Here is a 72089-nt window from a genome sequence, read left to right as displayed (position 1 = left end):
ATTATCCAGTAAAAATATTATTGAATATTTAAATTGCACCTTTTGACCCTAAATCCAATAAACTAATAACCCTTGGCTATAACATGAATACTTGAACTTTATGTGGAGACATAAAAGTGGACCAAGTTCGAGTATATAGCCCAAACGGTCTATAATATAGAGATAAGTTTGGATACCTTAACTTGGGACACTATGGATGCAACCCGCTTTGTATTTGATACAAACGATGTGATCATGAATCGTTCATGTAGAGACATGCGAGTGGAGGCATCTTATGTAATGAGTTTGCATAAGATCGAACCATGAAATAGTCACTTTTACTTTATGACGTCATTTACCGATAAGACTGACTATTTCAATTTGATGACTTAGGTAACTTGATTTTAATCCGAAACTAACAATGAACTCCTGCTTATTCGAGATTATCTTTTAATCTGCATGGGTGAAGGTGACTCAACATCGCTGACTCAATAAGTCTTCCATGTTAGAGGTAAAACCAAGTAGATAGCTAGGATCATAGTTCTACAAGATGGAATTCACCTCTACCCAATTTTAGGGCTAATAGATTGATTTTTCTCTTAAGTGCTAACTCCGGGTCTTGAATAAGGGGCCTCGCTCTCTCATTGGCTTGAGAGGGACTTGGTTTGGTGGTTAGACCACAAACCAATTGTTCATTAGAGGATCAATGGGACATAAGAAGCAAGATATAATTACAGGGGTAAAACGGTAATTTTGACCTAACTGTAATTATGAACAATTTGTGAATGATCGACTTACTGATCATGGTTAAATCAAGTGGACAAAAGTATATTTATAGTGAGAAGAGTGCAACTACTGAGATTTAATGAAGTGTCCCGGTAGTTAACGAAAGTTGGTTAACGAGGTTAAAGAGTTTAGTCGATTAACCTCATATCATTGGAGCTCAGGATCTGTAGGTTCATTAGGCTCCCTGCTAGCTCACGTCGAACTAAACCTTGGAACAGTGTGATGAGAATTTGAAACGTTCCAATTCAGTATAGGGAATTATAATTAATTATACGATATAGTTAACGTAATTACATAGTTTAATTGTTGAATTAAACAAAATTGGAGAGTTATAAACATTTAAATTTGATTTAAATATTGTACACGTGAATGAGAATTTACGTTTGGGATTGATGTTTTATTAATTTAATACTTGATATTAAATTAATTTGATTAACTAATTATTTAAAATTAATTGTATTTAAAATTAATTTTATTTAAAATGGTCTTGAAAGAAATTGATTATTTGAATTAGTTTTAAATTAAAATTAAATTACAAATTAATTTGAATTTGTGAAATTCTAAGTTAAATGAAAAGTTGAGTTAATGGAAAATCCCATTTTTCCCACTTTCTAAAACACCCATTAATTCCACTTAATTAAAATCGTTTTGGTGTCATTTTTTTTGGTGCAATTAGATTGCATGAAATTTTCTTTAAATAGAGTAATTTTTCTTGGAAAAAAGGTTCATGCAAATATTGAAAATTTGAGGAGAATTTATTCTTTTCGAATTCATATACCAAATCATACGCAATCTCTAAATTCCCTTTAATCTCACCATAAATTGGATCTCACAATCCGTTCTAAAGTCGGAGAACAGTGGGAAAGATTATGGCGGTGATCCACGATGAATTCCTACCAGAATTATTCAAGAAATTGCATCAATTTTGGTGTTTCTACGAATGTTGTATTCTGAAACCCTAATTTCTTTTTACCAACATGCATACTTTAATCATAAAACTAACGTAGTTAGAATACTTACCATCCTGATTGTTTCCACATGTAAGTTGTTAACTCTTACACACACATTTCACTGCACTCATTAAAATTGGAGCATGGTAACTCTTCATATCTTTACAAAAATAGTACGATATCGTCATCTTCAGACTTTTATTTTTAGGTTTTGCATACCACTCGAGATTGTCGTAATCAATTACATACCACGGATCTTCTTGATTTGATTTTTAAGCAAAAAGGAAAACACTAGGACAGTCATTGGACGCTAAATCACAAAACAATTCAAGATAAGGGAGATGGAGAAGTTCAAAGCGATTCTCCTTTATATCTCTATGAGCCAACGAATGAATCAATACATTTCTACTACGATGGGTGTGAGAAGAAAGAAGACATCCCATTATTTAAAGCCAAAGTGTTGGCATAATAATTCATGCAGGTTACACATTTAATGATATGCAATGTAATTGTAATTTTAAAACACAAGAATGGACCATACATATTCATTAATTGGTCCCATCTTATTTTGGGAAAAATGGATAGGAATGGAAAACGCTTCAAATTTTAGCAATGAATAGTTTAAGTTTTATTACAACCCACCAAAGTCCGTGAGTCATATTTAATAACTTGCTTCAAACGGTGAGACATGTCCAACGGCTCAAACCAGCGGTGGATATCACATGTAAGAATACTATATCTAAATTCATACTGGACTCAATGTTGATCGATATGTTTTAGAACTCGTTATATTTTCATAAGTTTAAATTTAGTCGATCTATTTTCAATATATTTTAAGAATAGTATTTGATATTAGATTTTTTTTTCTCGATTAGACTTCTTCCTATAAATCTTGAATACGGGTATGTCCTATTAATAAACCATTATTGTGGTTAGTTTATAGATTGTCTTGAAATATAGAAACATAAACCAAAATATTTATAAAATATAGCAAAATGTTACCGTCTTTTAGCGATAGATTACTATCATATATTATTGATAGATACAATGACTATTGGTGTCTATCATTGATAAATTGTGATTTTGCTATATAATTTGAAAATATTTTTAGTAACTTTTTTATTTAATTAAAATAAATTTTCTTAATTTATTAATTTTATTTCAAGAATTTTTCATCAAGAAGTCGGAAGGATTTGTCACGTGACAAATTATAATTGAACGATTTTATGGTAAGATGCAAAGAATAAATACAGCGCATGAAATGCACTTAAATGTTAAAATATCATATGATATACTAAGTATAGTATACAAGTGATAAAAAAAATTAAACTATTATAATAGTACCTATACTTTGAAATTTGTTCAATTTCGATATTTGTACTCTCAATTTTTCAATCTTAGTCTCTTAGTTTTTAATAAATTTTAAATTTAGTCATTCAAAGTTAATTTTTACTTAAATTAGTTCAACAACAATAATATTTTCATGCAAATAGATATAATATATGAATATGTTTTCAAAATTTACAATAAATATTAGGGGCAATTGCAACTTTAATAAAAAATAAATTGAAAATTGGGCGTGTGTCTTTAGGTTTTGCTTTTTTTTTTGCAAACATGACAAAAAACTTCCACTTATTTAATTGCTATATGATTTCTATGTGATCGTCGCACCTACAATTACAAAAAAATTGAAATCATGGCCTTTGTTTCTTAAAATATATTTGCCATACAAGCAATTTTCCTAAATATTATAATGGATAATAATTTTTTTTAAATCAACAATAAATTAGCATGGAAAATCGAATTTAAAATTTATTGAAAATGTAGACTTCAAATGGATCAAAATAATATTTTAACGGATAAAAAATATTTTATTGACGCATATTCAAATATTGAAAATTTGAAATAACTACAACGGCAATTTTCGACATAAATGATAAAACACATTTATATAATTATAATAATATATAGCTACGACTTGATCAGCATCCTCCCATGTCTTGAAAGCTATGGAAGCTCTGTGGAATTTAGAAGACAAATGGAAGCTCTCAACCCAACAAGCCTTCATTCTCTTAACGTGCACGGCGGTCGCCGTTGTCGGGATCTGCACGGCGGCGTGGGCGAAGAAGAGGAGAGGGGAGAAGAAAGATCACCGACGAGGGACGACAGTGAGGTGGTGGAAATGGGCAGCGGAAAGGCGGAAGGGGAGCGGCGGTGGAGAGACGCCGGTGCGGCTGTTGGGCGGAGAAGGGGAAGGGGAAGGGGAAGAATTGGGAAGCCGGAATTCGACGGCGGCAGTGTGGCAACGGCCGATATTAATGGGGGAAAAGTGTGAGATGCTGAAATACAGTGGGCTTATTCTGTACGACGAACGGGGAAGATTGCTGCAGGATCAAATTGCCGCCATGGAAAATGGTTACAAGGTGCTGCTTCGTAAGTTCTTTCGGATTTTTTTTTAATAACACACAACTTTTATATCGATTTTAACTCTCGTGCTTAAGCTAGTCGACTTTTTTAAAAATCTGTTACATTCTTAATCTTTTAAATAAATATATTATAATAATCTCCATCCATATTAACATAGCATTTATTTTCAAACTTTAATTAATTCAATTTTTATAATAATTATTTTTCTTAAATTCTTATATCATATAATTTAGATCAAACAAAATTAGTTGAAATTCAAATTTTATACACACATATATATTATAATAAAGTATAGATTAATTATTAGGAAAATTCTTATAAATTGAAATAATAGGCCTAAATTGGTACAATTTTGTATTAATTTATCAAACATCCTAGCTAATTTATTCTAGCTTAAAATTGAAATTTACCAAACATTATTTTATTTCATTTCATAGTTGATTTTTTCTAAAATCACAACTATCAACAATTATTCTAAAAGCTACACCAATTCTAAACTAAACCTAAATAGCGTTTGTAATTTTGATTGTTACAGATATTGTTAAGAAAAAGATTAATACGAACATAACTCAATTAACATAGCCAAAACCAAACTAAGCTTGAATAGCGTTTGTAATTTTGATTGTTACATATATTGTTAAGAAAAAAATTAACACGAACACAATTCAACTAACATAAATTTGTGTTATTAAACTCGAGTTCAAAAGTTTGATTTTCCCACCCTATATGTTGCCAAAAAAAAAAAAAAAAAAATCCAATGATACATTCAATATTAAAAACATACGTACTCAAAAAATTGTTTTAAAAAATGACATTATTATTATCTTTTTAGGACAAGTTTTTTTTTAATGGAATTTCAACAAAGTTTTTCAATAGTTAAATTGAAATTTTTATAAGGCTTCCAAACAAAGCAATCATGACCTATTATTATTCAGCTGATATAGTTAATTATCATTTGAAAAAAATGATGTAATTAAAACAATGATATACTTTATAACACATTTAAATATTTAAAGAGATAAGCTTTTCTAATCTTTAATTTTGAAAACTTCATTTGAGTATATTCAATAAAATATGTATTATTATTATTATTATTTTAAAGTAAATGGGGTTTGAGATTCGAATCAATCATTAATAGATGCTTTATACCTATTTATCAGTTCACTTTGTCAAATCTCCATTTTTTTTTAATGAGTATAGCTCTATTCGATATGAATATGTGTATATTTGTAAATTGTTCGTATCAGAACAAAACTCCAACATTTATAGTTATTAACTTTTAAAAATTGAAAATTTATGATATGAGAGATTTGAATCGACCTTAAGAGAAGAAGTATATGTCACATATCGTCTAATTGATATTTCCCCCCCCCTAAACATCACATGTTTGATTAATAACATGTAGGAAGGAGAAGCCATAATAGTAAAGACAAGGTTGAAGGATCTACTCTGATGCTCTTCCTCTTCCATGGGAATCTTCAAAAAAGAAGTGTAAAAATTATACAAAAGGGGTGAGATTTTCCAATGTAATACCCTTTTCTTCTTTTTGGATAGATTCTTCAAATAACCTTTTCTTTCTTTCCTCCTTTTACACATTACGCTTTCACTTTCTTTTGAAGTCTTTGGTGCCTTTAGACAAATATTATGTCTCATAAATGACAAATAGTTGACTCGATCATACAAATTTAACTTGTGAGACAAACATTTATCAAGTAGTTAGACTTGGCTGCGTACTAGAAACTATGAGCCTTCTATTTGGTCAAAACGAGTGAATCGATATAGATGTATAATATAAACGAACCAATAGTTGCTGATCAAGTTCGAAATAAGTAAGAGCTCGTACTTATCGATACATGGCCGAATTTTGCTAGGTTTAAATTCTAGCTCTATCCCAAATCAGTAAACAAAATTGGAAGAAGAACATACCAGGGATGGTTAAACTTTATTATTTTTAGTTTCTTATCTGCTGTAAGATTCTTCAAATCCAAACAGTTTGTGGCAAAATCAGAGAGAGAGAGGGCTACAGCAGAGCCATAACACAAAGCTTTTTAAATCACAAGGCTAAAACAAATTACAACATTCTTCACCCGAGAGTGGGGTTGGATGTCTAACAATACACCATTTAACAGATTGATAGGTCAAAAAACAAGCCAATCAATTAAACTGGAGAAATGAATGAGGGTAATTTTACAACAAAACACACCGTAGCTCGGAAACGGCTTGTTGGCTAACGCTGAACTGCGCACCAATGCTGTGGAAGAACCAATTATCAACCCTCGGAAATCTGTGGTTCCTGCAGTAAACGAAAAAAATGTTCACACCGTGTCTAACACTAGCAGAAATCCAAAAGACTAGATCGTTAAGCTCTGCAGTTAACAAGAACAGATGGAAAGTACATGGAAATTGAAATCTTACCTCATTATCATAATGTAAATACACAATGTACGTATTTACGCATAGGATACGATTAAAGGTTCTCTAGACTCCTCTTTAGCAACTCGACTGTAGTAGCAATACAACACCAATTGGATACTCCCCAACACAGTTCCTATCCCATTTGGGGCCTGAAGTTTGACAATAAAATATATATTCATGTCCAATACTCAATCGAGTAAAAGTTCGATGAACTAAGGAAATGGGTAGGATGATGCTTACATAAACAAATAGGTCATAATTGAACAGTCCATAGAGGAAGAAAGATATGCTCATGAGGAACGTCGAAAGGGAGAGATAAAATGGCATAAACTCCACACTCTTTGTTCGAATCACCAAATTCTGAGACCATGCCAAGGAAAATTGAAGGGATAAGAAAAGTAAGCAAGCCTTCAAAAACATCCAACAATAAAAGATAGAAAAGAAGCTTAACATATCGACTCACTATAATAAACAAGGGAGAAGCGAACATTGATACGAGAGATGCACAACTCAAAATCCCGACAACATTCCGTCGCAATGGGAGGTCAGCTATTTGTAGGCTCCCGGCAACGACTACTATAAAGAGGCCAAAGACTGCAAGCAACAATCCTATCATTTTTATCTGTTACAAACATGAAGGGAAAAGCTCAATAAGTAAGATTTTTCACAAACTCCTATCATTCATAAGGACAATTAGCCGGTAAATATTATAGACAGATAAGGCACCGTTTTGTAACCATTTTGTTTTTTATTGTTGTTTTTGAGAATTAAGTCTATCTCCTCCCCATTTCTTATGATGATTTGCATCTTTCTTAAGTATAATGGTTGAATTCTTAGCCAAATTCCAAATTCCAAAAAAAAGTTTTTAAAGCTATTTTTTTTTAGTTTTTAAAACTTGACTTGGGTTTTTAAACCATTGGTAGAAAATAGATAACAAAGGAAGAAATTTGGAGGTGGAAGCTATAGACTTAATTTTCAAAAACAAAAACAAAAAACCAAATGGTTACCAAACGGGGCCTAAGTAACCACCTTTTTCCCCTTTTCGCCATATGCTATGAAGAGCATGATGTAGACTAACTGAAATACCGCGCCGATCGAATTGACCGTCATGACCATTGTGTTTCTTGGAGAAATGACGGGTGTACCATACCATAGGCAAATAAGGCAGTTTAACAGAGCATATATATATGGCAAACCCGAAAACTGTTCTGTTGTTTTGTTTCTGATAACACGTCGAAATGTATCTCTGCAAATTAATCCCAAAGAAAGCAAACCAAGAAAATGGTGAATATATAGATTCTAACTCCATTACTTCATCCAGAAAGTCCGGTGGAACAGTTAGCTAGCTACAACTTACAAGGGTGACAAGAAAAGTCCAAAAGCAAATATGTGCCCTGCAAATTAATAAAAGTACAATTTTCATCAGGAAAATAAAAGGTAAGTACCTGCTTAATGACCATTTGGTTTTTAGTTTTTGAGAAGTGTGATTATTTTCTCACATCTTCTTTACAATACTTTTCATCTTTGTTAAAGACACATTCGAATTTGTAGCTAAATTCTATTAATAAAAAAAAAAAAAAAAAAGGGTTTCTAAGAACTACTTGGTTTCCACAAACTTGTTAATTCAAACCTTTCTTTAAGAAAGATGAAGACAATAATACATTAGTACTAAAGAAATAGTGAGGAAACCAGCCTAAATCTAAAAACAAAATCATTATCAAATAGGGATAAGTATTAATCTTCTCAAATCCCTTCTCTTGAGTGTTCCTTATAGATACAAACAGTTCATAATATCTTATACTTCTAATTCTTAAATCATCGAATAACCTAAAAGCTTTAGCTCATTGGTGATGGCCAATTAAATATTCTATCATCTAACACTAATAATCAAACTAACTTCATTTTAATCAAAATAAATAAATTGGATACCAAATTGCAGAAATGAATGAAGTGGGATTCATTAGTTTGACTTAAAGAACTAAAATACAGAGGAAGAAAAACAAACAACCGGAGTTGAATGAACTCCAACCCACAAAAAGGAGGAAAATAAAGAAAGAAAGAAAGAAAATCGTCCTCAGATAAGCCAATGGATTAGGTAGACTTGATGCAACAAATTACCATTAATTGATGACAAGTGACATAACACAACACAGGAGCTCCAATTTTGATACATGTTACTGACAATAACGTTCAAAAGTGCATGCCTAAATTGAAGGCAAATTCCATTTCCCCCCGAAGAATTTGCCAACAAATCGAGCTTCTCCAGTCATTAATGGAAGAATTCAAGACAAGAAAAATAGAGAGAGAGAGAGACATACCAGCGACTCCAGCTGCATCCCTGCAAATTGAGAAGATAGAACCAAGAAGAACCATCTAAAATAATTTACAAGATACAAGAAGACTCTTCGTCTCTTCAACAACAAAGCTCCGCCGCCGCCGCTTCCGTAAACAAATGCACCAAAAATCTCCGCCCCACCGAATCACTGGAACCCTTTATGCCTCCAGATCAAATGGTGCGATCAATTTCAAACCCAGAGAGAAACCCCAAAAGCCAAGAGACAATGATGAAGAAGAAGGTTCTTTGGCAAAGACCCAATTCAGAGAGATGAATTAATGGGGAAGAAATGATATTTTACAAGGATTTCGTTAAGCGAACGAATGGGAAATGGGGTTTTTTTTAATATACACAGGATGATGAACATGATCTCTTTATATAAAGAAAAAATGAAATGATAGAACATGATTTTTTTTTTCGGTGTATACTAATTTTACATTTATTTTTTTGGGGGGGACCCTTTATTTCTTTGGTCGACCACACGAGAAGAAACCCAACCAATTTTTGAATATTGTCCCTCGAGATTTAAACGGAAATCAACAGGTTTGAATATTCAGGTTTTAAAAAAAATTACTAATACTTTAATCATGGAACTAAATTTAATAATTGTGTGAGATTGCCTTTTGTTTATTTTATGATAATTTTTTTTTAAGTTAAACCACAATGATCCAATCATTGACCTTGAAAATGATAATTGATACGGACATGAAAATTTAGATGCCAAGTAGAATATTAAATCATATGAATCCATGACCTCTTTATTTTTTATTAGATCAATCTATAATGGTTAAGTTTCAGAGTGATTTTGGACAATGAAAAATATTAAGGGGGTAGTTGGGACAAACAAATTGTTATTATAGTCTTAGGTTATCATAGTTGAGTTATAATAGTTTGTATTTAAGGGGTATATTGTTTTAGTTTGAATTATAATAATATGTGTTTGAAAGGTAAACTATTTTAGTTTGAGGGGAAAATAGTAAATATTTTAATAAATAATAAAAAATGATGAATGTAAAATAATAAAAATGGTAGCAAATAATAACTACCGTAGCCAATTGGGGTTTTGAAATAGGGTTAATTATAGTTAATTGAGGATTACAAAATAATATGTATTGTAGTAATATGTGTTTGAAGGGTAAAACTATTTTAGTTTGAGGGGAAAATAGTAAATATTTTAACAAATAATAAAAAATGGTGAATGTAAAATAGTAAAAATGGCAGCAAATAGTAACTACCGTAGCCAATTAGGGTTTTGAAATAATATTAATTGTAGTTAATTGAGAATTACAAAATAATATGTATTGTAGTAAGAAGTGATTATTATAGTATTAGCACAGTCCTTGTCCAAAACGTATCGTAAATTATTTGGAATTCCTTCAAAACATACTTTAGGTCGTTCAAAACTTCTTACTCAAATTTTGACAATGAAAAGAAAAACACTACATTTAAAATAGATCAAATACTCAAGTCCATCCTCTTTTGGGCTTCACTACTGCTAATTTTTTTGACATTTGAATTTGAAATATATACAATTCATTTAATCCAATTGCAACAAATATGAACTCAATTCATAATACGAACAAAATAAATTGTTGAAACGATCTAGAGAATGAATCATTCCATAGGTATAACCATTTACCTCATTTCATCAAGTGGTCTTGCTAGAGTCATAACCTATCCGACAATTTTGGGTTAAAAAATCACACCTAAATATATGCTAGTGGAATAAAACAAATTTCATACCAAATCCCAAATTATTAGAAGTTCTAAAAGAAAACTAAAAAGCCTCCTTCATGGTTTTTTAATAAATTTGACCCAACATCATGTAATATTTTCTTTTGGGTAGACTTGATCAATAAACTTTAAAGGTAATAAAGATATTAACAACATTTCATACATAAGAAATATTATTTTGTTGCATCTTAAAATCAGTGTAAAATATAAGAGCTATAATAAATGTTAGTGGCCAATAAATATGTGGTTCAAAATTTCTCAATTCTCACAAAATATAAGAAATAAAATGGACATTTAACATATGGTTATTTACATCAAAGGACGAGAACACATCAAGGGGTCATTTGTTGGTGGTTCAAAAACAAAACTTTGTTTTCCTCATTAAAATAATAATAAAAGGACAGATAAAAAGAAAATTGAATATTGGAAAAAAAAACAAAGTTTGGATTGTGATATGACTCAATCTCTATCCTACGTGGAAAATTAACAGCTACAGAAAAAAATGTACAAGTTGTCAAATTGAATTCAACAACGTGCACATAATTAGGGCCGGAGAGCTACCTTCGTTTCCTTTCCACGGTTATTATCATTATTTAGCGGTCTAAATTCTATTTTGGTAGATGAAATTTAAATACGGTTTTATTTTGATCCTTAAATTTTAAAAAAGATTCATTTTAGTCTTTAATTTTTTAAAAATATTTATTTTAGTCCATATTATGAAAAATATATTAACATTTTAGAGATAGAAATTTGTTTAAGGATGAAATTGCATATAGTACGAGTTGAATGAGATAAAAGTGAAGTAAAATATCGACAGACAATGTGCTAAATAATGAACGACCAGAATCTTAGAGACAAAATGACTTTTGAGATATTTTATAGAAAATTGCTTTACCACCTAATTTAAAATTGAAACCTTATATATTTTTAACATGACAATTTATTTGACAACTTAGTTATCAAAAAATACAAGTCATTTCTTTATTATATTTAAGAGTTAACAAAATCTTAATAGCATGGACCAAAGTAGGCACTTTTTAGGTTTAAATCTTATTTTAGTCTGTAAACCTTGAACAATGTTCTATTTTGGTTCCTAAACTTTTAAGAATGTTCGTTTTAGTCTCTTAACTTTGAATATTGTTTTACGTTGGTCCCTAAATTTTTAAAAATGATTGTTTTAGTCTTTGAACTTTTAAAAAGTGCTTATTTTGGTCATTGATATATTAAAATTTTATTTATTTTTTTAATAAAATTGGCGAAGTGACTTGTATTTTTTGATGACTAGTCTATCAATGTTAGCTACGCTAGAAATTTTAGTGTTTCAATTCTGAATAAGGTGACAAAGCTGGATAATTTAAAAGATATTCTTAGTTCAAAATTTTGGTCATTCAGTATTTTGACGTGTATTGATTATTGACATTTTACTTTATCTTCATCTTACTCAATATATCTAGAGCTCACTCATAAAAATAAAATACAAGTTCACTCACATTACTCTTAAAGAGTGAACATATTTTTAATAGTAAGTACCAAAATAAACACTTCCTAAAATTTTAGAGAATAAAACGAACGTTTTTTAAAGATTAGGGATCAAAACAGAACAAGATTAAAAATTTATGGACTAAAATGGGATCATTTTTAAGAGTTTAAAGACTAGAATAGACGTTGTTTAAAGTTTAGAGAATAAAATAGAATAAGATTCAAAATTCAAACAATTTAAACCTTATTTAATATATAAAAACTATGCCACTCTCTTGAGATAAGAGAAAATGGGAATGAAATTCAAACAACATCATTAATGATCTAAAACCTTAAGCATATCACACAATCTAACTCAAAATAACATTCAATTTTAGCTAAAAAGTGTGAAAAATTTGCACAATTAATTTTAAGTTGTAGGAAGATTTAAACAGGCGAAAAGAAAAATGACTCAATTATCTTAACGTCGTAAGTTTACTTCGTAAGAATCGTCTAACTAGTCTTAGGTTTTTATAATTTATCAGTCGCATACTTGTTTATTATAAAATGGCATTTAGTGATATTATAATTTTAGTCGACGTTCTTTTAATTATCTAACTTTAATCGATGTACTTTCGATGAATTTTAAATTTAATCTCCATCATTGAATTTTTTTAAAAATAAATTGTTATCTTTTTCACATTTTTACTCTAAATTTTAAAAACATATTCATATACTATATTTTATTGCGTGAAAATTATTTTTATTATCGAAGCAATTTCAATAAAGTTAATTTTAAAAGTTTAGAGACTAAAATGAAACAAGCTTAAAAAATTAAATGACTAAAATTAGATTTAAATCAATTTTTTTGTTTCATAATTAATTTGAGTGTTTTCTTAGATTGAACAACATATAGGAGTGGTGAGATTCGAACCTATTCCTTTTTAGACAAAGACACCCAATCGAATCATGTTCAAGTTATCATATTAAATTTTTTTTTTTAACTTAGTTGATGGTTATTAATATACTTATGAATTGAGTTGATATTGATTAAGTTTAGATATTTGGTGGCATAAATGAAATCAACACAGTTGACAATAATAGTCTATTTAGACACAACTTTAAAATTTAAGAGTCCATCACGCTATTAAGCCTTTTCAAATGCATGGATCAAATAAAAAGTTACTTAAAAAATTTTCCTAACTCATTACCATATCTGAAAATTATCTATAAAGTCAAACATTAATTATGAAATTTCTAAATTAGGAAAACAAGTTTTGAAAAAATAGAATACTTTTTAAATTCACATTTTGCTCTTATTAATACTTCTAAAAAGGCATAACATGCCTCATTTTGCACAAGACAGGCAAATGCACAATCAATCATTCAAGTATATGTTGACAATATATCATATTTAAATAGAAAATATCAAACCAATTTCAGATATTACATCTAAATTAAAGCATGTGGGTTGTGGACCATTCTTTTTCTTCTAAAGGTGCAAAATAAATATACCAATAAATGAGTAGAGGAGAGAGAATGAAATAAGAGCCATGTTTTATCATCAAGAAATTTGTACCATTCGGTAATTACAAATATGACAATCATAATCTAATATAGTAGATATAATACTCTAATACAATAGATATAATACAATACAAAAGAAATTACATATATAACAAAATTTAGATTCAATCTTTGAAGACTATTATAGACAAACGCATGCGTTGAGTAATAATATAGTAAAACAGTTAGGAGACCGAGTATCGTCCTCTGAAATTTTGATTTAATTCTTCTAGCTATTCAGAGATCCTTTTAGTTTTATGTAGGGAACCAGACCTTGATGAAAACCTATTCTAATTTAATTCTAGTAAAGCAAATACAGATATCAACCGAGGCAAAACTAGACAAAACATGTCCTAGGGTAATGACTTTATGAAATGGATTAACCAAATTAATTGTCTAAACCTCATATTGATGTTATGTTAACTATAAACCTAGGAGTCTCATATCTAGGTATCCTCTATTGAGCTCAACCTTTTTCTAATACTCAATCAATAATTTAATTTCATGCAATTAATTGATAAACTACAACAGAAGTTTCTCCATCTTTGATCTCTATTAATCTCCTATCACTATTGTGCATATCCGAATAACAGTTTAACATGCTAGATCTAACATAATGCCTTTTCTCACAAGCAAGACATTATATAAAGAACATTTAAACAATGACCAGTTACTCAAATGCATTAAGATTAAACATGTTAAAATAACTTAAGCATAAATCAAATCCAAGAAACAACTAACAAGGTTTTGAGCAATTCATAAAACTAAATAAAAAACTCTAAGAACACAAATCAGTCACTCATGGCTACGATATGAATAATGACAGTTTATAATGCTCCAAATATAGAAAAATTAAGGATTAGAGAAGGGAAAGCAAGCAAGTCTTGCTCTTAACTATCATCCTCAAGCTCGTGTTCACACTCTCCAACAATCTGCTCGATCATCAACTTTTCTGAGCTCCAGGATGTCGTCTCTGCCCAGAAATCAGCTCTCAATAAAGACCTTGACGAACTATAAAAAAAAACCCTTAAAACGGCCTCCTCTATTTGATGACAGAATGATTTATTTATAAAATCAATCGAGGCGTCGCGACGCTTTAAGGTGGCACTTTCCAAAAAGATGGACTAACACGCACGAGATTTTTTAGACTGCCGCAATGCTACTGTCAGTCTTGCTTCTGCTGGGCTAGCTCTTCCCCGGGAGCTGACTTGGCCTTCTTGGGTTTTTGCGCCGACCACAATGTCGTAGCGCGCCATGAGAGCTCCCTTCTGTGTTTTTCACCCCCTTGACCTATTTTCTTGCCCTAGGTCAAAGTTTGACCTTCTTTTGGGGGTATTGGTCTTTTTACACTCAAATTTGCTTGTTTCGGTCCAATTGCTGGATTCCCTACAAATTAAACATAAAAAGTATCACCGATCACAAAACATAAAACCAACTAAACTCTAAGCCCAATAAAGCACTTTATAGTGCTTTTTACCACTCTAAACTTAGAACTTTGCTAGCCTCGAGCAAAGAAAGAACAAGACCATAGGAAAATTCAAACAAACATTCAAGTGACTCAAAGCCTCATCATTCAAAATAGGCATGTTAGATCCAAAAGAAGAAATTTTCAAGCACATCCTATTACAAATTGATACGTTTAATAGTTTGGGGTTTAAACCAACATATTTATGAAAGTTTTAGATTTAAATTGATACAATTATTAGTTTACGATTTAAATTAAAACAACCTTGAAGATCAGAGTATAATTGATATTTACCCTAATTATTATTCTTTATATGTGACACCTATCAGGTAAGAGGAGAAGAAATGCCCTTTATCATTGGTTCAAAATCTTTTAAAAAAATCATAATTTTGAAAGTTGGTGTTCGCACTAGGTTTTCAGAAAAACTTAATTCATGGAATTTGAACTTTGTATTTGTATTGCAACTTGGATGATCGGCCTTTGGGCTTGTTGATCTTCTTAGACGATTAATGTTCGCATGAGGCTTCTGGAGAAACTTGTTTCGTGGAGTTGAACTTGAGTCGGTGTTGGTGTTGATTTGATAGCATACGTTTGATTTGAGGAAGAAGTTGAAGTCTTGGAAGAATGCTTGTATCTTTGAAAGACTTTAGAACCGCGTGACATGATCGGAATTCGTCTTCAACAGTTGGTTTAATGAGAAAAAGTGAGATGTAATGGATCTTGTTTTTGGCTAATTCTCATGTGAAATAAGATAATTGTCAATCGTCAAATAGACGTGTCAATTTCCGTACATAATTTATAATAGTCATAAACTTTATCCACAATGTGTGCTTAGGTGTATTCAACCATTAATTTATTCCCTTAACTTACTAACTTCAAACTTCCAATTTCCTCACATTTTTTTATATTAAAAAGTTTTAATTATTTAACGTAATTTTGCCCTTAATTCGTTCGATATGTTTTTGTAGACTTCATTATACGTCATAAACATACTGACGTGTTTATCTAATTTTCTTCAATTTTATGCATTTGATGATTTTGATACATACAGCAACACGATAATAATTTAATAGATGATGGTTGGATCTTCCATCAACCCCTCAAATGTTAAACTAAAATATATGTATTCACATATATTTTTGTTTCTTGATACATACGGTTTTTGCTAATCTTTTTTCATTATAGACGATACATTTTTTTAGGAGTCTTTTTGATGTCTATGTTTGGAATCAAAAGTCTGACAATCAAATATCTGAAGACTTATTTGATAAGATTTTGAAATCTAAAAATCACAAATGACTGTGTTGGGAGGGTAAAGATTTGGAAGCTCGAGTTTCTAAAATAGGTATTCGAGGTGTAGGTTACTAATGATTGGATTCGAGTAATATAAATTTTTCCTCCAATATTTTAATGGTTGTTTTATAAACTATATGGCCTCTAATATATCATGGATTAAGGACCTGTTTGGATAGACTAGAGATTTTTTTTCTTTTCAAAACACTCATTTTTATTTAAAGTCTTTTGATAAAGACGATTTAAAATACAAATGAAAGGTGTTTCAAAAACTATCTTTAGTAGTTGACAAATATTTATTTTTTTTTAAATGACTTATTTTCAAAATTAAATACTTGAAAATTAAATCAAATACACCCTAATTTTTATGATAATTTTAGATGAAACGTTCGATTCATTCATTTTGTTGCAATTATACGTGTATGATCAGGATTAATTTTTTTTGTATTTGGACAAGTGGACCTCTCTTAGCCTCTTTTAACATGCAACAAAACACACGATTTTGGAAAGATGAATTATTCAGAGTTCATTTTCACCTTTCTTCTTCGATTTCTCTCAGTGTGATGCTCCTTCTGGTCTGAACTTCTTCCAGACTTTCTTTTGTTCACGATGAGATTTATATGCTTTTCTTCTTGTATATTCTTCAATTTAATCGATCTTTAAGCGATTGTTATTAATAATTTTTCAGATATTGAAAGAAAAGATTTGATTATTAATAAGCAAGAAGAAGAGAGAAGATAAGAGAGTTGACACACAAAGAATTAGAGTGGTTCACGTTATAAATGTCTACCTCCATTATGAAGAGAGAAGAATTTTTTATTGAGAAATTTTTCAGAGGAATATTATAGAATGAAGATCTCAAATAAGTGCCACATAATGCATTTCTAAATACTTCTAATAGATTCTAGTCATGTAAGTATTTGTTATGAAACTACCTTAACTGATTTTCACTTTCATATACAATTAATATTTAGGTTAATTTTTACAAATTTCTCCTTTGAAACGAAAGTTAGTAAAAAAAAAAAAAAAAAAAAAAAAAATCTAACTCTCTTTACTGTCTTGTTTCAGTTCTTTTCAGTGAAGCCAATTAGCTTGAGGCAATGTATGAACTTTAGTCAAATAAGCATATCAGTAGGATTTTTTAAGGTATGAATCTTCTGAGATAAGCATATCAGTAGGATTTTCTGAGGTATGAACTTCAGTCTCCTTTCTCCATTTAGTCACGTATAGAATGAAATTTAATGTAAATATGCTTTATTCTGCTGTGGTATGTCTGGTTTTTTGATAAGTGAATAGCATTTTGATTGTCACAATATATCTTTATAGTGTTTTGTGCTATTCCATAATCTTTTAGGAGACTTTTGAGCCATAGGGCTTCCTTTATAACTTCAGATAGGGCAATGTATTCTGCTTCAGTGAAAGACAGAGCCACTATAGATTGTAATGTGGCTTTCTAGCTGAACAAATTTCCTCCAATTTATATTAAATGCCATTGATGAGATAATAGAAACTATAAGTTATGTGTTATATTTGATATAATATATAGTTTAGTATATATTATATGATAAGGTAAATTGATTTATGAAAAAAATTAATTTAATTTAATTTATTTTAAAAATCATTTTGGGAGGGAATTGTAACTCTCTCCCTCTCTTTTCTCTATAATATGTGATAGTAAAGTAGGAGAGAGTTCTTTTTCTTCTTGGAGTGGTTTCACAAAAAAGGAATATAGATCCACATAAACGTTCTGAGAAAATTTGAATCTCATCATTTCCTCTCATCTCTCTCTTCCAAAATAACCAGAGCCCACAAAACTTCTGGATTCTCACCCACAATCAAGTAAGGTGTCCATTGTAGGGGGTTCGAGTCCGTGATTTTTGGAGAAGAGAATACACGAAGAAGGTCGTTGTTCAAGGGTCTGTTCTCTCACCTTAATTCTCTCATTACCTTTTTGTTTGCATGTAGTAATTTTATAATTATGCCTAACGTTTGTACTCTGTAATTTTGATTTTGTGAAAATAAATTTTGGATTGATCTCCACGCTTTCGCTCAAGGACCTTCAAAGGTTTCTTCAATTAGATACATCAAGCTACCAACCACTTGAGAATAGGGTATGTTAGACATGTAATTTAGATGATCTTCTTTATCTTCATTAGGAGAATTTTCAGCTGATAGCTTGAAGTTCTGAGCTAATGGGATATTGACAGGTTTATATTCAAACATGTTGAATCTCTTTAGGATCTTAATACTATAATCATATTGACTTATGCATAAAGTTCCTTTGTCTCTATTCCTTAGGATTTCCACCCCTAGGATTCTTTTAGATTCTCCAAAATCTTTCATATCAAATTGATCTTTTAGAGAGTCTTTTAGTTTTTTTAGATCTTCTTTAAATCTGTTGGCCACACGCATATCATCTGCATAAAATAACAAGTACACAGTAGATGTATAAGATGATGTATTTATGTATGCATAATTATCATATGAGCTTCTTTTGAATTTAAGTTTTGTCATAAACTCATCAGACTTTTTATACCAACATCTTAGAGATTGTTTAAGCCCATAAATGGACTTTTTTAGTAAACATACCATATCCTCTTTCCCCTTTGTTTCATAACCTTGGGGTTGTTTTATGTAAATAGTTTCATCAAGCTCTCCACGTAGAAGAGTTGTTTTAACATCAAGTTGTTCTAGTTCATAGTTGTTTTGTACAACTAGAGATAATAACATTCTTATAGTAGTTTATTTTATAATAGGGAAAAATATTTTAGTATAATCGATTCCTTCTCTTTGTGTAAAACCTTTTGTTACCAACCTTGCCTTAAATCTAGATTGTTGAATCCCTGGTATATCCTCATTTAACTTATAAATCAATTTACATGATATTATTTTTGCTCCCTTTGAGAGAGAAACTAATTCCCAAGTTTTATTTACTTTTAAGGAACTAATTTCCTCATTCATGACATTTATGACATCAGAATAGTACAACATCATTAAAGTTTGTAAGTTCTGGTTCATTTAATCTAGTCACAGCTCCTATAGCCATGTTTACATAGTTTGTTTCACTATATCTAGAAGATGGCCTTATGATCCTTATTTGCCTATCTCTAATTAGGGAATAGTCTCTAAGACCTCCAACTTCTTGAGAAATCTCAGTGTTTTCTTTTGTTTGTAAGTTTTATTCTTTAACAAACAATGGTTCACTATTTGTTTGTAAGTTTTATTCTTTAACAAACAATGGTTCACAGTACTAGGAGTTTCAACATTGGGTTCTGTAATTTTAGATAGATGTTCCACTTCATATTTATTTATTTCAGGGATAGATACTTCTTTGTCATCATTTTTGATCATCATAAACATTTCATCTTCCTTAAATGTGACATCCCTACCAATTATGCATTTATTCTCAGTGGGGTGCCAAATTTTATAACCTTTTACACCTTTTGTGAATCCAAACATTTGGTTGCTCTAAGCTTTAATTTCCCTAGGTTTTGGTGGACATAACCAACACACTTAAATATTTTAAGGTTATCTAGCTTAGGTGGGTGATTAGACCACTTTTCTTTAGGTGTAACAAATTTAGTTGAGTGGTGTGAACATCTATTCAAAGTATAGACAGTGTAGGACACAACTTAAATCTTTCAAGTATTAGTCCATTTGACATTTGGCTTCTAACTCTGTCCATTATAGTCTTCTTTAATCTTTCAGCAACACCATTTTGTTGTGGGGTATATCTAACTGTCTTGTCTCTTAGAATCCCATGTAGTTTACAAAAACTATTGAACTCCTCATTACAAAACTCTAAACCATTGTCTGTCCTAAGGCACTTAATTTGTTTTGAAGTTTGTTTTTCAACCATGTTTTTCCATTCTTTAAATTTATCTAGTTTTTTATCTTTGATTTTTAAAAAATAAACCCAACATTTTCTAGAAAAATCATTAGTGAAGGATAAAAAATACCTTGAACCATTGAGTGATTGGGTTTGTGTAGGTCCCCAAAGGTCTGAATGGACATAGTCTAGGATGACATTTGTTGTGTGTTCAGCTTTAGAGAATGGTTGTCTAGTAGCCTTCCCAATTATGCAATGTTCACAGAAGCTTAGCTGTTTACACAAACCTTTAGGTAGCAACCCTTGATTTGACAGAATCTTTAGGCCTTTACCACTTATGTATGATAGTCTTCTATGCCATAGGTCACCTTCTGTAAGTGTAGACTTGAGACTTATTAGGACCGACTGATATTTCTAAACATCTTTGATTAAGTAAAGACCATTAGTCTTCAACCTAACTAGTATTGTTTTGCCATCTTTCTTAACTTCAAACTTACCTCCAATTCCATGATACTCACGCCCAATAGAGTCCAACATCCCTAGAGATATCAGATTTATTTTGAGTGTGGGCACATGTCTACATTCTTAAGAAGAATGTATGTCTCATCCTTGAATTTCAATGAGACTGAGCCTATTCCCACTATCTCACAGGTATTATCATTACCCATGTAGACACAACCTCCATTCCAGCTCTTGTAAGTAGTGAACCAACCCTTTGAGGGTGTCATATGGGACTTGCACCCATAATCCAACACCCAATTTTGAATTTCATCAAAGTATTCACTGTTAGGGGTGTGTTGTGAGGTGATTAGTGTATCTACAAAGATATAGTTCCCCTGTTATGCCACTGATGCTTCAGCCTAGGTTTCTTAGACTCTTCAACTTGTTTCTCCTTTTGCATTGTTTTTTCTTAAAGAAGAAACAATCTTTCTTTATGTGGTCAATTTTGTGACAAAAATTACACTTTAGTTTACTTTTATCCTTTTGATTCCTGCCATATTTCCAGTTGTTCTTAGATTTCCCCTTTGAGAATAGCCCTTTCCTATTGCTTTGGTATTTCTTTCGAGCTAGGATTTCTAGCTCATTAATCCTGATTGCTGAAATCACAAATTTTGTGGTGATCTTCTCCCTTCCATATTTGAGAGATACGTTCTAAACCGATTCTTTCACTATTCTATCACCCCCCGTTCACTTCACCCCCTAAAGGCGAATTAAGACTAAGGCTACTATCGGGAGGCAAGGAAAGAGATATTCAATCAACCAAGCAAAGAACCACTACCACAATCTTCACCAAGACAACAGGAAGGAAGAAAGTCAAGAGCAGGGTGTAGGTCCGGGATAATCCTTTGTTTCATAGTCTGGGTCTATTTACAACTAGCCAATTAAGAATTCTCAGATGTACTAGTACTAGCAAGTGCACCTTTGATGCAGTCATCGATTCTCCCGAGAGGTCACAATTACCGCGAGCAAACATATTAATGACGAGGAACACATTTTTGCTATTCTACTAATACTTGTACTTGCTTTGCTATTCTGCCCGAGCCTGGCTGAGGAAGAATTACGAGGCATAAAATAAAAAAATATGCTGATTCGGGTTGGGTATACTATATTGAATTTATAACGAAACCCCCGCCTTTAACCCATTAACGAAAAAGATTCTATTCCAATCGGTTAACAACCGACCGCTCTACCACTGAGCTACTGAGGAACAACGGTAAGTTAGGTCTCAGAGAATTCAATTCCCATTCTCAACCCATGACCAATATGAGCTTGAGGTTTCCTTCGTAACTCTTGGAACTTTTTCGTAGTGGCTCCGTTCCATGCCTCATTTCATAGAGAACCTCAAAGTGGCTCTATTTCATTATATTCCATCCATATGCCAATTCCATTCATTTAATATCTTTGTGGTGTCATTGAGATAAGAGATGTCGTTTCTAGTCTATCTGTTTCTATTTCTATATATATGGAAAGTTAAAAAATCATCATATCTTATCACCTAAGCTTTTGAATTCAGTAGACAACTTCTTGAATTCACTTAGATTATCACTTAAGGATTTGTTTGAATCCATTTTATAGGTAAAGAATTTTTCTTTAAGATATGCCCGATTAAGAAGATCCCTAGAAAGATATAACTCATCCAATTTCACCCACATTTCATATGTCGTTTCATTATCAATTACCTCTCTTGAAACAATATCACTTAGATTTAAAACAATGGTACCGTAGGTTGCACTCTCCATTTCTTCTCTTCTTCTTTGGTAACTGTTTAAGGCATATTGGCAGGGTCTGCTATGGCCTTTAGAGCTTTTTGCTGACCAAGAATGACTTTTACGTTTGCTTTCTAGAGAGCAAAGTCTCCCTTCCCGTCAAACTTTTCAATGTCATATCGTGCCACAACCATTTTTAATCAAGAAAGTGTTTCTTGAAATACTTCTTGTAGCTTTCTTGATCTTTACCTTGCTCAGATACCACTTTGTTGTGATCATATGTGTATGGCCAGGATTAAATTTTTTGCATTTGGACGCGTGGAGCTCTCTCAGCCTCTTTTAACATGCAACAATTGGAAAGATGAATTATTTAGAGTTCATTTTCATCTTTCTTCTTCGATTTCTCTCATAGTGTGATGCTCCTTTTAATTTGAACTGAAGGAATCAATGAAAGTTTGTGAGCGAAAGTAGGGATCGGTCCCTAATCTCAATTTTTACAGAACGTTCAATTTTACAGAAATAAAATAGAGAAGATTATGCATCAAAAGAAATTTTTTACAGCATACTAAATGAAATTGAGAAAATAGATAAGAAGAATTACTAACTCTTGAAGATTTAATCTTCTTCATGTAGTCCTTTTCTCCAGAAATTGTTACGAACTCGAAACCCTAATTTGGCTACCACCACGAAAGCTTCCTCTGTATTCTCTAGGATGAGAATTCAAGGAGTTGTGGGCTCTTGGTAATTTGGAAGAAAGGGAAATTTAGAGGAAGAGCAAGAAGAGGATGAGATCTTAAGAACTTTTTCTTAGAGAGATCTTTCTGTGAGCAAGAAGATGATCACTCATCTGCACTCCCACTTTCATGCATGCAGTAGAGAGAAAAATGGGAAAGAGTTACAACTCCCTCCCAAAATAATTTTTCAAAATTTAAAATAAATAAAAGAAAATTTAATTTAATAAAACATTAATATATATTTATATGATAACCACTTTAACATATAATATATATTAAACTATATGTTATATCAAATATAACATATAACCTATAGTTTAATATTGTATCAAATACAATATAACCTATAATTTCCATTCTCTCATTATTGCACGATATTTAATATAAATGTCATTTATACTAAATTTAATTATATCAATCCAATTCACATAATTAATGTTTGAATCATTTTCAAATACTTATTTTCTCTCAAATAAAGTTTATATTAAAATGTATCAAATACATTAAAGCAATTATTTCATATATAATTAAATTAAATTAATTATATCACATATAACCAATTCCCTCAATTAATTTGAACAATTCAAATTAATTTTGATTCTCATTTAAATCCTTATTGAGCTACAGAGGGGACCTCATGGACATGTAGTTTGAAGTTCCATTGGTACTTGAATAATTAATTAAACTCCTTTAATTATAATATTCAATGTCCATTAACTATCGGATACTCCACTAAAGACCGACAATTGCACTCTTCGTACTACAAATATATTTCTGTGTCCATTGAATATAACCAGTCAATAGCGGGATGACTCTTCATAAATTGCTCGTAAGTACAGCTAGAAAAAAATTACCATTTTGCCCCTGTAGTTACATTTAACTCCTTAAGTACAATTGATCTCTCAAATGAAAAATAAGTCATGTCCGACTATGACCAAACCAAAGAAGTGAATTCTGTCTTGTGTAGCTGTGTTCCTAGTTCCCCAGACGAATCCCCAAAATAGTAAGTTTACTGAGTCGGCGATCGGCCACTTTCACCCATACAAATCAAAGGATCGCCTTCATAGGTAGGGGTTCACACCCAGGATTTAGGTCATGTGACCTATGGTCATCCTGGTGAAATGTAAGTCTCAATTATGAACGACGTTATATAATGAGACTAGTCATTTCGTGGTCCAGTCTTATACAAACTCCTTTGCATATAATACTCCCGATTATATGTCTCCACATGAATAATTAGGATCAGATCACTTGTAGCACTTTACAACAATTGTAATATCTACAAAGCGGGTTGTACTCGTAGTGTCACCAGGAGAAGGTATCAAGCTTTATCCATCTACTACAAATCATTTAGGTTATCACTTAAACACGATCTACCTATATGTCTCTACATACATGTTTAAGTTACAGATGATAACTTTAGATGTTAGTTTATTGATTTGTGGGTTTAATGCTACTAAATGTCAAATAAAACATTTCATATTTTATTAAATAAACAAAATGTTTATACATTACAATTACAAACAACAGAACCCTACGAGATTTAGAGCATCAACCCCAACAATTCTTCCAGACTTTCTTTTGTTCACGGTGAGTTTTATATGCTTTTCTTCTTATATTTTCTTCAGTTTAATCGACCTTTAAGTGATTGTTATTGCTGATTTTTCAGATATTGAATCGAGAGATTTGATGATTAATAGGTAAGAAGAAGAGGAAAGAGAAGAGAGTTGACATACATAGAATTAGGGTGGTTTGACTTATAAATGCCTACATCCACTATGAAGAGTGATAGCTCTAAAAAAGAGTTATCATTCCTAGCTTAATTCGGGCTTGTTATTAGGTTTTACGTATTTATTTTTCTATTTTGTAGGTACCGAGCAACAAAGAGGTAGAATCAGTGATTTAGAAATGATCGGGGTTAATTTGAATCAATTTGTAGTAGATTTGAGCATCCGGGCTTCAAAGGAATCAAAGAGGCAAAAATACCCCTGTTGGAGCGTCACAATGCTAAAGATTTGCCTAACCTGACGCTTGTGCAATGCTTGAAGGCAACAACTCGAAGTGCAGGGGAGCGTTGCAACACTCCAAATGATCAACATCGCCACCGTCACAACGCTCGACCTTGACGTTGGAGGACAGAAGCCTTAGCGTTGCAATGCTCATTTTGAGTGTTACGACGCTGGGAACTTTGACAGACGAACACATGTAGCGTGTGTGCAAGTCAGCGTTACAACATTGTTTTCAGCGTTGCAACGCTGCCTCAATTTCTATAAATAATCTCTTCGGCCTTAGGTCAAAACATGCCGAATTTGGGAGGCCAAATTGATGAAGGCCGAAGTAAAACTTGTTCCTTCGTCCATTCCCTTCAATTTTCGGTATCTTTAGGTTAGTTTGGCCTTTTATTTTGGGCTGTAATCAATGGAACAAATGTGTATCTCAGATTTTTCGATGAATTGAGAAGTAAATTTTATCTAGTTTTTTTGAGCAAGAGCCATGTGTTTAATTTCTTGAAGGTTTTCTAATTAATTTAATTGCAATCTTGTGAATTCTTTGGTTGAATTTGTTTTAATCTTAATGGAGTTTTGAGAAATTCTTCTGACAAATTAATTTGTTGAAATTCTTGTTTGCAAAATCATTCTAGCCTATGTATCATTGATTGATTTAGTTGCATGTATTAGGATCGCATGTTTAGGGTATAGACTTTTTCTGGCCAAACTCATGTATGCCCTAGTATAATCTTTCCAAATAAATCATGCTATAAAATATGACTTTCTGACTTGTAGTATGTCTTAACAATTGAACCATTTCGTAATGCAATTCAATTTTAACTTGTATGTCACTAAGAAAGAAGAGTTGTAAATTGAATTAGAGCTAATTTGGTTTAATATCGAATTTGGCTAATTAGGCTATTAGATTTTCTAATAGGTTGAGAGATTGACAAATTCGGTGTAACTAATTGGTGCCTACTGAAAGAAATTGCATAGGAACTCTCTCTTACTCTAGAAATTAGATAGACTCCTTCCCTAGATTGCATTTACCCCTTTTATTTCATTTAATTCTATTTTTAATTAGCCTAATTCACATAAATAAAATATTATTATTCTTCAAAAAAAATACCAAATTGGGAAGAAAAATTATGGCACAATTGTTTTATATAAAAAGAGAAAAACAGAGGAATACAAGTTGATGAAGATCCATACAACTTCAATGAAAAATCATTACTATCTATTTGATTATCGCATTCCTCTAAATTTACATTAATTTTTGTAAAAAAAAAACCCTCTTGTACACACAAGAAAATTATCCATCAACGATTTTAAAATGAAATTTCACTGAAAGTTTTAAATTAATCCGTGAAAGTTTAGAATTTAAATGAATACGATGATGAATTTAGAGTTTTTAATACATATGCTCACAAACTTTAGGTATATAAATTTATTTTTCAGAAATTTTATTAATAAATAGATGAAATGCCAGTTTTTTTTTTTCAACAATATTGAAGGAAAAGAAGTATAAATAAAATATTAATCCAATTATTAATTTCGATATTCAAACTGACCTTATCCATAATCAAATAAAACACGTAGACGCAACATCTACTTTTGCGTAACTTTCTTTGGACACAATCTTTCTAATCTTTTAATAATAGTTAAGAAAAATAAAATAAAATAATAATTCTTCGGATCCTCATCTTGTGGTGCTTCAGGCTTTGTCTGCTTGATGTGATTTAAAAAAAAAAAAAAAAAAAAAAAAGGGAAAAAAGTTCTTTTTTTTTAATGACTAATTCACAAACGCCTTTATAAATCTTCCTTTTTCTCACAAAAAAACAAACATTGAGAAAAGAAAAAAAAAAACTAACAACTTGCTATCTAATTACATTCATGATCACAATAATGTCCTTCCTATTAATTTAAGAACTTATTATTAAAAGTTTATATAGAAATTTTGTTTCAAAAAGGAAAAAGAAAGTTCATAGAAATTTGATGTTTTCTTTAGCTTGCCACAAAATGTTGGGCCAACAAAAGAAACAGATGTGAACAAATATATTATTGGGCTTTCTACGTAGATGGTCTAGATTCATATTTTGGGTGATGAGGTAAATATCAATTGTTAAAGTTTCATTTAGAAAAATAGTCAAAAAAAAAAAAAATTAAAATCATAAAAGTAGCAGAATGATTTTTTAAAATAAAAAATATTAATTAGAAAATATCCAAATTACTCCTACACACTAAATGCTAATACATTGTAATATTGCATTACGAACACCCTTTGTTAGACAACAACCAAAATTATCACCAAACTCCAAAACATTCCTTAATTTAATTTAAAGTCAATCATATCATAGAAAAACCAAAACTTTAACAAAAACCTTAAAAAAAAGTCTCTGATAATCACCTAAATATCACCTAAGCATTGTTGGCCAATTCCTTATACAACCACAACAGCGACAATAGTGGTGATATCTAGTAAATGGCGGTGGAAAAGAGATCTGAAAAGTGAGAAGAGGAAATGAGAAAAAGAGAGTGAATGATATAGGAAGATCCATGACACTTATCGAAGCTGAAAAAACGACAATGTGAGGCAATCGATGGCGTGGGGTGGACTGCAGTCAAATGTAGAGATGGTAGTGTGAATCAAAGAGTGTTGCGCTTCACGCGAAGGATGAGAATGGGGTGAGAGCTTAGATCCATGGCACTTATCGAAGCTAACTTCTGCAACAGTGACAGTTTCAGCAAAAACGACAATGTGAGGCGATCGATGGGGTGAGGTGGACTGCAGTCGAGTAGAATGGCAGAAATGGTAGTGTGAAGCAAAGGGTGTTGCTCATCATCATCATCATCAAAATTTAAGCCAAATTTTGATTCAATCGAACCCACACTTATTTTAAAATTAAATAAGAAAGACAAAATCCATAATTAAATTTAAATAAATTGAAAATAACTACTTTTTAAAGGTTGGGGTGTTACATAAATCCTCATAACTTACATTATAATTGCACTATACATATAAAGGTAAATTAGTTAAATCTAATAATTTTATATTACTATACTGTGTCTGTAAATGTATATTAACTAATTACCATATTATATTGATATTAGTAGAGTTTTAAGAAGATGCAATATAACGTTATAATTATGAATCATGAAAAATGATGGTTAAAATCCTCATTAACTTCACACTACAATTGCACTATATGTGTAAATATATGTAAGTTAAACCTCATAACTTCATATTAATATAATATTAAATAAAACATAATAATAATACAAACGAATACATTGAAAAAATATGAAAACAAATAAATAACAATATGTATAAATAAAGAAAAAAAATTTAGATAAATGTTGAATCTTGTAACAAAAAGAAATAAAAAACTAGTTAGATAAAACTAAATCTGCAAAGAAAAGAGAGATACATATGAGATATTTGTGGAAAAAATTATAAGGGATTATTTGTTTAAACGAAAAAATATATTAATCAAATTCGATGATTTATTTGAAGAGAGATATTTGGGAAGAAAAACTAGGAAGGATTATTTGTTTAAATACAAAAATATATTTGTTTTCTGGTTTTTATTTAATCAGATTTGGATGAGAACTAATAATTATGCTGTATATATAAAATGTCAATAACTCAGTCTTCAACAATTACATTATATGTACTACAGGTCAGATTGAGGGCAAATAAGGAATTGGAAAAAGTTAGATAACGTGCTCCACAATAGATTTGTTAAAATTCTTATTAAATTTTGATTTTACCATTTTTTTAATTGAAATCTAAAATTCTGCTATATACTACAATTCTCCTTCATATTACACTATTGTCTTCTACCTTCTATTTATTTAAGAAATAGTTAAATAGACTATAAATTTTCACGAATATTGGTATCTTTCCCATGTGCATAGCCTAAGGCTATGTGCCCATTAATGTTCCTCTTTTAAAAGGAAAAAAATGTTGAAATCCATATTTTTTTTTCCCTCATTGTTTCTTCTAACTGAACCCTTTTTTCCTCTTCCCTCTCTTTTTCTTCTTTCCAACGACACAAGTTGCAAGCGGTTGGTGACGAGAGATGGATGCGTGGATGACGACTGGACAATCGTTTAGAATATTTGCAAAATCTAATATAATGTTTTAAAGTATACTTAAAAATAACTATGAATCCGCCAGAAAAACTAACAAAATTGCCATGAAACCAAATGTATTCAATAACATATCAAATATATTTACCCGTATATTTTAGATATTGGTTAGAACATTTGCAGAAATCTAATGCAATGTTCAAATATATATTTAAAAATAATATCAATTTGTTAGTAAAACAAGTTGCTTGATACGTGAAATATGATAAATGAAAAATAAAATTATATTAAATATATTTTCTTTCCATTTCAATTGGAAATGGAAAGAAAATATCAACTAATTAATACTATATAATAAATAAATGTATTCTCTCCCCAACATTAAGACCGTTTTGTAAGATGCGTATCAGGGGTATACATGGGTTGAGTTTATTTGTTTTTTGGAAGGACCTGAATCCGAGTCGGTTGGGTTGGCTACCCGAATGACTCGAATAAGGCCTGCAACCCAACTCAACCCAACCTTTAAATTTGGGTTCAGTTGGGTTGGCTTGTCGAGTTATTTATTTATTTTTTTCCCTTTTTATTACATTTTTTATTAATTTAAAAATATTTAAATTTGTGTATAACACATACTAATAATTAAAATTTCATAAACTCAAATGTTAAATATCGAAGTCTAAGAAATTTATTACAAACTTCATACAAACATATGAGCTGTAATATATATATATATATATATATATATATATATATATATATATATATATATATATATATAATACTAGAAATTTGTGTTAGGTTGGGTCAACCTGAATTTTTAAAAGTGTAACCAAGACCCAACCCAACCCAAAAAAAACATAGAAAATTCATCCAAACCCAATCTAAAATTAAAATTAATCCTATCCGACTCTTACAATTTGAGTTGGATAGTCCGAGTTGTTCAGGTTATCGGATCATTTGAACACTCCCAATGCACATTTTCTCATTAATTACCTAAAAAAAATTATAAGAAAATAGAAAAATGGTAAATTTGTTCATAATTATCTCTAAAAGCCTTTTATTGAAAATTTTTAAATTTAAAGATATTTAAGAAATATAAGACATTTATGTAAAATTTATTATATGGAGCAATTGCATATATGATAATCCAACATAAAATAGAAGTCTTGCACAAACTAAAAACATTCATAAACATGACACAATCTTAATTTCTATCGATACTTATCATGCTATCATTAACTGTTGTTTATCATCGATAGACTCATCTACGATTGAGGTCTATAACAGATAAAATTAAAAGTGATATATTAGTAATATTTAAAATAACTTTCTATCCCTTATTTTGTTTGTATGCTCACGTGTTATGATGGCTATCATTGATTTATTATATCAATAAATAAGAAAATATTAGAAATAGTAAATCGGTGAAGGCTAAAAAATGGTGACAACTTAATATTAATAACAAATCAATTATTAACAAACAATTAACGATAAATTACCGATAGCGATATATCACTAATGTAACATTTTTAAAAATATATAAGTGATGAATATGTATCTACGATAGACATCTATCATTGATAGAAGAGTAGAAATGTCCTATCAATTATAAACATAAAAGTGGTTTATCGGTAAAATAAAAGTAGTATACAAAATATGTAGAATTTGTTATTAATAGACATAAAAATATCATTTCAATAATAAAAAGCTATCAATAATAAACATATAAATGATCTATTGATAATATAGTTAAAAATCTTTCCTCAATAATTGACATAAAAATAATTGGTAAGTAGTAGACATCTATTAATGAGAGAAGGTAAGATATGATTTATCAATGTAGACATACAAAAATAAAATGAAAAAAAAAACACATTTTTAATCCTCGAATTTTTAAGGATACATGCATTTGGTCGCCTAAGATTTCAATTTGATCAATTTCATCATTCAGTTTTAAAAATAGGTTTAAAAGATCCCAATTACATCAATTAATTATTTTTATATTACTTTTAAAACATTTTAAAATTAAAAAAACTAAATAAATCTTCTCTCCCTTATCTCCCTCCTCCCTCTACCGACCATCCCCTGTCTTCTTATTCCATCTTTACCTCCCAACCCATCAGAAATTTTCTTTTCTTTTCTTTTATTCCATTTTTAAGGATATATGGTGTGTGTGGAGCTTTGTTTTTTCACTTGACTTGAAATTGAAATTATTATTATTATTATTGTGAGTTTAGTACAATGAATCTTTCAGTAAATTCTTCTTTCACTCTCTTCGCTCTCACAGTCTGATCATCTTCCCACTCTAATCAGAATAATTTCTTTCGTGCCTTCTCTTTAAAAGCAAGCAACCCAATACAAAAACCCCCTTTTGGTTTTATATTAATTTCTTCTTTCTCCATTGTTTGCAACAATTTCTTCTTTCAAAATCTCTCCATGGGGAAGAAGATAAAGAATAAAGTAAAATGATAAATTAATTAAAATAAAAAATAAATGGAAGAACCCATCTAAACAGAGGAAAATAACCAGTGAGTTAGGAATTGAAGATGGAGAAGGTGAAAAAGAAAGAGATGGAATGGCGTAGAGGTAGAGTTGGAGAGAGAAGATTTATTTTTTAATTAAAAATAGTATCATAGTCACCTTTTATACCCATTATTCAAAATTGAATGACCAAGTTGGCTAAACTAAAACCTTAGGGACTAATTGGACAGATTCTTAAGAATTCAAGAACTAAAAAGGTACCTTTTCCAAATAAAATCGATTTGTTAATGATAGAAGTCCACTATGATAAACTATTACGATAGTTTATTGATGATAAAAGTCTTTCAACTAACAAACCCAAAATTTATTTATATGACATATTTATAAATATGATAGCTAATTACCACCTATTACCAATATCTTTATTATATCATATCAACTAGTCATTGTTATGTTGTTTGATTCGACACTTTTGATTTAGTTAAAAAGTTATATGATGAAAATGAAATAAGAGTAATATTTGAGCCCCACCCACTTATTTTTAGGGGTGTACATGGGTTGAGGGTATTTTTTTTACCAATCCGAAAATCTGGGTTGGTTTGATTAGCAATTCAAATAACCCAAATAAAATTTCCAACCCAACCCTTAAAATCCGGGTTGGATTGGGTTGTTGGGTTATAATTTTTTTATTTTTATTTTTAATGAAAATATGTAAATTTATATATAAGTCATGACTAATAACTAAAATTTCATAAAATTAAGATGCTAAATACCAAATATCTATGATATTTATTATAAACTTTAAATAAAGACAAATATCATAATTTTAAAAATATATATATTAAAAATTAAAAAATTAATCAATATAAATAAATCAAACTTTAAACGAGGAATATATATATATATATATAAAATTTGGGTTGGATTGGGTCAATTCAAATTTTTTTTAACAACCCACAACCTAACCTAACCCACTAAAAATAGAAAAATTAACCCAACTCAAGAACAAAACTAACCCAACCAAACCTTTACATTTTAGATTGGGTAGTCCAGATTGTTGGGATTGTCGGATTATTTGAACACCCCTACTTATTTCTATGCATCATCTTAATCACAATAGGAACACATGACAACTTGTGATTGAAAAATGGGTATAATTTACAACTATTCAAACAAAATTTTCATTTTTTCTTTCTTTAGGGTGAAAAGGACGAACACTTGATTATATATATTTTTTTCCACAAACGGGCTCGGCGCTATGGAAACACTATAAAATCGATCAAGTAGCTGAGGGGTAAAAGCGAAACCACAGAACGAAACGCAAGGAAGCAAATCAGAGAACATAACACTGATGCCACTATGAAACAAAAGTCATACCCACAAATTTTTTTAATAGCATGATCAGCAGTTTCTGCATAAACATGAAGAAAGAAAGCAAAGAAGCAAAGCATATTGGTCTCAAGAAAATGCATTTGCACCTGCCAACTCCTTTAGGAATGTCACCACCTCATCTGATGACCCGAGCAGATACCGAGCATTCGTCCGAGCTCGTCCAACAGCACAAGAGAAGTAGTTCTCAGCCTTGAGATCAAGCACATTCCATTGAATCTTCTCCGGTGACGGTTTACGACCATTTGCACAGTTATGATTTGAAGTTTTCTTCTCCGAACTCGACCGGCCCTTATTGTGAGGTGATTTTGATCCATTCCTATTTAGAGGAACTTTGATGGAAGGTCTTCTCTCACCTGTTAACTTAAGTCCATCGGTGCCCTTGGCTCTTGCCATGCCTATAGTATCTGATGGAAGTTCAGGCTCAAAGAAGGTGTAGACATCTTCATCCTGATGACAAATAATTTAAGTTGGAGGGCTAATAAAGAGGTAAGGTACCAATCATGAATGGATAAATCTAAAATATAAGGCCCCGTCTGGTAATCATTTCGTTTTTTGTTTTTCTTTTTGAAAATTATGCTTATTTCCTCCCAATTTCTTACAATGATTTGCATCTTTAAGTACAATGATTTAATTTTTAGCCACATTTCAAAAACATAAACAAATTTTTAAAAGCTTCTTTTTCAGTTTTCAAAATTTGGCTTGATTTTTTTAAATCATTGATAAAAAGTAGATAACAAAAGAATAAATTTACAGGTAGAAATAGTATCTATGGACTTAATTTTAAAAAACAAAAAACCAAATGATTATCAAACGAGACCTAAATGATCACATTCTTTGAAACATCTTTAAATGAATGAATAAATAAATAAGGCTATGTTCACTGCTCCATTGCTCAATCGTAATGATTTTTTTTTATTATCCATAACTGTCACAATATTATTAACTAGTTTTTTGGGGACGTATTTAAATGGACCCCACTTTTTATATTATGATTGATTGATTATGTTACTGGAATGTAAAACGTGACCTAAGGGTAACAAAAGAGCATACTCATGGCTTGATGAATAATTATAACAGGCTCGGGTTCTATAATGGGTAACTTGTAAGGATCAATTTTACCTTCCCAAGAAAATGGCCTACACACAAGACATAGTCTATTGGAGTCGTCATCGACTTGCTGTGTACTATTTCTCCCAATATTCGGTCAATTGCTGATCCCTATCCCCAAAAAAGGAGAGAGAAAAAAAGTAGGAAACTGAGATGAGACAATTTCATTTAGTATAATGAAGGGAACATCCAGGGAAGAAAACAAGACTGACCTTGGTAACGCCAACAGCTCGCACCTCAACGGATCGGCTACCTTGAACAACATCAACCGATGCATTAGAAATTGGACCTGTCCATAAATGCTGCAACATATCCCTTGCTTGAAGCCTTCCAAACTCAACATCTACATCAGGCGATGAGACAAAACAGTAAAGAAAAAGAGCTATATCGTTCATGTTACAATTTATAGGAGAAGGCGGTTGGGTTGCATATCAAGTACCTGCATATTTATAGTTCCAAACAAGCGAAGTTTCCCGGAGCTCAAAATGGGAACGGGGAGTTCTCTCTGTGAAGTACTCAAAAACATGCTGTAGAAAAAAAAAAGGAAAAAGAAAAAGAGAAAAGAAGACAAGGTTATAAGATGTGAAGAATATTCCATTTTACTAATAATTTTAATTTAATCACCTTCACACTGTCGACCCATTCCATATTTAAATGCTCAGGCATTGTAGTCATCCAGTCCCCCTTTGTGAAGCGTAGAAACATCCCATTCTCAGCTGCCAACCACATGTCATACTCCCCAAAGTTCTGAGAAAGCACTGGGTTAAGTAGGAATACAGGACAGGCGTGAAAATAAAAAAGGAACATGAATCTAGAAGAAGTACATCATCCAAGACAGTTCTGTCACTCCCACTGAGAATGACTACTGTCGTATTTGGGTCGTTGCAAATTGCTGTCAATGGTTCTTTCAAATCCGGGTGCAGTTTCAGATCCATTTCTCTAATCTGATCACCTCTTCTCTCGGGTGTGTCCACTGGTTCAGTTAATGTTGAATTGAACCCCTGAATGAAGAGCAAAAGAGCGAGGTTGGTTAAGTGTGTGTTCGGTTTAACTTTTCAAGTGTTTAATTTTGAAAATAAATCATTTTAGAAAAAATTGAGGTGTTTGACAACTACTCAAAATAACCTTGAAAATACTTTTGAAGTGTAATTTAAATAGTTTTCATCAAAAGAATTTAAATAAAAATGACTTTTTTTAAAACTATTTTTTTCTCTAGTCAATCCAAGCAGGCCATAAATCATACCCGATTAAAGATGTACATTTTCTCATCATTCAACCGAGATGCTTAAAAAGATTTAGCAGAAAGCAGGATTAGTCAGCAAAGTTATTGTGCAGCAATTGCCAAATCTGAGTAGTGTCATTTTCTCGTGTTAAGCTGTCTTATCTTCCTTTCATCCTTTCACCTTTTTATATTGAAAATATTTGTTAGATGTGGCTCTTCCAGTCTCAAGTACACACTTGGGCAAAGTTTTAGGATGACACGAGTTAAAAAATACCCATTAAAGCAAAAGCAACCCCAACATAAAATTTCTATGGTTTCTAAGCAGACTTTCTATCATTGGACTAGGTAGGCGTACATGATCTAGGAGTATGAAATGTTCTTACGATAACCTATACAGTGCCAACCAAACGTGGCTTACCAGTATGAGTAATCGATTAGTAGATTGCTCATAATGCTTAATTGCATTGTCAAATGGAAGCGCGGGCGGACATTGTCGAATCCTTAGTTCAGCTTCAACGACTGTATCATTAAGTTCACTGCAAAGAAATAAAAATTTCGTTAGCATCAGCCAGTATTTAGTACTACCATTAATTTCAGATCTCTACGTATAAGACTCCACTACGAGCCAACTTTCAGAAGAGAATAATCAGCATCTTGAATTAGCCTTTTGAATTTACATTGTAACCAACATGATGACAATCAGAGATGCAAAATTTTAGATGGAGGGAGAACTTGTGATTATGGCGATGACATATAACATCTTTGGATACGATAGTCTTGCCAAATACTATAAGTGCCTACAAATTTCAATAGATCGTTATAAACCTGATTCAAGATTTTTATTTAGGTAAGATTTAACCTCTTGTGCAAATATGTTCAGCAACTCCAATTCACAAAAAGCTTCCGAATTCACAAAATTACTAATAACTTAACAAATACAGAGAGAATAAAGGTCCTGGATAGAAAGGTCCACAAACTGATACCTCACAAAAGTTTCTGCCCATTCCTGGGCCGTGTGTGTCGTCACATGGAGAAAATTATGCCTATGGCGCTTTTCTCTTTCTTCAGCACCCATATTTAATGCTCGATCAATTGATTTTGCAACTTCTATTATGTTCCAGGGGTTGACCAAAAGTGCTCCAGCACCCAGAGATTGTGCAGCACCAGCAAACTACAAAAAGCTTGAGAATTAGTAAAGAAGAGAACTTATAATGTCAGTGCAGAGTGTATTCAACACCTAGGTGTGTTATAAAGAAAAAACATGCAATTATATTCACCACCAGTGCCTTTTAATTCTCATCTTATTGAATTTTTGTAAGATAATTTAAAGGAGAGAAAGTATTCTAAGGTCATGTTTTAGCATATCATTATACATAGATATGTATATATTCATTGAATCATTAATAGAAAAATAATACACAGAAAAAACTTTTAGCTGCATGATGGAAAAGTTATACTCAAACAAAAATATATGTAAATAGTTACAACAAATTAAGATAAACAAGGAAAAGAATCCAGGTATAACAGATTAAAAAAATGTCCAAGCTATATAACAATGAGACCAAGAACGAGACCACATATTTAGTCGACTCAATTCCAAACAGATAACGAATGCCCTTGTATAAGTATAACTATACTTGTTTGAGTTCCTTTTAAAACCAAACACAACGATAAGGCTCAAAATAGCATATGAAGCATCAGACATAAGAAGAATAAAGTATTTGCATGAGGAAGAACCACTTGAATCATAACAACAATAATTCTCATCAACAGATGATTAAATAATCACGTCAATTTAACTCCTTTTGTTTCACTACACAGGGAGTTCATTTCATAATGCCTAAATCTGAAGAAATCTGAATTCAAGTATCAGAATAACATGTGTATGCGACCCTAGGTTACCTCAAATTTCTACTGGAGTAGAAAATAACGCATTCACTCAAAAAGATGGAAATAATTGTTTTTTTAAAGGCCCAAACAAACAGCAAGAGGAACCCGCCTAAAATTAAAACCAGGGGTAATTATATACTCAGGGTGGTGAATATAACCAACAACGACAGCAAATAATATTGCCACCAAGGGTTTTCAGAATTACCTCGCTAAGAATTAAAACCCCTTTCTTTGCATCCTGGCAAGCAACAAACTCATAACTGACGAGATTCATTCCATCCCTCAAAGATGTGACAAGTGCTACATCTAAGGAGGAGCAAATAAAGAGTCAGTAAAAACATAGATATTTATCTGGCATCATTTTATGACATCCATTAAACAATGTCACAGTCCAGATGAAATGAAAGTTGGTGACCTAGTTACAACATGTTCCAATATTTCTGAAGCAATTACAATCAGAGGGAAAAACGATTAATATACAGCCAGAAGATAAAGATGTGTGTTCCTGCACCAACTGACCTGCCGCAAATCAATTTTAAGTTCATATATATAAACATATTTTGATATCTAAGTGTCTTGTACACTGCTTATGCATTATGTGCACTTCGAGGACAACTACTTGGCCTCCAATATTTATTAGTCATGTAACACCCTACAAGGCTACAATTTATCATATGAACTTGTCAGAAAACTCAGGATTTAAATCCTAAACAAGTAGTCACCGACTCACCATGGGGGTTATTTCCGTTTCAAATATTCAACCAATATTTTATATTTTATTCCGAGCACTGAGAGACTTGTCAGAACTGAACTCAATCACCAAACATCATATATCAGTTAAGATCTTGTTGTGACCCGTCTTCTTTGAAGTAGGACATTAAACTAGCCAAAACTAATTACATATTAATATCATCAAAGCATTGATGGAATACGTCATACACCATCCACAATATTCAGAATTTAGTCACAACAACCTAGAGATATGAAACCTTAAGATAGCATTAAGGTACCCGTAAAAATTTCATCCTGTCATTTTTTCCAAAACTCAGTAAAATTTAAATTTTCAAATATGTAATCCAGCCAAGACACATAACAAGTTAATGCTACTTCATTCCAAAATGTAAGACTGAGTTTATAGTAAGCATAACACTTAGGACCTAAGACATTCTTACCTGAATGAAAATTAAAACATACCATATTATCTAGTATTGGGCTAGACCTATCCCAAAATACTCGGTGCCACACTTAGTGAGTTCATCATATTCGGAATACCTAGGGTCTGAGACACTCTTTACCAGTAGGGACAAACCTATCATTAATGCATTAGAACACATATATAACCTACTATTTAATATAGGCAATACCTACTATCTCAAAATATCTAATTGCCAAATGATGTCAAGATAAACATTTTTCTATGAAATACTTCACGATCAATATTTGGTGGATGAAGAGTGAAAATTAATACCAGTTACAGCATATAGTGCACATAGTGCATGAAAATCGAGGGAGCGATCCTGCAGGAAAATAAAAACTAGTTTAAAGGTCTTGCAAAGTCTCCACGTGTAAAGAAATTTGACTATGGCTGGTATAATGGCATTATAACGATAATAAAATGGCCAAACATGATTTACTCGAAGATATATCATATTAAGCAGTCATGTTTGATTACTTTTCCGAAAAAAGAAGTATCTAGATTGAATAAATGACATCCCTTTCACTGAAGAAAATTCAGAAGCTGTAAAATAAAACCAATTTGTATTCATCACGCATCTCCGTGTCCAAGAAATAAAGTTAATTATACTTCAAAATTGATGTGACAATGATTTTCCTTTACTTGATCATGGAACCAAGCGTTGAAATGAGGCAACGATACAGGAATTGAGAGACTATTATATTCCACCACTAATACCTAAACAGCCAAGCTAACCATCATGGGTTGGCCTAATGGAAAGTTTTCCCTTCGTGCACTCAAATAACCCAACAAGGACAGCAAACCAAATAGAGCAAAAGTAGCTCTGATAGTGTAAATATTAATGACTGAAATAAGAGTCTCAACAGAGAAATCAAAGAGAACATTCCTAGTGTAAATACTAACAAAAAGGGAAAACAAAGGAAGCAAAAAGAATAGCAAAACCAGCACTTCCGAGAGAGAGCTGGTAGTCCTCTCCTCCTAAAAGCTTCTGTCAGCTTTTGCCCTAATTATTCCCTACCTCATACCTTCCCCTACTCTCTTTTTATAGCCTAATTCCAGCCCCTCAGTGATATTCTCCTCTAACGGCTTCAGCAGGTGGTGTCCCTTGAGCATATTCTCCTCTAATAGTTTCAGCAGGTGGTATCCCTTGTGAAGTCCCCTTTTTACCCCTCCTTTTGTAAGTGTATAATATAGGGGGTTTAACAATACTGCCCTTCTCGATTTGTACCTTGTCCTCAAGGTGGAGTTGAGGGAATTGTTGATTCATCGCATATACGGATTCCCAAGTTGCTTCACTATCCGGATGGCCTTTCCATTTGACTAGCCATTTTTTAGTAACCAATCCCCTGTTCCAAGCACTCCCAAAACAGATTCCGGTACTACTTGGAGCTCAAACTCCTCAGTCAATGTCGGGTGCTGATGCTGGATTCGTTGGGTCTGTCCCAATTTCTTTTTAAGTTGAGAGATGTGGAAAACGTTGTGTATTGAAGCTTCTGGGGGGAGATCTAGCCTATATGCCACTTCCCCCATTCGTTCCATGATCTGGAAGGGGCCATAAAATTTTGGGGCCAGCTTTTCACATTTCTTTTGAGCCAATGACCTCTGTCTGTTTCAGAAATACCTCGTCCCCTACTGCAAATTGTAGTTCTCTCTGATGCAGATCGGCTTGTTTCTTCATGCAATTTTGTGCCACCACCAAATTCTCTTTTCACCATATGAGATCAGTGGAGGGGGTGGTCGACCAAAAACAGCTCGATATGGTGTAGTCTTGATTGATGTGTGAAAGGTGGTATTGTACCACAATTCAGCCCACACAACCCACTTGCTCCATTTGGTTGGTTGTTCGTTGTACAAAAATCTCAAATAGGTTTCTAAACATCGATCGACTCTCTCAGTCTGGCCGTCCGTTTGAGGGTGGACAGCCGTGCTCATCTCCAACGTTGTGCCCATCCTTGTGAAAAGCTCCTTCAAAAGTGACTAAAAAATATCTTATCTCGATCTGTCACTATGGATTTGGGTACCCCATGATGGCGAATCACTTCTTCAATGAATACATCAGCTATTCGTTTTGCGGAGAACAGGTGTTGGAGTTTGATGAAATGAGCATACTTGCTCAATCTGTCCACAACCACCATAATTGAGTTGTAGCCCCAGACTTCGAAAGTCCTTCGATGAAATCCATCGTTAGTTCTTCCTAAACCAAGTTGGGAATAGGGAGAGGTTGAAGGAATCTCACTGGCGATAGAGAATCCATCTTGTTTCTCTCACAAATCTCATAGCCTTCAACATACTTCTTAACATCAATTTTCATGCCTTGCCAAAACAATTCTCCATTCATCCTCTTATAGGTTCGCAAGAACCCTGAGTGTCCTCCCAAAACCGAGTTGTGAAAGGTGTGAAGAAGTGATGGAATTAGGGAAGAAGATCAAGAGAGAACCGGTCTTCCTTTATACAGTAATTTACCATTTCTCCATTGGTATTTGTGTTTCCCATCTGGATCCTCCTTCAAGATAGCTATGATCTTCTACAAGTCTTCGTCTTTCTCAACTTCCCTAGGAGCCACATCCACGTCTAATAGAGTCGGGGCAGTCAACTGATGGGGAAACTCGAGATAGAGCCTCAACCACTTTGTTCTTGAGTCCGGGTTGATATAAAATTTCAAAATCATAACCCAAGAGTTTGGTTAACCATATTTGATGTTGTGGTTGAACTTCCCTCTACTCGATCAAGAATTTCAATGCCTTTTGATATGATATCACCGTAAATTTATTTCCCAACAAGTAATGTCTCCATTTCTAAACTTCCATCATGACTACCATCAACTCTTGTTCGTAAATCGACTTTGCTTGGGCTCTTGGTGACAACTTCTAACTGAAATAGGTGATTGGCCTCGCATTTTGAGAGAGGACAACCCCCTTCCGTATCCTGAAGCATCGGTTTCAATAATAAACGGCAGTGAAAAATCTGGCAAGGCTAAAATAGGAACAGTCATCATGGCTTTCTTCAATTCCATGAATACTCTGGTAGCCTCCTCGCTCCATTTGAAGGCATTCTTCTGTAATAGCTTCATCACCAGTGTTGCAATGTTACCATATTCTTGTACAAACCGTCTATAATACCTAGTGAGGCCCAAAAATCCTCTCAGTTCTGATACATTCCTCGGTTGAGCCATCGGACCATCGCTACTATCTTTTCATCGTCGGCCTCCTCTCCTTGCTGAGAAATCCAATGTCCCAAGTATTGAATCCTCGGTTGGAAAAATATGCATTTCTTTCGGTTTTCATATAATTTGTTATCCCGAAGCACATTGAAGACCACTCCAAATGTGTCTCATGAGTCGATATATCAAGGATGTACGCTAAGATATTATAAAAAAAACACTAGTACAAATCGGCATAAAAGGGACGAAATACCTGGTTCATAAGTTATTGAAAGGTGGTTGGAGCATTTGTTAACCCGAAGGGCATTACTAAGAATTCATAATGTCCCTCGTGTATTCTAAATGTTGTTTTCTCAATATCGTTGTCCCTCATTCTTATCTGGTGGTATCTGAATCTGAGATCAAGTTTGGAGTAAACGGCCGCCCCATGTAGCTCATCCAGCAGCTTCTCAATCACTAGAATCGAAAATTTGTCTGACATGGTTACTTGGTTTAATTTCCGGTAGTCCACGCAAAATCACCAATCACCATCCTTGGATCGAAGTTCCGTTACCAATCACCATCCCGAAAGTGTTGCTCCCAGTAATTGGCAGACCCAGTTCCTCCACAATTTTCCTATGAATAAAATTGTCGCCCTATAGTCTATCAGGACAATCACCTTCTTTCCTTTTATCGTCCCTTTTAATTTCATCGTTCCCTTCGCTGAGAACCCAAACATTGAACATAACGGTATCTCTGCATTTTCAGTGACTTCCACTGCCTTCAACTCGGGTGGTGCTCCTTCTTCTCCAACCTTTGTTTCTTGCATCTTGTCTTCATCATTCATAATAAGCAGCATCAATTCACGGTTAGCCCTTGCCTTACAACGATGCCCAGGGGAGTATTTGTTGTTGCAACGAAAACATAGGCCCTTATCCAACCTCTCCCTGAATTCACTATCAGATAGCCGTTTCACGGGTGGCTCTTTCTTCCCGTAGGTTGCCTTCATCGAAATTGAAATCTGCCTCATCATTAGGGTTTTGATCCCTTTTGTCGTAGTCTTATCGCCTGTCGCGTTGTCTTTTTTCACGCCTTAGGCCTCTTTCTTACTTGGCTCAGCCACGCCAAGTTCAGATAAGACCAATTGAAAGGCCACATTCCTATCGTTCACCAACTGGGCCTCTTGCATGCAATCTTCCAAGGTCGATGGATGTCTACTAATAACCTCGGCCTGCAAGCCGATTCTAGCCCATTCATGAAAGCATCTCGAAGAACGCTTTCAGCCATGTCTGGCAAAGGGCTGAGTAGTTCACGAACTTCTTCACGTACTCCTTTAGGTGCCATCTTGTTTAATCCTTATCAACCTCACCCCCAAACTACCCTCTCCCGTTGGGCGGTAATGGTTGAACATTCTCTTCTTCAACTCTTCCTAGAATGTGATGGCTTTGCGATTGTGACTCCATCTAAACCAATCGACTTCATTAGGAGCAACACTCACCACCGCCACCTTCACTTTTTCCACGTGGTTCAGCTCGTAGATCTCGAAATAGTGCTTGGTGCAATAGACCCAAGATTTCGGGTTTTCCCCAAGAGAATCGGCATTTCCAATCGTTTATATTTGCTCTTATCAGTGCCTCCATTCACCGAATTCACATACGACTCCACTTCATCAATCTTCCCTTTGAGCTTGAGTCGCGACCCTCCAAAGATCCCAGATTCTTCACCCTTGCATACGGCACTATTCTCCTGAATTTCTTCCAATAGTTTCTCGATGCTTTGACAGAGTCCCAAACGCATCTCCTTCATGTGAGTTATCTCCTTCTCGTTGATTTCCAATCTTTCTTCCATTTTTTTCTGCGCCATCAATCTAGTTCGCCCCAGGATTGACGGCTTTGATACCAATTTGTTATGTTCCCTTCCTGCACTCAAATAACCCAACGAGGACAGCAAACAAAACGGAGCAAAAGTAGCTCCTGATAGTGTAATATTACTGATTGAAATAAAAGTCTCAACAGAGAAATCAAAGAGAATGATCCCGGTATAAATACTAACAAAAAGGGAAAACAAAGGAAGCAAAAGGAATAGCAAAACCAGCACTTCCGAGAGAGCTGGTAGTCCTCTCCTCCTAAAAGCTTCTGTCAGCTTTTGCCCTAATTATTCCCTACCTCATTCCTTCCCCTACTCTCTTTTTATAGCCTAATTCTAGTCCCTCGGTGATATTCTCCTCTAACGGCTTCAGTAGGTGGTGTCCCTTGAGCATATTCTCCTGTATCCCTTGTGAAGTCCCCTTTTTAGCCCTCCTTTTGTAAGTGTATAATACAGAGGGTTTAACAGAAACATTCCCTTGATAAAGGGCTAAGAGGTCATGAGTTCAATCCATGGTGGTCACCTACCTAGGATTTAATATCATGAGTTTTCTTAACACTCAAATGTTGTAAGGTCAGACAGGTTGTCCCGTGAGATTAGTTGAGGTGCGCGTAAGCTAGCTCAGACACTCATGGATATTAAAAAAAAAAAGAAACCTAACCAGCCAAGCTATTACCCAACCATTTAATCTCGATACCATTGCATCATAAACAAATTCAATGTCCACCATTGTTCCTAGAGAAGTTAAGAGCATATAAATAGCTCACATCTAACAATCTTGAGGAAATTCAAGCACCAAACAGAATAAAAAAACGACAGTAGTTAACAAAGAAATCAAGGACAAACCAGATGATGTATAGGCACAGTAGTTAATGTTCCAAATCTCCCATTAATACATCCAACTATTTCATGAACTTGGCTTGTAAGCTTTTGGTCTGTAAGAACACAAGATACAACATATAATTGATATCTAGAAGTGCTTAAAGATCTGGTTTATACAGTTCTATATGTAACAAGAGTAGAAATAGACTAGACCAGAAAACATGTAATATTGAAAGAAAATAATCTACCAAAAGTACATGTTTATTTTGTGGAGTGTTAGACACGTGCATGGTGCAGAATGAATAACAGGATATTCTAATAATTTAAACAGTCCTGGAGAAAGGAGATAAACAAAGTAAGAATGGGAGAAAAGACCTATACTACCAATATTTACATGAACATATCTAGTTTAAACTATATATCCACTTTCTTCTCTCATTTTTATCAGTACATTTTAAAGAAACCAACTTTTTTCATAGCCATAAAGTTCTATTTATGAAATAGACCAGCAGTTAGCTTTTTTTTTTTTTTAGTACAATTGGGGGTAGGGATATTCAAATCATTGACCTCGTGATTACTAATACACTCATATGCCAGTTGAGCTATGCTCGCTTTGGGAGCAGTTAGCTTAATTGTGGCAATGAATGCCTTATAATTCATCTAACTGGATGGTTGAAGTTAAAAGGATTGCAATAGTCTGAAACCCCAAACAGAAACTGAAGCTAACAGTTAATTCAGCCAGAGCTTCTACTAATTATACTAGCACCGCACAAGCACATTCAAATAGAAAACGTGTAGAGAAACAACCATACATTCTGGCACATCTGTTCTTGTTGGCACTGCAATTTGCAGCAAAACAACTTTATCACGCCAATTAGGGTTTTCCTCCAAGAATTTTTCAAATGCTAATATCTTTTGAGGTATTCCTTTAATCATATCAAGACGATCAACCCCTAACATGACCTGCAATGCAGAAACAATTGCAAGAATAAGACAAAGTTCAACTGATGGACGTGAAAATTTGACTGACATCATTGAGAATGGAATAAACCAAGTTGTACTTGTTTGCTTTCATGGAGAGGACTGAGATAATGCAGTTTGAACAGCCTAATGAACCAAACAAAAGATCATCGGCTAAGAACCAATAATTATATATATCTTTCATCATTATAAATATTTTCTGTGGCACTGATGGAAGGTTCTCAAAAGTAGAAATACAAGACGATTGAGAACAGTGTAGTCAGAAAATAGTAGTAAGAGTTACCGATCAAATTGAGTCACAAACTCTAGAAGCATTAACACTAAACTAAACTCAAGCTTTTCATGGTCGAATGAAACCCAAATGAATTCCTGGCCAAGTCAATAATTACTTAAGATCAAGCAGTAGGCATCCTTCACACTAAAACTTTGTTCAGGTGACAAAACCAGAGAACAGAGTGATGTATTTAAAAACAGTAAAAATCTACACTGCTATTAGTACCAGCAGGCCAGTTCAGAGAGTGATCACAACAAACAGCAGGAAGAAGATTTCATAACAAACGAAAGTTTGAACTCATTCAATACAAAATGTCAACTGATTTAAAGAAAAGAAGTCCATCTAAAGTGAATATCCAAATAATAAAAACTAAAAATACGTTGTCTTTTTTCAATTTAGTCCATATTGTTTAAAAAGTTTCATCAATATTAAAATTGGCTAAGAGTTAACTTAGTAAAAGGGTTATCTAAGAGAGGAAAATTTATAATTCCTTGTCCAAGTTTCTAAGAAACTGGTGACAATTTGAAGTTTTCTCTGTTTGTTGACCTTTTTTCTCATCTAATATATGAAGTTGAGGAAAAAAACAATGTTATAATCAATATACAAAAGAACAAAGTAGGGAAAAAGAAAAACATCTTCTCAAATGGAGCTGCATAAAACAGTTTGTAAAAAAAACTAAATGGAATATTTATGACAAACACATTAAACTACATTCTGAAATTAACTACTCGTCTTAGATCTAGATCTTTTTATCTAATTTGATTTTGTAAATTTGTATATATTCCTCTTCTAGTGGAAACATGAACAATAAGGTAGGTTAATCCTATGTTAGAATCGATGCAACACTGAAACTACTTCCCACCACGATGTCAAATAGGCAAATCCTGACTTGGTCCTTAGATTTTATGCCACACATTAATGCAGAAAATCTACTGTGATATTTTTGTATGACAAATAACAACCACATTGTGGATTAAAACAGTTATATATACCTTTCGACCTTTGAATCTTTCCTTTAACTCTTCAATATGTGCCTGGACTTCAGGGATCTTGAGGGCACGTATGAATCGATCCGAGTCGATACCAATAGGGAACTGAAAATTTAAAAATAAAAAGGACAAGGCATGGTTAAGATTGACACCAACAAGTTCCTAAAAAGAAAAGGGGAAATAAAAGGCTTCATCAATCCAAGAATCACTATGAAAAAGTAACAGGAACATACTGCAGCCACTCGTGTTAGCTTTCCTTGGTCCTCAACTCCTTCTGGAGTACCCTCAAGTCCAAGAATACGAGTACAAGCACTTACGAAATGACGAGCATAATCATATGTGTGAAAGCTGCAAAATTATAGCCATCACAGAAAGGTCACACCAAAAAAATAAAATAAAATAATCGTTAGCATAAGACATTCAAGTGTTCAAAAGTTATTATCCAAAGTGTAATTAATTAAAAACAACTATAATGAAAAATCATGATCGTTATTCTTGGAAAAGGTTGGAAGGATACAGAACTCTCATGCTATACTCCTGGCTGTATATAGGGGTACAAGAGCTCTATAATCATCTACTTTGACTTGTCTTTTTATGGTGACAAAAACAATCACCAAAAAATTTTGATTCGTATGGCTGAGAAACTTACCCGACCAGATCAGCAGCAAGTACTGAGCGCAGAAGCTCTGATCGGGATGGAAGGGTTCTGTGGATTTCAGAGGAAGGAAAAGGTGTATGGAGAAACCAGCCGACTTTCATTTTGCGGTTATGTTCCTTGAGACATTTTGGAAGGAACATAAGATGGTAATCATGGCACCAAACAACATCACCCTCCTCATAGTGCTTGTTAACCACATCAGCAAACATTTGGTTTGCCTTCTTGTATGCGGCAAACTGAGACTGAAAGCTACGGGTGGTGGCAAGACGATCTTCTTGAGGAAGGCCAAGGTAATGAAACAGAGGCCATAAAATGTTGTTACAATAGCCATTGTAGTATTGATGAACAATCTCTTCATCAAGGAAAACAGGGATACACCTCTGCAAGTAACAAGAATTCAGAAGTGAGGGGTGTTAAACTGAATACGGGTAACTGAAACACTTGAATGCCATCTCATAAATGTTCAAAAAACACCAACGAGTACTAGAAATTTTAAGGACTGCATCTTTCTCTTCTCACACAATCACAAATGAGCCGTAAATACACGTACCTTTTCAGCCAAAGCTTCAGTCAGTGCCTTTTGTCCCACCTCATCTGGTACATTCACACCAGCCCAACCAATCCATCTCGCCTCAAATTCCTTCACGCCTTTCAATAAATCCATCGAGAATTCATTATTTCCACAATTCAAAATTACGAAAATCAAGAAAGCAAAAGACAATTATGGCAAACAAGACAATTAAAATCAGGCAATAAGAACCACTCACCCAGAAGCGCACTCACAAGGCCTCCAGCACTAATCTCCAGAGACCAGGAATCTTCACCCCTCCTAACTGCAGAGACGGGCAACCTATTGGCCACAACCAGCAACCGTTGTCTGGGAGGCTTTCCATCTTGCTTGTCACATCCTTCGGCAAAGATCCTTGAGGCTACAGAAGCTTCCGAAAATTTACAGGGAATTCCAATGGTTTCTTCTTCTTTCAAATGAAGGTCATTTTCAATTAGTTCAGACTCCTTACTGTAGTCGTTTACCTCGTTTGAATATGAATCCTTACAGCTTTTCCTTAGCTTTCTCTCTCGCAAGAGCCTTTCCACTCGACCTGGTATACGGTCTGAAATATCGTTTGAGTTACCGTTATACTTATTCCCAGGCATACGCTTACTCTAGAGCCTACCCCCTTCAAGTATCAGTTTGAGAGCAATTCGGCCCTTTTTAGAGCAATCGCACAGTACGTCCTACAATTTAATAAGCAATAAGTTGCCATTTAAAAGTAGTAATGCCACCCGACACAGCCTTCCTAACTGTTAACAAGTGGGAAGAAAAGATAACACAGCTACCAACAAAATTAAAATGGATGAGAGAAAACAGTCATATGAAAGATAATAAAAAAATGGGGTCTACCACAGTATTCAAGATTTTAAATATCCCTTGCAAGCAATCTCCAATAACCAAATATTATCATCAAAATTCTTCTGAAGACTTGTGATGAAAACAATGCGAAATATTAAATTAAATACAAAAAGAGTTATTGAGTATTGAGTTTCGAGTTAGCGAAGGAAAAGAACAGTGAACAGAAGATCATGGTGACGCGTTTTACAAAAAAATGAAACAATGAAGTACCAAAACAAAATAATCCCAGAAGTGAAGAGAAAGAGATCAAACTCTTGATTAGACAGAAGAACTTCTGCAACAAAAATGATGGTCGATAACTATCAATCCTATTGAAAGCGGGTTGTTCAACAAGAAGTCAGATAGAAAGTGGAGAGGGGAATTAGTGAGAACAAGAGGGAAAATCTCCAAAATCTGTATAACCGATAACTATCACACAGAGAAAAAGCGAGGAAACAGCATGATCCTCGTGTAAGCTTTATAGGATACGTAGAGCTGTCCAGCCATGCAGGTAAGGCAAAGGATTAATGTTAAAGCAGAGAAAGCAGAGAGAGCAAAAAGAACAATATAATGATAATAGCATAAAATCCAAATCCGTAAAACACAAAATTTATATTGTTTTTAAGTGATAAAGTGTAAGGTAGTCTAGAGACACTTGATGAATTAAGCTCCATTGGGCATAAGAGTCCTTTTCTGTTCATCACAAACTGCTTTTGGTTTCACTTTCAGTCAACCTTTAATCATTTAGACCAATAATCAACGAATCAATTCAAACCAATTTCCTTTGATTTGGCAATAATATTCAATATAAGATGAACAGAAGTCTTGAAAAAGACCTGAAACTTAGCTCGCACTTGAAGAAAGGAGTGATAATGACCACCAATATAGATAAATCGTCCAAACGATCTCAAGTATTTAAAAGAGGCACTTTTTCCACCGGGGAAAAAAACCCCCTTTTCTCAAGAAAGTGAAGGCGCTGAGCTCTGAGTAATCTGAACCAAAAAAAAAAAAAAAAAAACTAAATTTATTGTGCAGAATGCGAAACTGAAATGATACTCCCAGATTCTTACACTATTATATTCGTACCAAAAAGGGTCAATGAACAGTCAAATAACGTCATCGGTGTATGAGCGAAACAGTATAGGGGTAAAATTTAAGGATTGAAATACGAATGTCATCTAGACTCTTGACTTACTGACAAAGATGAAACTATCACCACACACTTGGGCAACATGCATGGTGCAACAACACCATATTATTGTCGTTACTCTGAACAGTTCGACTCAAATGAACAAAATAATCAGACTTCTTCAACAAAACCGAGGATTTTTAGGTTCTTGCAACACGAAACATCGACAGTTGAATGTAAATTATATTACAACTTCAACGGTTCTTTTAGAATTCGATTTTAATTTACAAAACACAAATTCATAAGAGGATTATTCAACCTCATCACATAAAATTATTAATTAAAATATATAAAGAAAGATGTAGGAAGTGACAAATTATGATTGAAAATTTTAATAGAATAGACTAGAGATGAATTTAGGAGTTGTTTGTTTGAGCCCAACTTCAAGTAGTTGAAGTGGGTTATTATATCCCTTCCATGTTTGGCATATCAAATATAAGTTGACATGTTCAACTATTATAATTTACAACAAATTACAGCATTACTAATTAAAATCTTTTTTTATTACCGTATTTATTGTTTACTATTTTTTTCTCATTCTCTCTCTCCCTCCATGTTATCATATTTACTATTTTCTAGCTTGAGCAAAATAGTCTCACCATGAGTACAGACTATTGTAATCACTTACTACACCCCCAAACGTCCCTATTTTTTCATTTCACACATTTTTCTATTTTCAAAATGCGTTCTCTCGCCCCTTTGGCTTTGACAGACAATTGACCGCTACGTATGGGATGTGTCACCTTTTAATTTCTGCGTTTGAATACAGACACTATAGATTATAGAAGTTGACTATTATATAATTTTCCTTAAATGTGAATATTTTTTAAACAAGCAATCTGGTTAATATTTGTTCATACAAGACGACACTACAAAACTGAAAACAAATTATTAAAACTTTAGTATCATTTGCAGAAGCCAACAAATTGAAAAAGTTACACTATTCACTCTTTTTTTTTTTTTTTTGAAGAAGAAGAAGACTACTATTCACATTTAAGTCCATATACGATAACAATTCCATTATTTTTCTTATTCTGAAACCAATTTCTCGAAACCCCCAATATCTCGGTAATTTCAGATTTCTTTTTTTATTATTATTTAATTTTTTCCGAAATGAATCCTATTTTCTTTGACATCTGCCCAATCATCGCATGTCAATCTGGACTGCCTAAATCATGCGAGGCAGCTAAGTCAATAGGATTAGGAGCCAGGTTGATTGAGTAAATTCACCGCGGGCACAGGAAAACAAAGTTCAAAGAACGTTTTGAACAAGGCAAAACCCACCAAATTTGATAGGATTTCAAATCTATAAAAAATGTAAACGTGCTTTAATCAATTCAGTCAACATTACTGTACTAGTTCTAGAAATTCAACGCACAAACGTTGCGACCCAAAAAGTGAACTGCATGCCCCACGATGCATGTCCAAAACTGCCCACATTTTTATTGGATGGGCATGAGGCGTGACCCATGGTGCAAATAGAATGGCTAATGCCATTCAAAAAGTGATCCACAGCATAATAATAGATAATGGGATGCTATATTCTTTAAGGGAAAAGAAAATTGGGATTTTACCACTCAAATCCCCCCTGTAGTACTGTGAGTTGGGTGCATCTCAAGTTGTACCCATCTTCATAAATCTTTATCTTCTTAATCAATTTACCACATATCTAATTATAATTGGACAATCTAGTAAGATATATAAAGATAGTTGCTGTCTAGATAAACCTAACTATTTTCATAATTAAGGGCTATTTGTTCTTCCTAATCACATGGGAAGAAAAGCGTAAATAAAAGTTTTGGTGATCTATTCTCTCTAGGGAATAAAAAGAAAAATCATCCTCATTTGCAAGTAAAGAAAGTTAGAAAGCACCCTATCCTTTCACCCACTTTCGCAGCAATTGAAGTGAAATGAACAATATTAAATGTGACATCCAAATGAGGAAAATGAAAATCTTCAGAGCAAAACGACAACAAAGAAAAAAGTCTTAACTGAGAACACTTTGTCCGTCCGAGTAGGGCACAGAATAGTTGAGGAGCTTTTGAAATCAAATGCATGAAAAGTTTTCGAAGTTTTGACTTTGACAACAAAAACAATTAATTCGAAGCACCGAAAAGAAAAAGGTTGTCGTTTGAACCGAATCAATCATGACATATTTTGAATTAAACCAAAACAACACTGAAAGGAAATGATGTGCAGCCTCTAATTAGGGTTGAAGAGCATGTTTAGTTAAGCAACAAAAGAACAATTGGCATCCTTAGATTTTTTAGTGGAATTTTCAAAAATAGAAAAATAAGAAAAATTATTTATACAAAATAGTAAAATTTTAATAGACAGATAGAAATCTATTAGTGTCTATTAGTGATAGAAACCTATTACTATCGTTGTTTTTTTTACATTTCTTTAAATAGTTTGACATTTTTTATATCCGTAAAAATTTTCCAAAAATGTATTTATTAACAAACATGTGGGGTATAACACTATATGAAATGTTCTATACTACAGTAGTATAGATAATTTGTCATACGACCTCCAGTTAATGTGTGTCACATCAATACGATTTTAAAAATAGGCTGAGATCTATTAACATTAATGTGGAGTCCACTAGTATTTATGAATACAAATTGAAGGCAAATTTATAGTGTGAATTCAGAAGTATGATACCACCGTAAACTAAAAAATTTCCCAAAACACTACAACATATTTGCCCAATGAGTAAGAGTTGGAAGTGTAATCTTATTAATTCGACTCTGTTTTGTTTTAGAAGTTTGTGGACTCGTGAATAAAAAGTATATTCATTAAACAACTAACAATTATCTAGATAAATAATTCAACTCCTCGTCTCAAACGCCTCAAACTTACAGTGACAAGATTTTATATATTTTACGTTCTCAAAGTTTGATGGATCTATGTTGTTTCTCTCCCTAATTAAGATACTGAACCCAGGAACATGTCTTGAGACATGTTTTAGCAAAGTTCAAATGAATACATATTTAATTTCTTTGTTTACAATGAATTGATAATAACAACACCGAATCAATAATTGGAACAAATTAAAAATTGAGAGACGACATTGACTTGATGATTTCTTAGGAAAACGTGTATTGCTACGGAAATGAAGGAAAACGTGATAGTTTCATCTTCAAGACTAGGACCATGTATGAGACTATGTATTGTATGCAGTACACTTTTGGGAGAAGGCTTGTCTTTTTTTTATTTTATTTTTCTAAAGAACTTTTATTCTAAGAAACTAACAGGGACACAAACCTTTCCATCAAGAGTAGAGGAAAACCAGTTCGGGATCTAAAGAGAATCCCCACCCACATCTTCTGAGTCAGAAGAAGAATTAGATGCACGAGCCAACGGTAGGTCATACCATTCGCAGAACGCGTACACCACTCAAAGGACATGACATTGGCTAACATGGCCAAGCGCTCAATCTCCTCAAAGGACACGACATTGACTTGTCTTTTATTTCAATAATACTCCAATATTACACTTGGTAAATGTTTTCAACATTTTTGTTAAAGTGTTAGATAAATTAAAATTTTCTAACCCATAAGCTTAAACTTTTGAGTCTAATTGGTAATTTAATATAATATTAGAGCAAGAGTCATGTGTTTAAACTTGTGTTTAAATTTCTATAATATTATTTCTTTATTAATTAATATTGATTTCTACTTGTTGGTTCTTCTACAAATTTTCAAGCTCATAAGTGAGAGAAAGTGTTAAAATATAGATATAATTAGAATTTACCATAATCTATAAACTTAAGTTTTTGGGTTGATTGGTGATTTAAAAATTTTCATTGAAACATAATCATTTACAATCTTGAGGAAAATCAATTTGGTGGTGACCTTAAATGCATGAAGGTGATTAGTACGAATACCAAAATTCCCCATGAGTCACCGACCCGATCGGAACAGGGAATCCAAGATTTGACCGGATACGAAAGTCAAACTGGAGATTTAAATCAGAACTTCGATCAGGGGCGGGGATCCTAACCTCACCCCCACCCCAATTTTTTTTAATTGTTAATCTATATATATATATATATATATATATATATATAAACTACTACAACATTAGCTTGTTTTAGTTAATTTTTTTTTCTAAATTTAATTTTTTATTATAATAAATTCAATTTTTGTTAAATTCACAATAAAAAGCACTAAAATATTTTTTTAATTATTAATTCAAACAAATATATATAATAAAAATACTAACTTCTTACCTAAAATTTACCATTTCAATGTAAATACCAAATTTAGTTAATTTTAAATAATAAAAATAATATAATAATATAATAAAAAGCAAAAAAAATTTCCTAAGGGAATTCCCAACCCCAACTCCGAACCCCTAAAATGAAGAATGGGACAGGAATGGGGATTAAAAATCTCTACGAGGACAAGGATGGGGAGTGCATCCCCGCCCTCGTTGTCATCCCTAGATTAGGGTGCTTCCTTAGATTAAGCCTTAAAACTATGACAATCATGCACATCAACTTTTTGTCCGATGTTATAATAAATTTTCTACTCCGAAAATAATTTTAAAACGTTATGAAAAGTTAATGGTAATATTGCAACCTTACAAAGAATAAGATCAACGTTCCAACTTTACCTTTTATTTAAAAAATTCTTTTATCCTTTTAAAAGTAGGATAAAAGTTGCAATATAATCGTTGTCCTAATTTCTAATATGAGTCACCAATACATTCTTTTACTTTTAAGTCCTAATATTTGCCCAACATTCAAACAGTGTCTACTCCAATCTAGCTCAAAAAAAAATCATCATAAGTCGAGAATATTTGTCAAACAAATTGCTAGCTACTTTTTCTAATTTAGGTTGAGAGAAAGAAGTACTAATCTCAGTGGACTAACTCGATGTTGGTATTAAACCCGTCGCATCTTCTAAAGAGCGAATAAACATCAGAATATCTTTCAAAATATCTATTTGAAAGAAAAAGAAGACATATGGTCCTTCCTTAGACCTTTTCAAAAGGCAGGCGCAGGCAGGCACGTGACTAAAATTGACAATTGGCCTAAGGAATGCTTCAAAGACAGAAGTTGACTGAACAGACTGGCTTGCAGCCTTGTTTTCTCTGGTAAATGAAGGCAAGTGGAGTAGAATTATTGCTATTGTCAGTGGGTATGGGAATCTAATCGTAGGAGCCCGTGAAATACATACTGTAGTGAGAGAATTTGAAGGAACCATAATTTCTTCATCCATGAAAAGAATTTGCGAGGGTCCCAAAATAAAAGATATTCTGTCCTTTGGCCAACTTCATCCACTAGATGATGGTAACCATTTAGTCTGGTAATATTCCTTGGACGGGCAGTTAAATCTTCTTCGGGGTGGATGGCAGGTGGGCTTTCAGATCACACCAGACTGAAACTGTAAAATCATGACAATTCGTTTCTGGGCAGCTATGTAGTCAAACCCAAAAAAGCACGGAACTAGCTACTAGGACAGTACCTTGCTTAGGCTAGTGTATGTGACAGGGGTAAAGGAAATTATAAAGAAAGTGCTAAAAAAATGTCAGTCTCTTGTACTGTTCAGTAGGAGATCTCAAATTTCACTTTACAAATGAAAGATTCTCAATTTTCTGCAGCTTTTAACATTTTTCTTCCCTGAGAAAGAAGTGCTGAAATGGCCTGCATAGAGTCAAATCCCAAGCACATTTTGACAACTTACCGAAAGTTTTGATTCGGAAAATAGAGCCCTCAAATTTCCAGATAGTGGAGGTTTACATACAGGAACTCATATGTCCAATATTTTCTCCCCAAAAAAATTGAAAATTATTTCCTTTTTTTTTTTTTTTTTTGAGAAAGAGAACTTCGATAACATGGCCGCACATTGTATATGCCTTATAAAATCTCGCCCAAACCACACGTTACGCAAGCTTAATAATAATTAGCCGGAAAGAACGCCTTATTTTCTTTATTTCCTAAAGTTTCTGGTTATGACCACGAACCATGATGTTAAGGAAATTCTTTGAAATAAAATTACTAGTTGGATCCAATGGGATTTGTGCTTCTATTAGCAATCCAAATGCTCCAAAAAAAAAAAAAAAGCAATCCAACTACCCACTTGGCCAAATACAAAATGATATTTTGACGCTGACTTCTCACGCTAACCAAAATGATATTTCTCGAGAGTTGTATCCCAGCTTGACGAATTCGGATAATTCCTTGGGGATTTTCAAAACAGAGTCTTCTCAAGATTGCCCATGTTTCAAGTTTAACCAATACAGTAATTACTTTATTCGATTTCCCAGCTTGATGGTGGTGAACCAGGATACTCGGTAACCGGATTTTTAAAAAAAAAAAAAAAAAATCTACGAGTCTCGTCATTAATTTCATATGCTTTACAGTATACAAGGTCCGGAAACAAGATTCTGCTAGACCCTCAATAGTCCAACCTTTTCCTCTTTGTTCCCGGTTATCAAGCAAACTAATAAAGACAAATTTTCAACTATTTAATTTTTTTTCTATAAGCGAGAGGAAAGAGAAACAAAATCAATCCAAATTCCGTTTGGATTCATTGAGCAGACATAAGCATTGTGCTGCATAGTCCCGGAAAAGTCTGACCCGTAACAAATTTTCCGGACAAATAGATTGTATTCCTGATGTTATGCTAAAGGTTTTCATGAAATGAACAAAAGGCGGGAAGGCTTTTAGGCTCAGAAAAAAATGGCGGGAAAAAATTAAACCCGATTCGACCAATCAAATCCTAGTAAATAGAGAATTAGCTTCAGCGACGGCAGCCCCGAACTCAGAAGAAAGACGACGATTCATTAGAAACTCAAAATGACTAAACAGAACAAAACGATTCCAAAAGCCAAGAACACACAAAAAGGAAATGCAGTCCAGTAAAAGAAAACGCAAAAGAAAGATTCGCCGTCGGAAACAGAAATATAAAAAAATATATTATCTCAGCGCGTTTCCTTTATTGTCTTTTACTTTTCTTCTTTCTCCAAACTAAAAGGTTCAAAACTAAAAAGAAGCCGAAACAACGATCTACAGTACTACAACAACAACAACAACACCACCTACTCACTACAGAATCGGTCAAAACAACTCACGGATACAGAAACCATGTCGGTTACAAAACAAATCGTTCTAAGAACGAAAGAAGAACAAGAGATGCAACGAAAGCGTCGCATGCAACAGAAGCGCACGTACACATTGATGATTGAAGAAACAGAAAACGCAGAAAATACGAAGTACAGATACAGAAACGCTGTGAGAGTAGAGCAGTATCGATGAAAACGACTTACCTGGAGGCGTATGAACACGTATGGTAGCGCAATCTGGAGCTTGTTGAAGAGACTTTCGAGAGCAGCCTGAAAACAAATTACAGAGAAGAAGAAGAAGAAGAAGAAGAAGAAGAAGAAGAGCGGATGGAAATGGAATTAGAGAGAGAGAGTATTTGATTCCGTCGGCGTTGTGTGCGTGGGACGTGAGTGTGTCCGTTTGGTGATGGGAAAGGCAAGGATCAGCTTTGATGGCGTCCAATCATATGAAGGGAATTTGTTCGCCTTTTTTTTTCTTTTTTTTTTTTTGGCTCTCTATTTTTCTTTATTTATGTTTTTTTCTTTTTGGTGGAAATGCTTGTGAATTGTGAGCAAATGAAGCATAAACTTTTTGAAAAATTATAACAAATACTATAATCACAAACATTTTTTTACAAAAGCTTATTCTTATTACGAAAATTTTTATCGATAGATAAAATGTCAAATTATTTATAGAAATAGTAAAAAAAAATACTAATAAACATTGATAAACTTTTATTAGCGTGTATTAAAGATAAAAACTAAGAGAAATCTATCATTGATAAAGGCCGATAAAAGTTTAATGTGTATTCGTTATTGAAACTAATAGAAATCTAAAATGATTAAATTTTACTATTTTATATAAATAGTTTCTTTTTATTTTTCTATTTTTGAAAATCTTCCTCCTCCTTCTTCTTCTTCTTCTTATTATTATTATTTGTTCAATACAAGTTTAGTTCTAAACTTTATATTTTTTCTTGAACTTTTAAAATATCTAATAGATATGATATTAAATTTTTATATACAAGTTATATTTTTATCGATATTTTTACATTTTCATAGGTCAAATATCAACATGAGAGATTGATTGACATTTCCATGGTTTTGCAAAAAAATCATGAAGTATAAAAGTAAACAACAAAATGTCACTAAATATTATACAAATAATAAACATTTTAACTTTTTTAAAAACTATCGTTTATTAGTCTAAACCTTTGTTTTAATTTAAAAAAATAGAAATATACATCTATGTTGATATTTTATCTATATTTCCATCGACATTCCAAACGTTGTTAACAAGTTCCTAATAAATTAAAAAAAATGATCTACTATATATTTTTTTTAATGATAATATAAATTTTTAATTATCAAAATGAGCTCAATTGGTTTAAGTGTATTAGTAATTATGTAGTTTGTGGTTTGAATGTAAAAAAGAAAAATTATACTTTTTTTATTTTGTAATTTGATAATAATTATTTTTTGTAAGAGAATTTTATTTCATTCCATACTTCCAAAACATATTTTAATTTAATTATAAGTGTTTTTCATGGAATAATGTTTTTTTTTTGGAAGGAATTTTAGAATTATAAAATTATTAAAAAAAAACGTTTAACATAAAAGAATATGGATAGTAAACAAAAAATAAAGAGTAAAAGATTTGGATGAAAAAAAAATGGAGGGAGAGAGAATACAAGAAAAGTTTGAGAAAAGGTTAGAGTTAGAGAGTGGCAACAACTTTTTTGAATATTAAAACAATTAGAGATTTTTAATTGAGGGAGCAAAAATTCAAGGTAAAGGACTAAGACGAATGGAATATGTAAGAATTTTAGAGATAAACTTTAAAGAGAGGGAAAAGTTAAAGAGAGATTGACAAAAAAAATATAGGGAAAAAAAGTTAATAAAAAGATGGAGAACACTCAGTACATCATTGACGGTACCTATCTTTGTACATCTTCCAAACTATCTAATTATAATTTATTACAGATCAATTTTTCTTAGAGATGTTCACGGGGTGCGACGGTGACAGGGAAGCCCGTCCCGCCCCTTATTTCCATTTTCATCCCTGTGAAATTCCCTTATTAAACCTATCAGACAGAAACCAACTGGGCTCCTAAATCTAGTTCAAGTGCCATAATGGAGTAGGAGCAAGTTACCATGGACTTTCTGTTTGGACTTCTTCGCACTCAAAGTGGTGTGTGAGGGCATATAGATGATAATTGACAGGTTGACTAAAACAACAAAAATTTTACAAGTTAAAGCCATTAATTCTTTGGATAAGTTAGCTAAGATGCATGTAGCGGAGGTTGTTAGTCGCTATAGAACACTAGTATCGATTATCTCTGATCGAGATTCGAGATTCACGTCAATTTGAGATTCGAGATTCACGAAAAACTCTACCTTTTCTATTTTGTGATTTGATAATAATTATTTTTTGTAATAGAGTTTTATTTCATTCCATTCTTCCAAAACATATTGTAATTTAATTATAAGTGTTTTTTCATGGAATAATATTTTGTTTTAAGAAGGAATTTTAGAATTATCAAATTATTAAAAAAAAAGTTTAACATAAAAGAATATGGATAGTAAACAAAAATTAAAGAGAGTAAAAGATTTGGAAGAAAAAAAATGGAGGGAGAGAAAAAAATCAAGAAAAGTTTGAGAAAAGGTTAGAGGTAGAGAGTGGCAACAACTTTTTTGAATGCTAAAACAATTAGAGATTTTTAATCGAGGGAGAAAAATTCAAGGTAGAGGACTAAGACGAATGAGATATGTAAGAATTTTCGAGAGAAACTTTAAAGAGGAGGAAAAGTTAAAGAGAGATTAACAAAAAAAAAAAAAAAAAAAAAAAAAGCAGAGGGAAAAAAATTAATAAAAAGATGGAGAACACTCAGTGCATCATTGACGGTATCTATCTTTCTATATCCACCAAATTATCTAATCATAATTTATTACAGATCAATTTTTCTTAGAAATGTTAACGGGGTGTGAGTGAATGAAGTGTTAAAGTAGAGAAAGCTAGCGTTCCGTACTCAACCGGCCAAAACAGAGACGGGGAAGCCCGTCCCGCCCCTTATTTTCATTTTCATCCCTATGAAATTCCTTTATTAAACCTATCAAACAGAAACCAACTGGGCTTCTAAATCCACTTCAAGTGCCAGAATGGAGTGGGAGCAGGTTACCATGGCTTTCTGTTTAGACTTCCTCACACACAGAGTGGTCATGATGGCACATAGGTGATAATTGACAGGTTGACTAAAACAACAAAAGTTTTACAAGTTAAAGCCACTAATTCTTTGGATAAGTTAGCTAAGATGCATGTAGCGGAGGTTGTTAGTCGCTATGGAACACTAGTATCGATTGTCCCTGATCGAGATTCGAGATTCACGTCAAAGTTTTGGCCAAGCTTGCAACACACTCTTGGTACTAAACTTAAGTTTAGCATAACCTTTCATCCATAGAAAAATGGAATGTCATAACGGACTATTCAGACTTTGGAGGACATGTTTCGAGGGGCAACTGGAATTCTCATCTTCTACTAATGGATTTTGCATATAATAAGAGTTATCATTCCAGTATTGAAATGGCTCCATATGAGGCTTGTAGGACCTCAATATGTTGGGATGAAGTTGGTGAGAGGAAGTTGCTCGGTCCAAAATTGGTGTAACACTACGGATACTATTAAGGTTATCAAAGAGAAACTTAAGATGGCTCAAGATCGCCAAACAATTTATGCTAACATACGTCGTCGAGATCTTGAATTTAAGGTGGGAGATAGAGTTTTCCTGAAGCGTTCTCCTTGGAAATGAGTGCTACGCTTTGGTAGGAAAGGAAAATTGAGTCTCAGATATATAAAGCCCTATGAAATCCTAGAACACATAGGACCATCAGCCTATCATTTGGCATTGCTAATAGAGCCTTCTAGGATTCATGACGTGTTCCATGTGTTGATGCTGTGTAAATATATTCCAGAACCATCACATGTTCTAGAATCACAACCACTACAACTTAAGGAAAATCTATCCTATGAGGAAGAACCTATACAAATCATAGATAGAAAGGAGCAAGTATTGAGGAACAAGGAAATTCCACTAGTTAAAGTGTTGTGGAGAAACAATGCAGTGGAAGAAGCAACTTGGGAAAGCAAACAACAAGTGAGAGCCAATACCCTCATTTATTCTCCTGATGATTTCTAGCTGAATTTCAAGGACAAAATTCACAAAAAACGGGAACTGACTTGTAAGCCCTGGTCATTTTTCCTCTTATTTATGCTTAGCGTTAACTTAAATAAGTGAGTTTAGAATCGGGCTAAATGAATCACTTTGATTATATGACTTAAGCATGCCTTGTTGCTAAATGTTGAAGTTAGTAGTTAGAATATTACTTTACAGGTGAAAGTTCGTTTTTATTTATTCAATAACTTAGTAACATCATTTATTTTTGGAGAAATTGAATATATGTTATGATTGACTAACTATTGGAAAGAAAGAAGGAATAAAACTTGGTAGGTGAAACAAGTAGGTCGAGAGTAAGAAGAAGGGGTATTAGGGCTGGAAAATATTTTGTAAATTAAATTTAACTTGATAAACTTAATTAGGGATAAAAAGGATAAGAAAAAAATGAGAAGAATCCACCCAGTAGGACAAGCGAGAAGTTGGTTGACTCAAATTGATTGGGTAAAGAAAAGACAGTTTTTGGCAACTTATGAATGATATTTTTGGAATGCTAGTTCTTTCAATTTACCCATGCAATTTTCATGATTTATGAACCAAATGAAAGCTCAATGAGTGTAGAAGACAAGCTAGGATTTCCAAAGTGATTTAAAATCAGAAAGGTTGAGAAAACTTGAAGAAAATAGAGATTGTTTGAAAATCGGGTGAATCTGAGCTTGCTAGTTTGGCCCCCAATTTTTTTGGTAAGCTAGTTAAGAGGTTCCTCTTGAGTTTCGTAAAATTTATTTGAAGTTTTTTTTAATATTGAAATGGTGTTTATAAGCTTTGGAAAATCGAGTTGCGGTAGGAAAATAACTGGGAAAGGAAGCTGCCGGCCACCATTCTATGTGCCCCTATTTGTGCACGCTTGATCATTCAGTCACCCACGCGTGCGCGCTTGCCCTGCCTCACATCCACTCGCTCTTCTACCGTGTCCAGCACCCCTTAGCGTTCGTCCCATGCCCACCCTGCACGTCCACATCCACAACCAGCGCCCACGCCCATTTTTAGTGCCCATTTGCCCATTTTTGAGCATTTTTGCAGCCTAATTAGGATGTTCTTCATATTTTGACTCTAAAATGAGTACTTTTGGATTTTTTAGTGATTCTTGGGCCAATTTGGATAATTTGAGAAAATTTGACTTAATGAGCAAAATGTGAGTGTTTAGGTGTTAAATTGAGTTTATTTGAACACATTGAATCACTAAGGGCTATTTAGGATTAATTTGACCTCTTGTGAGTGTTTAGTAACCTTGGGTCTTTATTTTAGATCAAATTGAGGTTGGAAAAGCTTATAACCTGAGGAGCTTGTGCCAATGATTGTGAATGATTTATTTTTTAATATTTTGATATAAAAAGTATTTATGTATAATAGTATGCTATGATTTATGAAATGTGATGTCATGATCTGTTTTACTTTACTATTATTTCAAAAATGCTCAAATTATGATTTCTGAACTCTCATTGGTTTTATACGAGCTGGATTTATGAAAATGAAGTTTGGAACCTAATTTTACATAATTGTGATTTGTATGGTTTTATATGGAAGTCTCTGGATGGTGGATTTAAGAATGTTGATTGGTTGTGATGGTGGTTTCATACTATTGATTCTTGTATCCAAGAGATGGTTATTTTATCGTGCTACTTGAATATGTTTCAGTAGCACCGCTCAGGCAATCAAGTAGCTGCAGGGATCAGATGTGACAAGAGTATACCGAGGAGTTTAGAGGAACCTGCGCCTGTAGTGCCACCTAGGCTAATAGGGGGCTATCAGGGTCCGATGTGGCTAGAGTATACCAGGGAGTCCAGATTAACCTAGGCCTATGGTGAAGATCTATGTTTAGCCATAGAGGTAGTTCTGCGTGCACGTATGACCTTATGATTTGGTTTACCCTGCATGGGGCATTTTTTGTCAAGAGTAATCTGTCGTTGTAAACGAGTATTTGGGTACAGAGGTTGTGTGATTTTCTGATAACGTCTGATGCTTTATAATGTGCTTTCTATGAGATTTGATCATGCCACTGTTTTACTAGCATGTGTTTGAGATGTTACTGAATCTTTTATATTTTGCCAATGATTTACTGAATGATTTGACTTGCTTTATTGATGATTAAAAATAGAAACTTTATGTTTATATTAGATTACCACTCATTAGGCATTAACTCATGTTTTCAATGTTTTATGTTTCCCCTCTCCCCCCAAGGGTCACCAGATACATCTTAGGTCTATATATTTTAAAGTCCCGTTGTAAATAGGTTTCATATCATGAACCACATGTATTTTAGTTTTGGGGGTGTGGAATAAAGTAGTTGTGGTCGTATAGTATTAAAGGAGTTTTTGTGGTACATAAACTTTATTGATGTTTGTATATAATAGGAGATTGAATAAAATGAAATGTATTTGTGATTGTCATGATATAGAATATGCCAACTAGAAATTAAATGTATTAAATGATCATTATGTAAGTTTTCAAGTTCAGGTACAAGTTTAGCTGGTTAGTTGGATGCTAAATTTCATCAATGGAGGTGATGTTTAAATCTCACACCTTCTTTCTGGATTAGGTGGGTAATCTGGAAGGGATGGTGACAACTTGGTATCAGAGAATTATTTTGGGAGACTTGAGAGTTATGTATTAGAGAGTCAATATATCTTAGGCTTGCATGTAGCAAGACATCCATGATTTTTATTAAATATAGTGTCACATATTGTGATCTGGGGATTATGACTCGTCTTGGTAGGATGGAGAAACAACTAGTTGATGGAACTAGTAAAGCTCTCGGTGGTGCAATAAGTAGAACTGAGAAATCAAAATCTGAAACTAACCAACCCCAGGTAAAGATGAATTTTGGGGAACAGATGATGGTTAGATTTGCTCAGGAACTTACAGGCAGTGTAGGGTCATGCAAGATAACCCTGAGAAGAAATTTGGGATAGAACATTTGAAGTGTTGGAGTTGATGTCCTAAATCTCATGGGTCCTGTAGTTTGTAATTGTAATGTACAAATGATTTTATTTATTTAATAAAAATATGAGATATTTTATTCGACATTGAGTAGCATTAACCCATAAACAAATAAACTAACATCCAAGGTTATCTTATGTAGCTTAAATATACATGTAGAGACATACAGGTGGATCAGATTTAAGTGTTAACCTAAATGGTCTGTAGTAGATGGATAGGGTTGGGTACCTTATCTTATGACACTACGAACCCACTTTGTAGATGTTACAATTGTCATAAAGTGCTCAAATGATCTGATCCTGATCATTCATGTAGAGACATATGAGCAAGGATATTCTATACAAAGGAGTTTATATAAGACCAGACCACGAAATGAATAGTCTCGTTATGTAACACCATTAATAATAGAGACTCACATTTCACCAGGATGACCATAAGTGACATGAACTAAATCCTGAGTGAGTTGTAAACTCTTGTCTATGAAGGCAGTCCTCTGATTTGTATGGGTGAGAGTGGCCAAATCGTCGACTCAGTAAGGCTACCATTTTGAGGATTCATCTGATTGAGCAGCTGAGAATACAACTACACAAAATGGAATTCACTCATTCCCTATTTTAGGGGTAAGTAGATAAATTTCTCCCTTAATAATTGATTCTAGGGCTTAACAATGTTGCACCACAATCTTTCTTGGCCCAAAAGAGGTTTGGCTATACTTGAACTATGACTTATTGTTTATTAGAGGGATCAGTGGTACTTAAGAGTTAGATGTAACTACAAGGGTAAAACGGTAATTTTGGCTCAACTATATTTACGAGCAATTTGTGAAGGGTCATCTCGTTATTGACTGGTTATATCTAATGGACACAAAAATATATCTATATTGCGAAGAATATGGAGTGATCGACAATTAATAGATGTTGAATAATTTAATTAAAGTAGTATAATTAATTATTCAAGTACTATTGAAGCTTCAATCTACAGGTTCATAAGGTCCCATCTGTAGCTCGACAAGGTCTATTGAGAATTAATTTTGGATTAATTTGAATTGTTCAAATTAATTGAGAGAATTAATTATATGTGATATAATTAAATTAAAATTAGTTATATGTGTGATATAATTAATATAATATATTTGATACATTATTTTGAGAGAAATTAAATATTTGAATATGATTTAAATACTAATTATATGGATGAGATTCATATAATTGAAATTAGTATAAATGTGACTTATATTAAATACCATACATTACTGAGAGAATTAAAACTATAGGGTATATTGTATTTGATACAATATAAAAACTATAAGTTATATGTTATAAATGATATAATATATATATGTGTGTGTGTGCGTGTATTATTTAAATTAAATTATTTTTTAGTTTAAATTTGTTTTTGAAATTAAAGGGAGGGAGATAACTTCCTTCCTTTTAATTCTCTCTTAGTTAATCATGAGTTGTGGGGAGTTTTATGATTGACTATCCTTCACAGAGTTGGTTTTTTTTTTTTTTTTTTTTTTTTTGTTCTTCAAGAAAAAACTCTCTATAGTTTTTTTTTCCCTAGAGCTCTCGATTCTTCTTTAAAAAACTCTTTCCTTCACCCCTATACTATAGATCATTTAGGTTGTATTTTGAACATTGATTCTTGTATGTCTCCATATACAATTCATGACTCATAAGGCAACCTTAGATGTTAGTTTATTGGATTTATGGCTATTAAGAAAAAATAGAAAACAACACAAACAATAACATTTATTGAATTAACATCTATAACTCTTTATTGATGACAGTCAATTAATAACACTTACTATCTACGAGTTTTATGGCATAAAACCCAACACAACATTCATGGATTTGATGAATAGGATATTTCATCCTTTCCTAGACCAGCTTGTAATTGTGTTTATTGATGATATACCGATCTACTCTAAGAGTAAAAAGGAACATGCTGAGCATCTAAGAACAGTGTTGCAATTGCGAGATAAGAAATTGTATGCAAAGTTCAGCAAATGCGAGTTTTGGCTCGAGCAAGCAAAGTTCCTTGGACATGTGATTTCTGCTAAACATGTTTCAATGGATCCACAGAAAATAGAAGTTGCACTTAAATGGAAGCGACTCAAGATAGTAACTGAGGTACGTAGTTTTCTTGGTTTAGCTAGTTATTATCGCCACTTTGTTGAGGGATTCTCGAAGTTGACACTTCCATTAACAACTCTGACCAAGAAGAATGCTAAATTTGTATGGTCAGAGGATTGTGAACGAAGTTTTCAAGAATTAAAAAGGAGATTGGTTTCAGCACATAACACTTCCAACACCTAGTGTTAAGTAGAAGTTTACTGTGATGTTTTTCGCCAAGGTTTATAGTTTGTTCTTATGCAAAAGGGTAAAGTTATAGGTTATACTTCTACACAGTTGAAAAATCATAAGTGTAACTACCCAACATATGATCTGGAGCTAGCAGCAATAGTGTTGGCCCTAAAGATTTGGTGACATTATTTATATGGGGAAAAATGTCGCATACTTACAAATCATAAAAGTTTGAAGTATGTCATTGAAGGAAATCGGAAACGAGATTTCCACGAGCAGCAGAACAAGATTAATCCAAATCTCATCATAAATGAACAATGCATTTACAGTCAACTTCAAACAAATGGTTATACAAATCACAGAGAAATTACGGCATGAATAAACTCAAATAAAGAGAGAGCAAACTCTACGCACAATGGCAGAAGCATCTTCACGCTCCGTTGTGCACTCTAATCGCTAGAACAACAGCCACCACGAACGCTCGATCTACACGACCGCAACACAACACGAACTCTTTGCACTCGTCCTCAACGATCGCCTCGGTCACGATCTTCTCCACACCACGAACGGCCTCCAGAAAACCTCGATGGTGTCGAGTTGAGTCTGACACCACCAACAAGGCGACCTTGGTATTCTTAGTGTGAGAATCTAGAAGGTGGGTTGTTCGGACTTGGAGTGAGGCAGACGAAGGAGGAAACATCGTTCGCATACAGGACTGGGTAAGTGGGAAATGGCGGAGACCTATCATATAAGTCGATTCCCAATCATTTAGATAAAGCTAAGTGATTGTCTAGCAAAAGCTATGCGATCGTTTAGCTCATCGTTTAGCTTGGTCTATTGCTTACAGACTCTACACGATCGTTTATTTTGGACAAGTGATCGTCCAGCAAAGTTATGCGATTGTTTAGTAAATACTGCACGATCATTTAGCTCGCCCACCCATCATTTAGTAAATCACTATTTACTTGACGACCCCGTGAGTTTCTTTAGCACGGAGAGAAAACTCAAAACTTTTTAAATCTTTCGTAAAAACTTCTTTTTCAAATAGGAAAACCATTTTCCTTTTAAACTCACGGTTACCATGATTCAATAACCACCCACTACTTTGATTATTTTAAAAAAATAATAAATAATTATCCAATAATTAATATTATAAACATAAATGATAACCAACTTACTATGCTATATTTATAACCTATAGTTTTAATATTTCATCTCATGAAACATATAAACCATAGTTCTTTTTCTATTCCATGGTACTTAATGTAAATCTCATTTACATCAATACTCCACTAGATGTATCTCATACATCAAATAGATTATATCATATATAATCAAAATACTTCTTGTCAATTTGAACATTTCAAATCAAAACCAAGAACTGATCCTCAACTGAATCCATTGAGCTACCAAGGGGACCTTATGGATCTGTAACTCAAAGCTCCAATGGTACGTAAATAACTGACTAAACTTTTCAGTCACGGGATCTACCATCCGTTAACTGCCAGGCACTCCACTAAAGACCGACAGTTGAACTCTCCTTACAACAGATATATTATGTGTCTATCTTAACCAATCAGCAGTGCGACAACCCTTCATAGATCGCTCATAAGTACAGCTGGGCCAATCACCATTATGCCTCTGTAGTTACATCTGTCTCCTCAAGTACCATTGATCTCTTTAATGAACATAAGTCATAGTCCTACTATGACTGAGTCTTCTCTTCCAAAGAGAAGCTGTAGCCACTATGTTCAAGCCCCAGAATCAGCCCTTAAGGGAGCAATCTCTCTACTTATCTCTGCTTCGGGAAAGAAGTGAATTCTATCTTGCGAATTGAGTTACCAGCTCCCAGATCAGACAAGTCCCCAAAAAGGTAGGTATGTTGAGTTGGCAATCTGGCCACTCTCACCTATACTAATCAAAGGACCGCCCTCAAAGGCAGTAGTTCTCAAAACACTCAGGATTAAGGTCATGTCACCTATGGTCGTTTATGTGAGATGCAAGTCTTTAGTATCAACGACGTTATATACAGAGTCTAGACATCTCGTGGTCTAGGTCTTATACAAACTCTTTGTATAGGACACCCCCGCTCACACGTCTGCACATGAATGGTCAGGATCAACCATCTGTAGTAGTTTACAACACCTGTAAACTTCTACAAAGCAGGTCGTATCCGTGGTGTCACCAGGATCAGGTATCTCACCTTAATCCTTATACTACAAATCTATTTAGGTTATCACTTAAGGCATGATCCACTTGTATATCACATATAAATGCTTAAGTTCACATAAGATAACCAATGAGCTTTGTTTATTGGATATGAGTAAATGTCAGAATTAAATAACACTTATTTTATTCATTGAACAGTGTGTATTCTTACAAAACAACGAGACTCGGGGAAAATTAGGACACTAATCCCAACATTTGATCAGAAATAGTTTAATATGATGCAAAAAATATGGTTAGAGTTGATAAAAGATTATGACTATACTATTGATTATCATTCAAACAAAGATAATGTGGTAGTTGATGTGTTGAGTAGGAAGACATTATGCTCGAAAACTTCATTGAATGTTATCAGTTCATCTCTTTCGTGTGAATTAAAGAGTTGTAATGCAATATTAGCAGTAGATAACCAATGAGGCTTAATTACATAATTTCAGGTAAGGCCTACCCTAATTGATAAGATTATTGGGGCATGGAAATATGATGAAATTTTTAAGCAGATAAGAGAAATCGTGCAGCAAGGCCATCAGACAGACTATGATGTAAGCAACGATTGAGTTTAATAAGATATAACTGTGTATGTGATCCTAATAGGTCGAACTTATAGCAAGAGATTTTAGAGGAAGCCCATAGTTCAGCCTATACAATGCATCCAAGTAGCACTAAATCATATCAGACTTTGAAACAGTTCTACTGGTGGCCTAAGATGAAATGTAATATAGCTGAATATGTAATGAAGTGCACGATTTGCCGAGGAGGTTAAACTTATTAGACAGAAACTAGCCAGGCTCCTAAATCCACTCTCAGTGCCATAAGAAGTGGGAGCATGTTACCAAGGACTTTCTGTTTGGACTTCCTCGCACTCATAGTGGTCATGATGGCATCTGGGTGATAATTGAAAGGTTGACTAAAACAGCGAGATTTTTAACACTTAAAGCCATTTATTCTTTGGATAAGTTAGCTAAGATGTATGTAGTAGAGATTGTTAGTCATTATGGAGCACCATTATCGATTGTCTCTGACTGAGATTTAAGATTCATGTCGAAGTTTTGGCCAAGCTTGCAATAGGCTCTCAGTACTAAACTTAAGTTTAGCATAGCCTTTCATCCACAAAAGGATGGACAGTCAGAATTGTTGGGGTTAATGCCCTAAATCTTTTAAGGTTCTATAGTTTGTAAACATTATTGAACAAAGTTATTGTGTTTTTTTAATAAAATATATGATATTTTATTCATTGTCTATAAAATATATGATATTTTAGTTGCATTAACCACAAACCAATAAACTAACATCAAAGGTTATATTTGTAACTTAAATATGTACGTAGAGACATACGGGTGGATCATATTTAAGTGATAACCTAAATGGTCTAGAGTAAATAGATAACGTTGGGTATTATATCTTTGTCACACTGCAAGTATGGCCCGTATTGTAGGTGTTACAAATGATCTGATCCTAATCATTCATGTATAGACATGCGAACGAGGATATTCTATACAAAATAGTTTGTACAAGATCGGACCACAAAATGTTTAATCTCATTATATAACGCCATTCATAATAGAGACTTACATTTCACCAGGATGACCATAGGTAATGATGACATGCAGAAATTCATGTCATCTTAGACCCTTTACTTAAAATTATGAAGGTTGTTAAGCAGAATATGCGACAATTATGATAGAAATTCATGAGAAAATGAGCTTGCATCGTTCAACACGATGAATCTCGACTAACCCATTATTATGCATTATTATACGTTCAATGTTCTAATTTTGTAGCTAATGCAAGAAGTGGAAGCAAATGCGGAAACTGGACCATCGCATAGATACGACCGCATGCGGAGAAACTCTCCATTGCAAAGGCAAACGCAGTCGATCAACACATGGATGTTGTAGTAATCAGCCGCTATGTCCATCGCATGAAAGTTGCGCTCGTCAAGCGATTGTGATCATCGTGTAAAGTTGCGGTATTAAGCGAATGCAGTCACTGAATGATTGTGGCTGCACAATAATGCATACTAATGGGATCAACGCAAGGTTGGTGGAATGAACGCATCAACGCATCTACCTTGGGAAAATCAAAAGCTGATGTTGACATTTCACCTACCACGTCGTTAGCAGCAGAGGTTCAGAAAAGGACTAACGTGTTAAATGTCAAAATCAGAGCAGTCCATTAATGTTGTCGATGACCCAAACTCTATAAATAGAAAACAATGAGCAAAATTCCAACTGGTCCGCGGATTACCCCTACAACCCAAGGTTTGCCCTGCGATCCAAACAAATGCGTGAGAAGAAGCTTGAGAGTTCTTCACCCCCTTCATCCATTCCGAGTGACGACCAGAGCCTTCGACCGGAGCTAGATCTCGAGAGAGTCAGCTCGACCGCCCATCCATGACACCACCGGCAGCCTTGACGCAGATCCGCTGGAAGCAAGTCTTTGCTTCTAGCCGGTCATTTCATTTTCCTTTCTTTTCTTATATTATATTGTATGACATTTTGTGATTAAGGAATTAATACAATTTGTTTTCAATGCATTTCTATATTTCCTTCAATTCCATATTCATCTTCTCTAGTTAGCATCTTTAATTTTCATTGCATCACTTAGTGAGATTACTTGAGTATCACATACTTAGTCATGTGGATTAGGAATATGAAGCATGTAGCAAACCACCGAGAGGTGTGCGTTGCGTGAGTGTGTGAGTAAACTTATTTGTTTAGTGTGAAGCTGTAGCAATGCCTATCTATAGGCGAACGCAATGCTTGTCTATGAGTAAAGTCAGCAACAACTTACTGCCAAGGAGGGTAAGTTGTTGGTTGCATTAAGCAATGTAAGCATTGTCACTAGAGATAGGAACAATCTTAGGTCAACAAAGTTCATGCGGTTACCTTGTCCTATAAGTGCTTCATTCATCATTTAGGCATACTTGAGAGAGTAGTAGAAAACCCAAATCTAAGATTCGAGAGAGCAGATTGGAACATATAGGCAAGAATGGAGAATTTAGGGATAAGCTCTGTTTGCTATCACACAGCGTATGCTCCCTACCGATAGGATATTGCATGCATCCAGGAAGTAGGATACGGTGGTATGCGACTAGCACGCTCATGCGGCGAGAGCTCATGAGCGGGTTATGGAGGTCTAAATAGGCATAGGATTCCCGGCAATATTGCAGATACACCACATACGTCCTAGAGTTAGGCTCAAGTGTGTGTAACATGATTGCATGGCTTGAGTTGACTAAGGTTGCCCTTACGGTCACTCTTAAGGGTCGCAATGAAGACATCTTCGCATTTTATCTATTTTCCCATTCATTTGTTTTATGTCAAGAGTTGTCGTGTCTCTACCTCTCATGCATATTCTAATTGTGTTATCTGTTACTTAGGATTAAGAGTAGGGTTAGTTTAGAAACATTCCCATCCATTATTTTATTCAACCGCCGCATGCACATTACTGCATTCATTTTGCTACAAGTCCCTGAGTTC

At 33.3% G+C, this 72089-nt stretch overlaps 3 protein-coding genes across 6 annotated transcripts; 1 reads left to right on the top strand and 2 right to left on the bottom strand.

Annotated features, from left to right (window-relative positions):
* The first annotated feature begins 3633 nt into the window (after nt 1–3633).
* LOC120087050 (uncharacterized) lies at nt 3634–5831 on the top strand. Of its 2 annotated transcripts, none has more exons than XM_039043893.2 (2): nt 3634–4148; nt 5548–5831. In XM_039043893.2, the coding sequence occupies exons 1-2, from the start codon at nt 3725–3727 to the stop codon at nt 5655–5657; spliced, it is 534 nt and encodes a 177-aa protein (XP_038899821.2). In that variant the 5' UTR covers nt 3634–3724; the 3' UTR covers nt 5658–5831. The 2 variants fall into 2 exon arrangements, with proteins under 2 accessions (XP_038899821.2, XP_038899822.2); XM_039043894.2 differs by having other exon boundaries at nt 3642–4138.
* A 345-nt stretch (nt 5832–6176) lies between these two features.
* Nucleotides 6177–9386, bottom strand: SWEET2 (Nodulin MtN3 family protein). Its single transcript, XM_039043892.2, has 7 exons — nt 8876–9386; nt 7915–7951; nt 7587–7803; nt 7021–7179; nt 6798–6917; nt 6558–6706; nt 6177–6435 (listed from the first exon to the last, which is right to left on the bottom strand). The coding sequence occupies exons 1-6, from the start codon at nt 8928–8930 to the stop codon at nt 6593–6595; spliced, it is 702 nt and encodes a 233-aa protein (XP_038899820.1). The 5' UTR covers nt 8931–9386; the 3' UTR covers nt 6177–6435; nt 6558–6592.
* Nucleotides 9387–33064: 23678 nt separating this feature from the next.
* Nucleotides 33065–57462, bottom strand: TPS1 (trehalose-6-phosphate synthase). Of its 3 annotated transcripts, XM_039041694.2 has the most exons (19): nt 57132–57462; nt 49501–49656; nt 48042–48510; nt 47825–47922; nt 47266–47654; nt 46850–46964; nt 46620–46721; nt 45185–45335; nt 44397–44485; nt 38819–38867; nt 37556–37656; nt 36444–36631; nt 35879–35996; nt 35063–35239; nt 34863–34985; nt 34678–34765; nt 34451–34581; nt 34251–34349; nt 33065–33578 (listed from the first exon to the last, which is right to left on the bottom strand). In XM_039041694.2, exons 3-19 carry the CDS (start codon nt 48427–48429, stop codon nt 33198–33200), a joined length of 2787 nt encoding a protein of 928 aa, XP_038897622.1. In that variant the 5' UTR covers nt 48430–48510; nt 49501–49656; nt 57132–57462; the 3' UTR covers nt 33065–33197. The 3 variants fall into 3 exon arrangements, with proteins under 3 accessions (XP_038897622.1, XP_038897623.1, XP_038897624.1); XM_039041695.2 differs by lacking the exon at nt 49501–49656 and having other exon boundaries at nt 57132–57457; XM_039041696.2 differs by lacking the exons at nt 49501–49656; nt 57132–57462 and adding an exon at nt 48938–49267.
* Between the last annotated feature and the right edge of the window lie 14627 nt (nt 57463–72089).

Source organism: Benincasa hispida, chromosome 9 (assembly GCF_027475165.1).
Source record: "Benincasa hispida cultivar pf3 chromosome 9, pf3_genome.v1.1, whole genome shotgun sequence".
Taxonomy (NCBI): Eukaryota; Viridiplantae; Streptophyta; class Magnoliopsida; order Cucurbitales; family Cucurbitaceae; genus Benincasa; species Benincasa hispida.
The sequence above is the reverse complement of the archived record's forward strand: the minus strand, read 5'-3'. Positions and strand labels throughout refer to the sequence as shown.

Bases quoted from the DNA above. Each gene is read 5' to 3' on its own strand.
- SWEET2 (XM_039043892.2), bottom strand. From the start codon at position 8,930: ATGGTTCTTCTTGGTTCTATCTTCTCAATTTGCAGGGATGCAGCTGGA. The intron at 7,180-7,586 runs GTGGTTACTTAG...TGTTTGTAACAG, and splicing joins ATGGCGAAAAGGGGAAAAAG to ATAAAAATGATAGGATTGTT. The intron at 6,707-6,797 runs GTAAGCATCATC...GTCAAACTTCAG, and splicing joins ATTATGACCTATTTGTTTAT to GCCCCAAATGGGATAGGAAC.
- TPS1 (XM_039041694.2), bottom strand. From the start codon at position 48,429: ATGCCTGGGAATAAGTATAACGGTAACTCAAACGATATTTCAGACCGT. The intron at 47,655-47,824 runs GTACGTGTATTT...TGTTACTTGCAG, and splicing joins CTGAAGCTTTGGCTGAAAAG to AGGTGTATCCCTGTTTTCCT. The intron at 34,766-34,862 runs GTGATTAAATTA...TTTTTTCTACAG, and splicing joins AATGGGTCGACAGTGTGAAG to CATGTTTTTGAGTACTTCAC.
- LOC120087050 (XM_039043893.2), top strand. From the start codon at position 3,725: ATGGAAGCTCTGTGGAATTTAGAAGACAAATGGAAGCTCTCAACCCAA. The intron at 4,149-5,547 runs GTAAGTTCTTTC...AATAACATGTAG, and splicing joins TGGTTACAAGGTGCTGCTTC to GAAGGAGAAGCCATAATAGT.